This window comes from Pinus tabuliformis, chromosome Q (genome assembly GCF_031772625.1).
Source record: "Pinus tabuliformis cultivar Carrire ecotype Pingquan chromosome Q, CPIR1, whole genome shotgun sequence".
NCBI lineage: Eukaryota > Viridiplantae > Streptophyta > Pinopsida > Pinales > Pinaceae > Pinus > Pinus tabuliformis.
The window spans coordinates 1002118141-1002190229 of NC_142296.1; positions in this window are offsets into that span (position 1 = coordinate 1002118141).

Genomic DNA, 72089 nt, shown 5'->3' on the forward strand with positions numbered 1-72089 from the left:
CTATCATTGATGAAGGGGCATCTGTGAGTATCCTTTTCTCTGTTGCTTGGAAAGCACTGGGTTCCCCAGCGCTTTTGCCTGAGATGAGAAATCTCTCGGGCTTTGATAAAGGAACCAGTCAACCATTAGGAATCCTCCCCAATGTGCCTGTTACATTGAAAGGGAAGATCGTTAATTTGAACGTGATGGTCGTTCAACGACCCTTGGATTATAACCTACTCCTTGGACGTGACTATATATATTGCATGGGAGCTATAGTCTCCTCACTCTTTAGAGTAATGTGTTTTCCACACGAAGGAAGGGTGGTCAAGCTCGTAGACCAACTTTCATTTCCGGGATCACGCATTGCAAATAGTCAAATACCAATCCTCAATGGTCTATTTACCCAAGAAATGTCTCCACCCCTAGTCCTCCTTCCCAATGAATGCGAGTGATTCGGAAAGATAGAACTGGAACCCAGGGGGCATGCATCCTGGTCTGCTTCGGGCAGAGGAAACCTTGGGTATAAAGTAGAATTTCCGCGAAAGAATATGACTAGTCCGTACCCCGTCCGTGGATGGAAGAGGGGTTGTTCTAGAATAAGATTCTTTTGATAAGGTTACTTGTCTGACAAAGTGTCACTCATCTTTGTCTAAACAGGTAGGCTACCAAGGAAAGATATTCTATTGCGGCAGCAAATGGTAACCGTCTTTGGGTAAAAGGCAAGCCTCACCCATTAAAACTATGTTTTAGAGGATAAGTAGGGGCAGCCCCCCAAAGAAGGGGACTCTTTGCTGCAACAAGTAGTAACTATCTTTGAGTAACCTAATGATAGACATCACCGAAGAAAGAGTTTCGTTTGCGGCAGCAAATAAAACCATTCTTTGGGTAACCAGAAAGAGGCAAGCCTCACCCTTTAAAACAAATGTTTTATCGGATAAGTAGGGGCAGCGTTGAAATTTTACTTTATACCTGGGGGCATGCAAACCTTTTGGAGTGCAAGCAAAGAGTGGTTATTTATCTGCTTTTTGGATTCGTCGTTTCCGAACTTACATAAAGAAAGGATGAGGGGCAAAGGTCAAAATTTGCCAAAGAGCATAGCTTTGGTAAGGCGCAAGCTCTATAAAAAATGGGATCTTTCAGGAGACATTCTTATCTTATGACTGGTATATCGAGCAGTTTTAGCATAAAGTTCATGCTCGTTAAAAAATAAATGCCAGATCCGAGCAGTTTTATCGCGGTCTTCATGCTCGTTAAAAAATAAATATAAGCAGTGAGCAATGTTTCCCCCAGAGTTTAAGCTCATTTTTAAATAGAAAATGAACCTATCCCGGTAAATAACCATTGTGATCGTAAATTTATTAGCCATAAAAGCCTTGGTCGTGTTTGCACCCGCCACCTCCATTTCATTTGGCCTATCGTTCACCTCCATATGATTTTTTACCCATTTTGAGGAACAACTGCGAAGAGTGATTTCACTTAGCCATCCTTGTGACACTGCCGTGATTGGAAAATTCCAACTTGTACCTGGAATCTGCAGCTATCCCTGTTTATCACTCGTTCCTCAAAAGACGAGTCTTCTTTGAGCTCTTTTCATCTGACTCATAAAATATGAAAAGTTTGCCGAGTTTTGGCCTTCCAGCTCGTTAAAAGGACCGGAAGAGCTATCCCTCCTCTAGATTTTAATCTTTTTGGACCTGAGGGATTATTGCACAAAAAGGTCGAGCACTTGTTTTATTCGGCTCGTTAAAGTTATCGAAAATTCATCCCTTCTGTATTGTTTTATACTTTTTCGGACTTAAGGGATTAGATGACGAAAAAGGAATTTTGGAGTTAACTTTCAGTACCTTTTCAGACTCTCTAAAAATGAAAAGGACCGAGTTGTCTTTGTCGCTAGACTCGTTAAAATGATTAAATAGCGACAAACTTGTCTTTAGACGAGAACGAGTTTCCCTATCGCTAGGCTCGTTAAAACATAGCGATGGGCTTGCCCGAAGGGCAGGTTATAGAACAAGCATATGTTATCCTCCTCAAGCTTGACAAAAATAAAGAGGTACTGGTCAGAAATGACTGGGGAAAAATTGGGAGAATATCGAAAAGCTTTGATGGTAGCAAGTCGCTCTTGAACATGACACTTTGTCCTCCGTACCACATCGGGTTGGGTTGTTTCATTCACCGGTCTCATCACCATGGTCCTCGCCAAACCATCCGTATTTGGGGTAATGCTACCGATCCATCACATTAGTGTCGTTACATGTTCAAGAGATGCGTTCAGAAAGAGTCAACCGTGTCCCATCCACTGCCATACATTATCCTTCATCCACCCATGATCGCCACCCTGAATCATATCTCACAGTTTGTTTTCACCTCCACTAAATTCATTAGCTCCGTTCCGTGTCACTGATGTGGGATTCATTAAGGCCCTCCTTTGACGGATCGCTTCTTGTCGACTTCAGCTCATTATCCAAGAAGTTGATCTAGGAACACCCCCCCAGTACTTTGAAGCTTGCATGCCTCAATGGCAAGTTTCTCACTTCCGGCGACAGGTATACATCAATGACCTTCGACCAGAAGATTTTGCGTGGTGTTCGACGCCAAGTCCTTTATTCACACCACGTGAATTGTACTGCAGTACCTTGAGGGTCATTGTCATTATTGGTGATTCCTCTCGCGCTTGTTAACGGTTTACATCATTGATCGCTAATCAAGCGATGTCTTTCCATGTTCGACTTCAGCACAATTCTCACATGGATCGACTTGTACTTAGAGTGAAGATCGAACGAGATTGAAGACCCCGGATCTAGTTTCATCCATCTGGGTTGCGATATATATTCAGGATATAAAGACATTTGATATGTACATTGTTGCAGCAGATGATCATCCTACTCAAAGGATGATAATTTCAGCAGAGAATTATCAGTCTATCATCAGACGGTCGTCTGTTATATGTACCAAAATGAATTTATAAAGTTGAGCATGGGAATGCCCGCCTCAGCTAGATCATGAAAGAAGAATGAAAAAATAATGTATTCTATTGTATTTTATTGCAGGGCACCTCTCAGCCGATTGAATGAACTTCGGATCCTCCTAATAAAGCATTTCACCCGATAAACGACCTCATACTTTAGGGGGCAACTGTTATAGACATTTTTGTGCCTAACAGCATGGAGCATGAAATGTCAATAATCTGAGGGATCCAAAGTCCCTAAACATGTTGTTCTTACCCTTAGAGGAACAAGGTCTGCAAACCACAGCACTGAAAATCAGTTCTCCACTCAAAAACACTCAAAAACAGGCTATTTTTGGATCATGTCAGCTGCTCCACTGAGAATTTGCGCTGAATGTCAACTGCTCCTCCTTGTACCTGCGCTGAAGGTAAAAATCAATGAAGGCTACCTGCGCTGGGCGAGATTGGCCAAGTGGCACAGTCATTCTGCAAGTTGTCAACTACCGCGGAAGCTTCCAAACTGACACTTGGTTCAAGGAATTCGCCCTATGATGAGTAAGAGGGTCTTGATCTCCAAGTGGAAGCAAGATTCTCCAAGTGGACTCAAGAACTGAAGATTAACTAAAGTGGGAGAGGACACAAGTCAGCTTCAGGCCAGTCTCAAGATGACTCATCCTTTCTCCAAAACCCTATATATAGAGCTCTCTCATGAGGTCTATGGAGGCTGGAATTTTGTGCAAGTAAGGAAGTTCTGTTGGTTTGTGATTAGAGCTATTGGGTGTTTGCTTGAAGGAGGTGAAGAGGAGATTTCATTCAGCTGGGAGGTGTTGCTGGATTGGGCCCATTGTGGTTGTAACTCTCTCAGAACTTTACTTTTATTATCAATAAAGTATTCAAGATTCTTCTATGTGCATGTATCTTTATGATGAATAGATGTTTGTACATTTGATTTATGCTAATCCTATAATCGATTATGGATGTATGCTTCTTGTAGTTTCCTTTTCTTGTGCTTTACAGGATCTGTGTGTAGCTGGGTCGGTGAAAGGGCAAGGAGCTAGGGGCAAGCAGCAAGGAGTGAAGACTGGATCGACTATAAAGATAACGGTTAGTAGATCATCCTTTTCTTCCCTCTCTCATCTCATAAAGAAGAAACTTTGAATAGCTTTGCATTCAGTTGTTGCTGGAGTACTATCACCTTCAGAGTAGGGATAGAGGCATTCTGCATTAGATACTTTTCCCCCCAACAAAATGGCGACTCCACTGGGGAAGATCTCTTGTTAGTTTTTTGTGTTTCTTGCTATTCATTTCATAAACGAGGAGAGTACCAAATCGAACTGTGTTTGAATCTATCAAACACAAAGTAGAGGGCAGCTACTCTGGCTCAGTTTCTGAGCAAGTTTATGAGTTGAAGAGCTGATCCATAGAGACTCTAATAAGCTCTTAGTGATAGCTTTTCATCCTCCCTTACATCCCTTAGTGTGTCCTTGACTGATGGCTTCTGATTTGAGCAAAAACTGTGAATTTTTGAGCAATCTGTGACCCGGAAACCAAGACGGACGAAAGTCTCGTTCTTCATTGCAGGCTGTACACTAGCAGTCTGCATTTCAGCGCAGTTCCCGAAGGGGCTACCTGCGCTGAAGGTCAAACAGGCAGTGTTACACCTGCGCTGGACCAGTCTTGGCTTGAGTTCCTGTGGTTTCTTGCTGTGTCTTGATCTGTTTTCACTGTTGTTTTTGCTGTTTGCTGCCAGTTAGTAGGCCTATCTGAACCATCTTCCTTTGTCATTATTCCGCCTCAGTTGTATAAAGAAACTGTATTTGTTCTTTTGTATTTCTTATGTCATTTATAGTTTCCCATAAAAAAAGTGAACCAGTCTTGCATTGACCTCTTAGATCTAGACCTGTGATTAAGTGTCGTTTCTGATCTTAAGAGTTAGCTTATTTGCTGTTCATAGCTGATTGAGTTTGTCGCTTTCGTTATATGGTTTGAATTTACATATTTCTAAGTGTCGAAACAAGTGAATCGTAAGGTGTCTTTCGATTTTTTTTGGACAAACTTGTTTGTTGTCGCTTGAAATTGAATTCAAAGTTATACAACAGCTTTCTTTTTGCATTTCATCAAACATTAAGAAAGAGAAAAGAAATACTTGCATTGTGCATGTACAGTATGACAGTTTGCATGTTGATTTAGGAAAGTGCATTAGTGTGTGTTCTACGATCTGTGTGAAAAGGTGTTATCTTCCTTCTCCCTCAGTAGTTAAGGTTTTCAAAGTTGAAAGATTGAAAAGCTTGCTTATCATCTTAGATTGCATTCAGGAGTGTTTATATACATCTCGTGGTGATCCATAAAGGCAAACTGCTAAACAAGATGAACCTTAAAATAAATTGAATTTACATAACAACGCATTGAAACATAACGCAAACATCTAGAGGTCTAAGCTAGAGACGTGTTCCGGCGTCGTTAAACGTGATATCTTAGCATTGAGTGGTTGGGTGTTTCCTCCACGGTGAAGCGATAAGTATCAATACGGACTTGTGCTCCTGCGTACCGTCGCGTATATTGGGAGACCCCTATAGGATCTAAGCCTTTATCCATAGGAAACCGTGTCGGCTGCCCTACTGATCGCAATGCAGTGAACACAGCATTCACGAAGATCGACCACCCGTACCGTAAAACGTATTCTGTGGTTTTGCGAAAAGTTTGGCACACCCTCTGCCTAGAACTCCAGAGCAATTTCTTTTGGCCTTTTTCAAACTCTATAACTAAAAAAGTCCATCCGAGCATTTGTCACTTCGGGCTCGTTAAAACATCGAAGGAGACTAGAGTCATCTTTAGCTTTTTCTTGACTCTTAAAAAGTGAAAAAGCAAGTTGTGTCTAAGCGTCGTTATAAAATTTATTTTAAACGGAACATAATCACCTCCTATTCCCGCGTTGATCTTAAAGTTGAGAACATGGAACGCCCCAACCAAGGAACTCCACATGATGGAAGTCCTAGTCCATTCTCCTCTTGGGGAGAAGTTGGTGCGCCCCACATGGCCACATTGTCGCTTCCAGGATTGACAATTGGCCTGCCTGGTTGGCTATTCTCAACTAGTGTAGTTCAGAACACCATGGTTCCTGAGCAGTCGAGTCAACAGTTAGATGAGTCTAGAGCATCCCACCAGCCTTCTACTTCCTCTAACCCTTCCTCTGATCCTTCATCTTCAAAAGGTAAAGCTGGCAAAAGCCAAGCTCCCACAGAGAAGAAGGAAAAGAAGAAGAAAGAGAAGAAGAAGAAGGAGCCTAAGGCGGCTGGGGGCAAGCAAAAGACATCTGACAAAAACCCACACACAGCACAGACCGGGCCTAAATCGCCATGTGTCATATGTAGAGGAGACCACTTCCATAGAGCTTGTCCCTGTATTCCCCGGATACTAAGGGACTGGTCACCTCGTTTGCACAATTCGGGAGCATCAACCTCTGATAGCCATGTTGATTGCTTACCGTCAACCAGCGAAAGTGAAGGTTCAAGACAAAGAGGGGGAGCAAGATCCCCCTGCAGACTGTGTGAAGGCGGTCACGCCATCCACCGTTGTCCCTTCTTAGACGAAGCGAAGAGAGTTTTGGAAGATCGTCCGGTTTCTCCAGTAATACTTCCTCCTGGATACAAAAAACTCGTGCCAAGTCCTTCGTTGGTTGAAAATACAGCTGGCCCGCTCAAGTGGTCAGCTGAAACGTCAGTCATTGAAAATGAACCTACTGAATCCAGACCAGACGAAAGTCTAAAGGTCGATACGGCAGTTGACCCGGTTCTTCCTTCAGAGGTTTCATCCTCAAATGACACCGTCATTGAAGATTCATCTTCAAATGACACCCTCACGGAAGAGAATAAGGATGACACCATCCAGATTCTTTTCGTCAATACAGATTCTGACGAGCATCAGGGAAATGTGCCCATTCCTTTATTGCAGGAAGGAACATCGTCAGGATCGTATCCGGCCGTGTATTCGGTCCCACCACCAAGCAACCTCGTTGTGTCCTTTGATTGGAACCAACTGGGCAGACCCCGGTTACCAGCCAGTATACCATTCAGAATCATAGTCCAAATTTATAGAATGGTGATGGCTGTGACTATCATTGATGAAGGGGCATCTGTGAGTATCCTTTCCTCTGTTGCTTGGAAAGCACTGGGTTCCCCGGCGCTTTTTCCTGAGATGAGAAATCTCTCGGGCTTTGATAAAGGAACCAGTCGACCATTAGGAATCCTCCCCAATGTGCCTGTTACATTGAAAGGGAAGACCGTTAATTTGAACGTGATGGTCATTCAAGGACCCTTGGATTATAACCTACTCCTTGGACGTGACTATATATATTGCATGGGAGCTATAGTCTCCTCACTCTTTAGAGTAATGTGTTTTCCACACGAAGGAAGGGTGGTCAAGCTCGTAGACCAACTTTCATTTCCGGGATCATGCATCGCAAATAGTCAAATACCAATCCTCAATGGTCTATTTACCCAAGAAATGTCTACAACCCCAGTCCTCCTTCCCGATGAATGCGAGTGATTCAGAAAGATAGAACTGGAACCCAAGGGGCATGCATCCTGGTCTGCTTCAGGCAAAGGAAACCTTGGGTATAAAGTAGAATTTCCGCGAAAGAATATGACTAGTCCGTACCCCGTCCGTGGATGGAAGAGGGGTTGTTCTAGAATAAGATTCTTTTGATAAGGTTACTTGTCTGACAAAGTGTCACTCATCTTTGTCTAAACAGGTAGGTTACCAAGGAAAGAGATTCTATTGCGGAAGCAAATGGTAACCGTCTTTGGGTAAAAGGCAAGCCTCACCCATTAAAACTATGTTTTAGAGGATAAGTAGGGGCAGCCCCCCAAAGAAGGGGACTCTTTGCTGCAACAAGTAGTAACCATCTTTGAGTAACCTAATGATAGACATCGCCGAAGAAAGAGTTTCGTTTGCGGCAGCAAATGAAAACATTCTTTGGGTAACCAGAAAGAGGCAAGCCTCACCCTTTAAAACAAATGTTTTATCGGATAAGTAGGGGCAGCCTTGAAATTTTACTTTATACCTGCGGGCATGCAAACCTTTTGGAGTGCAAGAAAAGAGCGGTTATTTATCTGCTTTTTGGATTGGTCGTTTCCGAACTTACATAAAGAAAGGATGAGGGGCAAAGGTCAAAATTTGCCAAAGGGCATAGCTTTGGTAAGGCGCAAGCTCTATAAAAAATGGGATCTTTCAGGAGACATTCTTATCTTATGACTGGTATATTCAGCAGTTTTAGCATAAAGTTCATGCTCGTTAAAAAATAAACGCCAGATCCGAGCAGTTTTATCGAGGTCTTCATGCTCGTTAAAAAATAAATATAAGCAGTGAGCAATGTTTCCCCCAGAGTTTAAGCTCATTTTTAAATAAAAAATGAACCTATCTCGGTAAATAACCATTGTGATCGTAAATTTATTAGCCATAAAAGCCTTGGTTGTGTTTGCACCCGCCACCTCCATTTCATTTGGCCTATCGTTCACCTCCATATGATTGTTTACCCATTTTGAGGAACAGCTGCGAAGAGTGATTTCACTTAGCCATCCTTGTGACACTGCCGTGATTGGAAAATTCCAACATGTACCTGGAATCTGCAGCTATCCCTGTTTATCACTCGTTCCTCAAAAGACGAGTCTTCTTTGAGCTCTTTTCATCTGACTCGTAAAATATGAAAAGTTTGCCGAGTTTTGGCCTTCCAGCTCGTTAAAAGGATCGGAAGAGCTATCCCTCCTCTAGATTTTAATCTTTTTGGACCTGAGGGATTATTGCACAAAAAGGTCGAGCGCTTGTTTTATTCGGCTCGTTAAAGTTATCGAAAATTCATCCCTTCTGTATTGTTTTATACTTTTTCGGACTTAAGGGATTAGATGACGAAAAAGGAATTTTGGAGTTAACTTTCAGTACCTTTTCAGACTCTCTAAAAATGAAAAGGATCGAGTTGTCTTTGTCGCTAGACTCGTTAAAATGATTAAATAGCGACAAACTTGTCTTTAGACGAGAACGAGTTTCCCTATCGCTAGGCTCGTTAAAACATAGCGATGGGCTTGCCCGAAGGGCAGGTTATAGAACAAGCATATGTTATCCTCCTCAAGCTTGACAAAAATAAAGAGGTACTGGTCAGAAATGACTAGGGAAAAATTGGGAGAATCTTGAAAAGCTTTGATGGTAGCAAGTCGCTCTTGAACATGACACTTTGTCCTCCGTACCACATCGGGTTGGGTTGTTTCATTCACCAGTCTCATCACCATGGTCCTCTCCAAACCATCCGTATTTGGGGTAATGCTACCGATCCATCACATTAGTGTCGTTACATGTTCAAGAGATGTGTTCAGAAAGAGTCAACCGTGTCCCATCCACTGCCATACATTATCCTTCATCCACCCATGATCGCCACCCTGAATCATATCTCACAGTTTGTTTTCACCTCCACTAAAGTCATTAGCTCCATTTCGTGTCACTGATGTGGGATTCATTAAGGCCCTCCTTTGACGGATCGCTTCTTGTCAACTTCAGCTCATTATCCAAGAAGTTGATCTAGGAACACCCCCCTAGTACTTTGAAGCTTGCATGCCTCAATGGCAAGTTTCTCACTTCCGGCGCCAGGTATACATCAATGACCTTCGACCAGAAGATTTTGCGTGGTGTTCGATGCCAAGTCCTTTATTCACACCACGTGAATTGTACTATAGTACCTTGAGGGTCATTGTCATTATTGGTGATTCCTCTCGCGCTTGTTAACGGTTTACATCATTGACCGCTAATCAAGCGATGTCTTTCCATGTTCGACTTCAACACAATTCTCACATGGATCGACTTGTACTTAGAGTGAAGATCGAACGAGATTGAAGACCTCGGATCTAGTTTCATCCATCTGGGCTGCGATATATATTCAGGATATAAAGACATTTGATATGTACATTGTTGCAGCAGATGATCATCCTACTCAAAGGATGATAATTTCAGCAGAGAATTATCAGTCTATCATCAGACGGTCGTCTGTTATATGTACCAAAACGAATTTATAAAGCTGAGCATGGGAATGCCCGCCTCAGCTAGATCATGAAAGCAGAATGAAAAAATAATGTATTGTATTGTATTTTATTGCAGGGCACCTCTCAGCCGATTGAATGAACTTCGGATCCTCCTAATAAAGCATTTCACCCGATAAACAACCTCATACTTTAGGGGGCAACTGTTATAGACATTTTTGTCCCTAACAGCATGGAGCATGAAATGTCAATAATCTGAGGGATCCAAAGTCCCTAAACATGTTGTTCTTACCCTTAGAGGAACAAGGTCTGCAAACCACAGCACTGAAAATCAGTTCTCCACTCAAAAACACTCAAAAACAGGCTATTTTTGGATCATGTCAGCTGCTCCACTGAGCATTTGCGCTGAATGTCAACTGCTCCTCCTTGTACCTACGCTGAAGGTCAAAATCAATGAAGGCTACCTGCGCTGGGCGAGATTGGCCAAGTGGCACAGTCATTCTGCAAGGTGTCAACTGCCCAGGAAGCTTCCAAACTGACACTTGGTTCAAGGAATTCGCCCTATGATGAGTAAGAGGGTCTTGATCTCCAAGTGGAAGCAAGATTCTCCAAGTGGACTCAAGAATTGAAGATTAACTAAAGTGGGAGAGGACACAAGTCAGCTTCAGGCCAGTCTCAAGATGACTCATCCTTTCTCCAAAACCCTATATATAGAGCCCTCTCATGAGGTCTATGGAGGCTGGAATTTTGTGCAAGTAAGGAAGTGCTGTTGGTTTGTGATTAGAGCTATTGGGTGTTTGCTTGAAGGAGGTGAAGAGGAGATTTCATTCAGCTGGGAGGTGTTGCTGGATTGGGCCCATTGTGGTTGTAACTCTCTCAGAACTTTACTTTTATTATCAATAAAGTATTCAAGATTCTTCTATGTGCATGTATCTTTATGATGAATAGATGTTTGTACATTTGATTTATGCTAATCCTATAATCGATTATGGATGTATGCTTCTTGTAGTTTCCTTTTCTTGTGCTTTTACAGGATCTGTGTGTAGCTGGGTCGGTGAAAGGGCAAGGAGCTAGGGGCAAGCAGCAAGGAGTGAAGACTGGATCGACTATAAAGATAACGGTTAGTAGATCATCCTTTTCTTCCCTCTCTCATCTCATAAAGAAGAAACTTTGAATAGCTTTGCATTCAGTTGTTGCTGGAGTACTATCACCTTCACAGTAGGGATAGAGGCATTCTGCATTAGATACTTTTCCCCCCAACACTAGGGACTATGAAACCCAACATAACATGTTCATTCTTCATGGAAAACCATGGGTGGATATTGTTAGTGCTCACTACTACAGGCCAAAAATAATAGCTGGTGTTTTTGTGGGAATATGAGTTGACACCATCCATGGATATTCTGAGTCATAGACTCTGTACTTCATCCTTGAATTTTCAAGGCCATGTATTCTCTATATGATTCATGGCTATTGAATATGTTGGGATTCACATAACTCCTGACTCACTTTTGTCTGAGGCATGCCATCCTTGCAAGATAGCTAATTGTTTACAATGAAAGATCCTTTACATCCTTGGGATTATAGGCATGCTCCTTAATATATTACGAGGAGGACCATGTGATTTACTTGTTTTTTTTTATGATACATGTCATGCCCACATTTTAGACATATCTCTTTGTCTACGTATTCTCCTCTATATAGAATATAATCATTCAAACATGCATGATACGACAACACCCAATAATTTCAATGTTTGATTTGCCTCTTCGTAGCTACCTCATAAGACATTATCAATCTAAAGAACCTTATACTTGAGTAGCCTACAATTGGTGGGAAATATAAATGTACAATGTCAATAGTTAATGTTCATAAAATCAACCATTTTTAATGTTTATTGTGTTACTATATTTCTCAAAATATAAGGGACTTGATAAATCATGGAGGTCAATTACCTCAATATTACTGAGAAACGTGTATTCGACATGCGAAACATTGTTTTCAATTTGTGCAGTAACATCATTATCACCATCTAAGTAGACTTTGACTAGCTTCCAGGTCCAAAGAGAGGGGTGGTGGAAGCAGATTTCACGATTTCAAATAAGGTATCACTGATATGATCATCATCCCCTGGCTCATTGTTTTGGAATGCATCTAGAAATATTTCCTCCATGGCAGTCATATCCCGTAAGTAATCATCAATACCAACCTCTATTTGATTCCTTCCATTTCCAACTTGTGATGAAGAACCACTACTATTGTAGTCATTCCTAATTGGTGACTCCAGACATATTGGGAATTAAATAAGTGGTTGATTCAACCATTCTTTGTATGTTAGTCTCTTGTCACAGAAGAAGAGTTAATGATGGGGTGTATGCACATGGAAAAATATACAGACCCTGAAAACCTTATTGTCTCTATTCAGATAGGTGATGTCCTTGTCTCCAATGTACTTATAGACCTAGGGGAAGCCATTAATGTTATGACCAAGCAAACCATGGATCAACTTGGATTGGTCCATATTCGTCCTACTCCCACAGTGCTTGAACTAGGAGATAGCTCTGAAACCAAATTAGAAGGGGTGTTGGATGATGTGGTCATTTCCCAAGACTCTTTGGAATATCCCGTAGATTTCATTGTGCTTCAGCCAAAGAATCCTGTGGGAGGGCATCCCTTGATCTTGGGACAACCATGTTTTGCTACGGCCGATGCTTATATCGGATGTAGTTCTGGTGATATGTATATTTCCCATGGAGATTCCACATAAAAGGTCACCTTATATCCACCCACTAGATCCATTCAAGAGCTTCGAGACAATTTATGGTTAGACTATAGTAGTGATGAGGAGACTTAGCCTATTTCCTTGATACATCAGAATGTTGAGTCCTCGCAAGAGGGTGAGATTCAAGACTTCTTGAACAATCTAGACACCATGCCTAATTTTGAGTCAATGAGTAAGATTTTTAGTCTAGATTTTAAGGAAATATATGACTCTCTACTTCCATCACCACCATCTCTAGCGACACCTTTGTGTACTCTTGAGCCTGATATTACTCTTGTTGAGATTAGCCCAGGAAAATCCTTGTATCTTAGTTCAGACTTGGATCCTTCTCAGCAAGAGAAACTTGTCAATTTGTTGCGAAACCATCTCGATGCCTTTGCATGGGGTTATGAAGATATGAAAGGAATCCCTCTTGAAACTTGTACACACCATATCTATATTCAGGATGGAGCCGGACCTCTTTGACAACCCTAAAGGCAAATGAACCTAACTCTAAGAGATGTTGTAAAGGAATAATTGCAAAAACCTCTTAGATGTTGATTTTATCTATCCCATTTCTGACAGCTAGTGGGTCTATCCATTACTATTATTCTCGAAGAAAGATGGGAGATGGCACATTTGTATTGACTATAGAGTGTTGAATAATTCACTCTCAAAGTTTACTTCCCCCTTCCTTTCATTGATCAGGTACTTGATACCCTTGCTGACCTAAGAAGTGATTTTCTTTTCTAGACGACTTTAGCGGATATAACCAGATATAGGTAGCACCTAAGGATCAAGACAAAACCACGTTTACATGTCCATGGGGTACATCGCTTACCAAGTGCTACCCTTTGGGCTATGTAATGCCCCGGCTACCTTTCAGAGGGAAGTCTTGGCTATTTTTCCTGACATTGAGTGTGTAGAAATCTATATGGATGACTTCTTTGTGTTTGGTGATCCGTTTCAGGAAACCCTTAAGAATCTAGAAAAAGTGCTTCTTCACTGCCAAGAAGCTCATCTTGCTTTTAGTGACAAGAAATGCAGATTAATATGAAAGGTGGGAGTGGTTCTTGGCCATATTATTTCCGACAAAGGTATCTAGGTTGACCCTGCAAAAATAGAAGTCATTTTGAGTCTCCCTATACCCAAAAAACAAAGGGAAGTGAGAGGTTTTCTAGGACATGAGGGCTACTATAGGAGATTCATTGAGAATTTCTCAAGGATAGCTACCCCCCTTTTCTGACTTTTGGCTAAAGATAGTGAGTTTTCTTGTTCCAAAGCTTGCCAACAGTCCTTTAAGACACTGAAGGAAAAATTAGTCCAGGCACCAGTTTCGAGAGGACCAAACTGGTTCCTACCATTTCATATTTCATCTATTGCCCCAGATACTGCTATTGGCACATCTTTATGACAAGAAGAAGACAAACAATCTTATGCTCTTTATTTCATTAGTAAAAACTTGTCACCCACCGAACTCAATTATACAGTTACTCGGAAAGAGTTTTTAGCTGTAATTTTTTCTATTAATAAATTAATACATTATATTACATGATATGAAGTCTTTGTACATACTGACCATTCCACAATAAGATATCTAATGAATAAACCATTAACTAGTGGTAGAGTGACTACATGGTTACTATTGTTACAAGAATTTAATATTACTATTGTTGATAGACATGGAAAATCAAATGTAGTAGCAGATTATCTTTCAAGGTTAAATAATCTTGGTGAAGTAATTCCCGTTGATGATGATTTTCCTGACAGACATATTTTTGTTGTGTGAACAAAATCCCCATGGTTTGCTAACATAGATAATTATTTAGTCACTAGAAATTTATTGCCTCACTTATCCGCTCGTGACAAGTGGAATATCATTCAAAAAAGTGCTGCATATTCCTGGATCCAAGGAGACCTATTTTACACCGGAGCAGATCTCATCATTCGTAGTTGTATAAGAGAGGAAAAAGTGTTTGATATTTTAAAATTTGCCCATGATAAACCTTGTGGGGGTCACTTCGCTAATAAGCAGACCGTATACAAAGTGTTAAGAGCTGGCTATTTTTGGCCTTCCTTGTTTAAGGATGACAAAGAATATGTCAAGCGATGTGATAGCTGTCAGCGTATTGGCCAGCCTAATCAAACCCATGAAATTCCTTTGTATCCTCTGGTTATGATTGAGCCTTTTGAAAAATGAGCCATTGATTTGACAGGACCAATAAATCCAGCATCATCAAACAAAAATCATATTTTGGTTTTTACATATTTTGTTATGAAATGGGTAGAATATAAAGTTGTTTCTTTTGCTATTGAAAGAGTTGTTGTTGATTTTCTTTTTACTGAAATCTTTACTAGATTTGGTGTGCCTAGAGAAATTGTTTTTGACAATGGACCACAATTTATTTCAAATCTGGTACATGGTGTGATGGAGCAGTATAAGATACGACATAGGAAATCTACACCATATCACCCACAAGAAAATAGTCAGGTGAAGTCCATGAATAAGGTGATTAAGTCCATCCTCACAAAGACAATAAATATGCATAGAAAGGATTAGGTTGACAAATTACTGGAATCGTTGTGGGCCTATCAAACCACTTGGAGAAACAGCACAGGACACACACCATATGAGTTGGTATACATAAAACAATTCTTGTTGCTGATATAATTCCAAATCAAGACTTTCAGAACTGCAATCCAATTGGGGCTAGATCTCTCTGAAGCAAAACAATAGTGTCTTCTACAGTTAAATGAGTTAGATGAATTTCGAAGGGATTTTATTCAGCAAAACATCTTCGTTCAAAAACAGCGCAATAAGTGGCATGACAAGTCCATTCAGAAGAAGCAGTTCCAACTAGGTGATTGGGTACTCCTTTATGATTCTAGATTCGATTTTAAAGGGAAATTCCATACACACTAGACAGGACCTTTTGAGGTGGTCAAAGTGTTCGAAAATAGAGCGGTAGAAATCAAAGTTATTGATGGATGGAATTCTGTGTTCCTGGTAAATGGGCATAGATTGAACGTATATTTTCAACCCCTTACTAAGGAAGATTTAATGCATCAAGTCCAATAGCCATTTAAAAAGGATTTGGAAGGTGGTAACACTAACTTGTTGAAGATTTGGTTCCTTCTTGTCCATATTGAACAATAATAAAAGAAAAAATAAAAAGAAAAAAAAATCACAAAAATAAAAAGTATAAAGAGAAAAAATTTCTTGTAATTATGAAAATCAGTTGACTGACCTGGTTGCAGAAGGATTAACCTAAAAAGAAGAATGCTGGTAGGAAGATCAAAATTTTAAATAAAAAGGGAATGTTACTTAATTTTTAGATATGATGGTTGCCACTAAGAAGAAGCAGGTTCACGAAACCGAGCACTTACCCAAGTTTGGGTAACTAGCATGGACATTTTTATTCAAGTAAACACTTACTTCCCGCTAGAGTTATTTTTTCCTACACCAATGTAGGCAGATTTCAAGGTGAAAACTTTGCCTTTCTTCTATTTCCCATTTTGAAATTTCCACTAGTTTCTTTTCTAAAATCCACAGTGAATTACCTTCCTCTTTCTTCTAAGAAACTACCCTTGCCCGATCTCGTAAAATCCCTCTTTTCCCTTGAATTTTTCTCCCACGTCCTGTTTTGTTTATCCCTCTTGATGATATTGTTTCAGGAATCCTTGTTGTAATGTTCCTTCCCATTCTAAATAAATTTACCCCCTTTCCCACTTCTTTATTCCCTCATAAATTGATAGTAGAAGGCATGCTCGTGAAACACCAAAGGATGGTGAATAAATTTTTCTTGTATAATGAGGCAATTTTTTTTAAGTCTAGCTATAGAATTATGTTCTATTAGATTTTCTGCTTTGGTAAAAGTCCTTGGTGCAAGATGCGCAGTGCAAGCAAGTTTAGTGCAGGAATGCAACTGACTATGAAAGCAAGTAAAATTCACACAGTCCAAGAGTGATTTATCAAGGATATTTATGGATCTTTACTTTCCTGCACATGAGTGCTGATATATCATAGCATTGCATGTTTCAATTAATACTATGTTTCATCATTTACTGACTTAGGAAAAATATTTAAAGTGGAAGGTGTATAGGGTTTTGAAATCTATTTTTTTTAATAAGTGCTAAAGTATGTCTTGATTAAATTACGAGGCAGACTGTGGGATAGTACTATTGTCTGATAGCCTGTATTCACCCACCTTAAAATAATTTCGTATTGCTTGTCCATTATTACCTTGGCTTGTGACCCAATCATTGTAACCGTTGTGCCACCACTGCATAAACCTCCACTCCACCCAATCATTATGACTTACCTGCACCGGTTGATACAAATCTTCACCTAGTATGAAGAGTTGTTTTCAATATGATTAGGTGAGTGGGACTGAAAAGACGGAGGGTGACGAACCTATGGCATAAAGCTGTCGGAAAAGTGTTGGTGTCACTCGCTGGAATTCCTTTGAGAGTGTGATATGAAAGAGTGAAGTGTAGTTCAAAATGGCACCCGTAAGAAGTTAGTCGTTGTCTTTGCAGCAGAGTGAGAAAACCGCAAGTACTGGAACAATCTTACAGAACTATTGCAAGAATTCAGGTTTATGCCATTTTTACAGAAGTTTGATGGGTTTGACATGAATGTGGTACTGGAGTTCACATGGACAATCAAGGAAGGTTGAGCCAGGGTCGGATCGTCGAAGTTCGAAGTTACAGAGGAATCTATCTTTCAAGCTAGAGGCTTGCCACTTACAGGAGAGCATTGGTTTAAAAAGGAGCTACTCGGGAAGAAAAGATGGCACCGGTTCATGGTTGACAGAAGGCTTAAGGTTGACTGGAGGAAGGGACTTTTGTAGAGCGCCATGATCAGGAAATGGTGAGACCTCCTATTCATACTACAGAAATTAGTGATTGGAGAGGGATATTATACATTGGCATTCATGCATCACCTTCAGTTGTTGCTACACTTTGAGTCGGAAAAATTGATTAATTTCCCTTACTACTTGCTCATGAGTCTTGAGAAAATGGCGAAGTGCATGCAGAGTGGAAACACAAGCCAAGTTGCAAACATGGTATACCATCATGGGCTTATCACGATTCTGGTTAAGAAGGGGCTGGAAGGAAACGAAGTAACTTGGGAAGCATTCTTGAAGGAGTTTCGAGCAATGAGTGTAGAGAAGTCTACTAGCACAAGTACAAGTAAGAAAAGTAAAGCAGAGACATTGTCTCCTGTCGAGTAGAAATATGAAGGTACACCAGTGCAAGCAAGGAAGAATACTGTTGAAAATACTTCACCCTTGACTTTGAAGAGAAAGGCCAGAACCTCAATGAGAAGGAAGTCTGTCTCCCAAGGGACGAACTAATCGAGCTCTCCAATTATAATCGATGAATCACCCCAAGTTTCTGCTAAATTCCATAATCTCTCTGTGCTTGGAGATGTAGCAGCACATACTATGGAAAATGAAGAGAATGTGGAAGATGACATATTGTTGTCAACTTTTGTCAACAAATTAAGGAAGAAGAAGATGACACTGAACACTAGTGAAGTCCAAACAGAGGGTCATGAGGATGAAGAAGAGAAACACATAGAGACCCTCGATAGTTTCAGTGAATTGTACATTGAAACCCTCGGTGCTTTCAAGGAATGGGGTATTGAAACCCTCGCTATTTTAGAGAAACAGGGTATTGAGACCCCTCCTAATCTGGATGGACATGGTACTGAGTTCCGTGAGGAACTAGAAGAACAGGGTGTTAAAGTCCCTTAGGAGTTGAGTGCACAAGGTACTGAAACCCTTGGCACGAAGATTGTGGAGGGCATCAAAACCCTCGGTGACAAGGAAAACCCAAGTGTAGAAACACTCGACGACGTCATAATGTAGACATTTGAAGGCCTTGACCTTAACAATGATGGGACATGTTTCGAGTCCATTGCAGAGAAGACATTTACACCTGAATACCTTAGCATCACACCCTCTACTCTCTACCTCAATAGCCAAATAGTAGAATTGGAGCAGCAAGTTCATGACCTGGAGGCTTTGAATCAGGTCATGAAGGAACAAAGTTGGTAAAAACAGAGTGAGGTGGAGCTATTTGCAGAGGTAAAAAGGCAGAAGAAGCAAGTAAAATTGTGGAAGTATCGAGCTTCCAAATGTTGAAAATGCCTCAAGAAGGTGACGAATCAACTGAGAAGAGCCCGAGGGAAAAAGCCGAAGACAATGAAAGTAGGAATAAGCATTGAAGTTCAGGGTTGAGAGCTGGCCACCCATTTTTGAGGATTTTTTGCAGAAGGTAAAAATGTTCTGTGAGTACACACAATAGCTTAGGGATGGGAGGATGTTGGTGTCCCAAATTATCCTATTTTTACACCATTTCTATAAACATTAACCTATGTTTTATCTCAAGTTAAACCTCTCTTTCCTGCACTAGTCCAAGATAACTACCTATTCCTACATATGCTTCGTATTTTACATTAAGATTTATTAAAGTATTTTATTAATCATTTTTACATAGATTTCATGCCTATTAAGTACCTCTTGTAAGTCATGATAATTTCCTAGAAGTAATTGAGGAACTTAGTGTTAATTATGAGTTAGTATGATCAATGCAGGCACATTCTTGCACCACCACGATGATTTGTCCGAGATTTCTGTGACTTGAATCTTTCCATGTGGCTGTTTTGATCCATAACTCCAAGTTCCATTACTGATCAACTGAGGATGGATATCGGTGGTGCACAATCGGGGATGTTTTCCAAGGATAGTCCACGGATAGCGAAGTACATGTTCCACTATAATTGTTAGCCAATTTTGTAACATTTGGTTGTTAGTCTATTCGGCCGAAAGGCCTGAATAAGAAAATGACTACAATTGGTGGAATACAGCTAAGGCCGAAAGGATGTATAAATATAGATTGTAGGTAGAACCAGTTAGCAATCCTTAGACTGTAATTTCGTTTTTCTATGTAACTTGGTATCACCCTCAGCTCTGGGAATAGACTCGCATAATTATGTACATTTGTTGATCAAGTAATACAAGGAATCTGCCATGTTATTCATGCATTTTTTTTAATTTACCTTCGATGCATACTTGAGTGCTAAATCTATTCGTTTCTTAAAAGGGAAACGAGCTGGTTGGCTAGGGCTCCACTAACCCAACTCGTTTACCCTTGTTCTTTCATTATTCAGAAAGACTGTGTGGATATGTCCCTTTGCAGTTGCATGGTGTGAACAAATTTATGTTTATTTCTGAAGTTGTGATTTAAATCTATTTTGGAGTTAAGTGTGAAACAGATTCGTGGTTTGGGAGTTCATTGAGTTATTTCTTTTCTGTAATTCCTTTCTCGCATTTCTTTACTCACGTTTATTATCTTGATTTGCTTTTGCTTGGATCATGTAGGAAGCTCTTTTCCTGTATCATTGCATGTGATTTCCTGCACTCTGGTTCAGTTATTTATTTTACAGCAAACATTACATTTCTTTCCAAGATTATCATTTCATTTATTATCGCAAGCAAATGGGTTGTTAATTACAGTAATTGTCATCAACATCAAAACTATATTTCTAAAGGATCTGAGAACAATTGCATGAATTTATCATAGACACGTTATACTTGCATTTCATGCTTTATGACCAAGGAATAGAAATACTTTAAGTGGATTGCCAAAATTAGATGATACATGCAAGATCACTTAGACTACTGCTTTGATTACTTCAAGTTGTTTTCATTTCATGAAGTTTACTTCCTTTGCAAGATTTAATTAATTAAGGCATTTCCTTTCCATAGATAATTTATCTCAGAGTTTCATTTGCAATTGCAATTATTTTTCAGCACGTCTTTCAATCTTTTCGAAAGTAAATTAGAAAGTTGGTGAAGAAAACTCTGCCTGAGTGTAAGAGCCGGTCTCTTGTCACAGAAATAGAGTGCTCTAAAACCTAAGGCTTAGAGCACCTCCACAAAGACATAAATATTTAGTACGGGAGGTAAAATTTACTTTTACACAGAGGTACTGTACCTGCATTAGTGCAAGCACATTGCAATAGTACAAGAACATGTTGTTTGTGTCGACGGAAGATCAAAAGGAAAACAAATCTCTGCAAGGGCCCACTTGTCAGACTATTAGCCACCTATATGAAGATAAACATAGCATTTCATTCCAGCATTTAAGATTGCTTCAGTTGTGTGAAAGTTCCTTTACTTGATTTACTTGCAAATTGTTCTTTTATATTCCAACAATAGAGTTTCTTTGGTGTCAATTACGTTTCAATATTGTTTTCTATCTAACTCTGCAAACATTTCCTTTAAGGAATAGGATTAAGAATAGGAAAATTTCGTACCACTTCTGGCATTGCCTGTGCTTCATCTCTAAGTTTACAAAACCACCAGGTTGACAATTAAGTGTTGAGGAGTTTGCTTAAGTGCAATTCTTGCACCCAACAATATTGGAGCAATGTGGAGCAACAAAATATTTTGGAACGGAAGAAAGATCATAATTTGAAAGGTGTGGTGACTCACTCAAAACCATGCATAGCAAGAATTTTAAATTTTACTATTGATTTTAATTTTAAAAATATTTACAACTTTGGTTAGATTTATTCAAAATTCAGAAAAAAAAAAATTAAAAACCCTACAGAATAGAAATTTCACTATTTTTTTACTAATAAAACATTTTACGATCTCTGTTCCTATTTAGATTTAATTAAAATTTATGGAAAAAAATAATTAAAAAAAAAAATCAGTACTTACCTTAAACCCTTGCTTCTTCTTGCTTATGTGACAGCAAAATTTCAAGTTAGGGGTTAACCCACTCTACCACTTCACAATTAGGGTTTTTCATTTTAGGCATTTTAGGTTGAATGGTTTTGTGTACTTACTATATATAGGGTGTTTGACATGTACAGTAAGGAGGCCAGTTATTCAATTAGATCTAAACCCTGTATGTCTTGTCCACTTTTCTTAAAAAAAAACGTTTGTTTCGTAGTGCACCCTATGTAATATAACATATTGCTGGTCATGGTGCTTTTATCATTACATATCTTTTGTGTTATTCAACAACCCCCCATTTGTTAATAGTAGTAGTCAATATTACATTAATAAATGGGGACCCTTTAAAAAATCCTTCCAAAAATAAGTTTAGCATTTAGGCATTTTCTTTATTAATTTTTGGAATAAGACAAGATATCAATCGAATACCTTCTCAAAAAACTAGAAAATGTATACCTTTCCCACATGTTGCACGATCACACGTGATTGAAAGCCTTGCTAATCCATCAAATCTATTGAAAAGTGATCAAAAGAGGACTCCATGCTATAACACTTTGAAACTAGTATGTTTCTTATATAAACTAAGTCCTAAGGCATTTTAATAAAACTAAGTCTCGCATCGCATATCGCTATTCTTAGAAGGCACGCCTTAACAAGTTACCTTAAAATGTGCAAGACACGAAATTGTGATCACAACATTTCCCTTATCACATCATATTTCAGACATATAAAAGAACACCGCAAACTTACCATCTGTCGAAATTGCAAAATGTGATTGAAGACCGAGACCCACTCCCGAGATATGTCACAAAAAAAGTCTTTAGTTCCACTCTTAATAAAAAGGGCTTTACACAAGAAAACCTAACAAATGAGTAATGTTTTGAAAACAACAGTAAGTGCCTGCATCTCGCATCTCACATAAACAAAAGTAATGATAAAGATAGCATACAAACATAATGTGATAATACGATCTGTGATCTTGCTTCACAAATCGCAAAATCAGCATTTTCACAATTTAAAAGCTCACCACCCTAGAAGCTTTCTTCCCGTCTTACGATGCAGACATTAATGAACATTAAAGCTAAGATATAACAAACCATTAGTCGGCATTTAGTAAATGCTAATGACATTTATGTGTGAAAATCCATCCAACATAATAAGATATCTTCTCACTTGCGTTCAAACAAAACTCCTTTCTTATCACCTTTTCAAGTTATCTGTATTATTCTAGCTTACATTCACTCTTATCTCTATATATCTGATAGTTTTTGTTTTTCTGCATTTTAAGGGAAAATCCAAAGGAGTCTTTGGGAGAAATGGTAAAGAAGGGCAAGGCAGTTTTGTCTGAGAAATTAGAAATGACTCCTTTATTCACATATACTACATGGAACAGAGAAGGAGGGACCTCTACATGGGAAACAATGTATCATTTATTGGAAGAGGAGGAACCAAGACCTCTAGAAACAAAGGTCACAGCTGACGGTCGTGTTTCCTTCGATGCCTCCATTTTTGAGATGACATGGTCATTTTTGCATCGCATAGCTGCACTCTTAAAGATAATCCCTTACACAGATATGGTAAAGTGGATTATTGATTAGGTCAATATCTCAGACATATAATTTAAGAATAGGATCCATGATGTTATGGGATCCTTTTTTCCAGGTAACCTACGGCTTACGTACCACCTACCAAAGCCACAAGCCATCTACAACAAATAGTTCCTTGACAAGTTTGCCAAAGAGAACAAGGACCTAGTAGATGTCATCCATACCTAGTCAAATAATGAGGGCAAGATCAAAAAGGAAGAAGCGGGTATGTACTCTCCTGCATCTATTTCTCCTCCCAATAGTTTTGTTGTACCCATGCCATGTAGGATGTTTGGCAAGCCCGATAGCACTAAATTTTCTAAAGAATGGCTACCATTAATAGATGCAGTCATAAATGCAACCATAATGAATTGGGCCCAAATTTTGTTTGATAATTTAGCAAAGGAAATAATTGATTATAGGAGGAAAAGGAGTATCTCAACAAGGGTTTACCGTCCATTTTTTATGAGTGCCTATGTGATGGATAAAACTTGTTTTCGTTAAAAATTTCCTATCATGGGATGGAAGTGGACTGTGAAAGATCCACTTCCCATTCATATATATCATAAGGACATGTGAGAGTCTCAGTTTTAGCCGCATTTTTACAAAATTTGTCATGGACTCGTGTTGCCTATCCATAAATAGATTTACAACCAAGATGCCCCTAGGTTCTCTAACGAAGTTGAGGTAGATATCCTCCTAGTGGCCAGATGGTTTGGGTAGGAAACGTTCACATATATCAAGGTTTTTGTGAGCATCACCTCACCTCATGTCCTCCCATATTATGTTCCAGACAAATTGATGGCTAGATAGATAGCCTATCAAACAACTAGTGAGGGTCGGCTGAGAAAAGGATTAAAGGAAGCAAAAAAGGTTATTTGGCCTACATTTCTGTTAGAGTGTGGAGCTTTTTCACTACACGATCTAGGCCATGCATTCAAAGAAGTAGAGATGACGTAATCTATAAAACTACTTAAATTTCCTAGAAGGCAGTATGACCCAAATGACACTGCCAAAGACTTCACTACTATGGTAAAAGTGAAGATGTTCAGTCATGGGGAAGATGTATTTGATGACATCTTCCTACAGAAAGAGACATTCATAGAGGTGAAGAACATGTCATCACTAATCTTTGTCCCAGAAGAGCTTGAAGCCCTTCATGAATACAGAGAAAGGATATTGTCAAAGGTCCCATTGGACCAATTACTAATTGAACCAATAAGGGAGCCAACTCCCTGCATAAGCCTAGAAGTAAGCTCCAGAGAAAATTCCAAAGATGGTTCCCAAGCATAGTCCAAAGAGAAGTCTACCAGGGAGTCAGAGAAATTAGAGCAGCAGTCGTAGAATGGGGGAAGAAAAAGTAAGGATTCAGAAAAGGATACAATACACTCTACAAAAAAGATAGCTGAGCAAACCTCAGGTAAAAAATAGGCTGAAATTCATTCCACCTCAACCAAGTTAACAAAACCCCCGGTGATTGATTTAGAGAAAGAATGCAACATTTTAATAAAAATATCCATACAAAGGGACAAGCACCTGAACAATGAACTGCAAAATACAAAACAACTCAAGAAATTACAGTAGAGAAAACAGTAAGTACTATAGAGGTAGAGCACATTCTTGCCACTCCTACCTCTGAAATTATTTTGAGAATTGAGGAGATTCCTCCAGATGTGTTCTATAGCCCAACCCACAAATATGTCATCAAAAGATAGAGAAAGAAGAGGAAATTGGATGCTACAGCTGCTACTACTCTCGATAATGAACCGACCGATATTTTCTAGAAAGACTCACCCATAGACCCATCTGACAACCTTACTAAATTGTCTCAGTTTACAGGAGCCTATGCTACAATGACTATTGATAAAGAAACATAGGTACAAATGTTGCTCAGAGAAAAGGAAAATAAAATTATGATGTTGGAACAACAGTTAGAGCAACAAAAATCTAACCAATAGGCAGAATTGCAAATATCCAACCTCCAACAAGAATTCGAGCAGATGCAAATAAAACACCAATCCAGTTTACCAGAAAAGGAAGTGTAGATACAAGCATTAACAGATAAGTATAAAGACAGTCCAAATATTGATCAATTTATAATTGGAGCACTCAGCCTTAACTCCCAACCGATGCACCAAAAGGAAATTCTATGCCAGAAGGTCTCTCACAACTGAGTCCTTATTGCGAGACTAGTGACAAGTTAACGAGTCAAGTCGTTGACATGAGACCCGAATATGATGAAGTCTTGAAAAGAATTTTCGACTTCATCACTTGCCAGAATTCAGAGGATGGGAGGAAGGCCAATTTTCCTATACGAGAGGAGTCACATAAAGAAATTTTATTTACAGACTGGGATTCTCGGCTTAGACAAGCAGAAAAGGCAACGACGGTCGTAGCAGCAGAAACAAACTATGTTATTGAAAAAATCAACAAAAATATACACAACACAAACCTAGTGGCAAAGGTTGTACTAGGTTATCAACCAAATGTCAGACAACTCGAACAACAGTGGAGGTAGTCAACAGGAGAAAAAGAGGAAGCAATTAGGAAAATAACCAGGTTAAATTGGGAAGCGTATTGGAAATATTTAGTTAAACCTTACATCCAATGGAAGAGCCTAAGATGCCTAACCTCTTCCATGTAGAAAATGGTGTTAGCACTAACCGATGTTGTGTTCACTGGGCAATTAAAATCTACGATCAGCTGACCGACACAGCTCAAACTCATAACGGACATATGTGATATCAAAGATAAAATTCAAAGAAGTTAGTCACCATATTTTTACTTTTTATTTTTGTTTTGTTTTGCACAATTTGAGGAAGTTCGTTTAAACCTCCTCTACTATTTTTGTAATAATCTATTATTAGGATTTATAGTTTAGTATTTAAACCCCTCTCATGCATTTAAACATGGGTCCAGAAGTTTGATTAGAAACAATCTTCAAAACATGCACTTCTGTCCCTTTGAGGAAGTTCTAGTGAAATGAATGAAACATGATTTATTTTTATCTTGTCTATCATCTTCTACTGAAATTGGACTTTTGTACTCTTAGATGGTGTTGGATTGATTGGAAGTAGGTCAATATTGCTGAAACACATGAGTAAAACCTATTACAAATGGTACTTTTATGTTTTGATTTTGTTTGTTTATGTATTAAGCAATAATTTTTCTTCAAATTGTTTATGTATGAAATTTTAAAGCTTGGTTTGAACTATTGCACTTTTGTATTGTGATGGCCTAAATTTTATGCTGAATATATGAATAATTCCTTATGTGATATATCATTCACAATCATTTCAGCTAACTATTTATCTAAAACAATTATTGTTTCATTTCCTACTGTAGTTGAATGATCTTTATTACCAATTTCTTTAGGACATTATTGTAGATCGCATGTTTCAATTTTATTACCGGGTATAGTAATAACTAGATAGTGTTTAAATTAAGATATATGCATGTGATTGTTAGTTTAGATTAAATTAATTTTAGCTTAAACACTCCTCCGAACTATCATATATCACCCCATTAGCACTATCACAATTTACATTTGGAAACTGGTCATATTATCCCCAGTCGAAGCCACTACACCAAATGGAAAAGCTGCCAACCAAGGTTCGGACCAGGTGGTTTTCCCCCAATGTTGTAAGTAATGATTTTCGAGGCTTCAACATTTTTGTTGCTAGAAGGAGGGCCTGACTATTAATGGCAAGTAAATCCAAATTAACAGGCCATTCTAACAGTAAAAGTCCCTCACCATCACCTCGAATTTCTCAATCACATTCCAAATCTCCTAATCCTAAGTGAGAAGTTGTAAAAACAACAACAGAGCCCACTGCTGAAATCCCAAAAAATCTAGATCATTCTTATGTAATTGAAGACCCTGAAGTCCAATCTTTGATTCATAAATTACAGGGTATTTCAATATCTCAAGAAGAATCTGAGTTATCCCAAGATAGTGTTACCTCTCAGTTTACTCCATCTCAATGGTTAACTAGAGCACAGAGTTAAAAGCTTGGAATCCCACCATTCGATTTCCCTCTGCTAAGCCATAAGAAAGCTAAGAAGACACCATTTGAATCTCGCAGCGAGGTTATTTAATCACCACAATTATCATCTTCATTCATTCCATCCATATCATCACAAGACCAATATCCATCTCACAACTCCATATCGTGATTCACACAAGTACCAGAACTCCATCTTCCTCTACCCAATCACCTTCAACCATTGCGACATCTTCCTCTATTCGGATACCGACAATGGCTCAAAATACACCAAGACCATGGAAAAATTGAGGAGCTGTTAGGATGGCTTCACCTTTACATCAGTTTCCAACCCATCCAGAGAAATGGTTACCAAATTTCAATCCTGATATTTCCTACTGGCTAAGGAACACATAAACAATTTTATGTTGTCCATTAACTTGAACGAAGTAGTAGAAGAAGATGCAATCGTAAGATTATTTCTATATACTTCACAAGGAGTAGCAAGACCATGGTACTTCTCATTACCATTAGGTTCTATTAATAGTTGGGATGATTTTCAAGAGTATTTCTTAACTAAATTTGGAGATGATAGATCCACGACTACCCTAATCAATGATCTCTCCAATTTGAAAGCCGAACCTAAAGAACCAATAAAAGACTTCAACTCTTTCTTCTGTAAATTATTGAATAAGATACTAGCGGCATCTAAGCCCAACGATGAGGTCCAAAATGAGTGGTATATTTATGATCTCCCATCAAACACAACTATTTTCGTCTATAGAGTTTCCAATCCAACTTTGGCAGAAAATATGAAAGAGGCAATAGTTGTAGAAAAATGCATTCTAGCTTCAAATAAGAAAAACTCATTAGAAGAACGAAAATCCAAGAAAGTGACTCTTAGGGATGAACCAAAGAAGAAACCACCAAAAGATCCTTTTGATCTTGAAGGTTTACAGAAATTTCTCAAAACCATGTCTAACGAAATGGTTGATATTAAAAAACAGGTAGCAGAGACTTCCTCCAAGAAATCTTTTAGACCATTTAAAAGGAATTCCCTTGTTGATCCTAAACCTCCAAATGCTATATCAAATGCTAAATTAGATGGAGAGGAAGGTGAAGTTTCAAATAATGAAGAACAAACAGATGATGAAGAAGTGGAAGAATTACAAGGAATGTGGGATTCTATACTTCCCACCGAAGAAATGCAAGAAGCATTACCTGTTGCCACCCGACGTAAAAATCATGTTGAATTACAAAAAACAAGTCCAAAGCAGAACGCTTTAACGCCACCTCCTGAGGACAAAACAACAGTTAATAAATCTTCACCAAAATCCACTCAAACTACTCCTTCTCAACTTAACCCTTCACCTTCAACTAAAACCCTGATAGTATCTGATAGAATGGAATATAATATTGTTGACGATATGAAAAAGACTAGGGCAAAGATTACCTTTCATGAGCTTAGCAAGTTGAAACATCAGCATAAGCTACTCCTTAAGGAGCACAAAGCAGTACCTACTTCACCTCTTCTTACTGCTATGATCTCACAAGCAGCCTAAGAAATGGGAAGACCCCCTAGCACCTCTTTAAACAAGATTGATCCAACTGACATTGCTCTGATTGGAGGAAGATCTAAATCCCATACTCCTCCATTTCTCCTTACTTTTGAATTTTTTAATAGAAACTTGCACAACTGTTTGGTTGATTTAGGAGCTTCATCTAACATTTTACCTAGAACATTTTGTGCAAAGTTGAATGTTCAACCCCAAAAATCTGATGTACGCATCATGTAGTTAGATCGGTTTCAAGTCAAAGTTGTTGGGGAACTTAATCAAGTAACCATAAGACTCTTGTCAAACCCCAAAGTCTGTCAAGTCATTGACATTCTGGTAGCTGATAATCTCAAGTTCCATGGCTTAATCCTTAGTAGAGACTGGTCAGAAAAGATTCATGGCTATTTTACGACTGATTGGTCTCACATGTGGCTTCCCTATAATGGAAAGCCAAATCAAATAAGGGTTGATCGTGAAAAACATCAAAAGTACATAGTCACCGAGCTAGAAGGAGAAAATGAACCAGTTGCTTATAGCAACAATATCATTGGAAACTACTTACGAGAATCATCTCTAGGAAATTTTAATGCTTATGCCTCGCCTTTCTTAGAAAACTATGTTGTATCTCAAGTTGAAAACTTTTCACAAACATATACTTCTAAGTGTGTAAATTTTGTAGATAAACCTGTAGTTAGCTCTTTATTTTGGAAATTTTTTTTTGATGGATATAAGTCCAATGATGGAGTAGGAGCAGGATGCATATTAGTTATCCCAGAAGGGGAAAAGACTATGTTAGCATGCAGACTTGAATTTGATTGCACAAACAACACTGCTGAATATGAAGCATTAGTTCAAGGTTTGTATAAAGACATTGGCCTTAATATCGAACACCTACAAGTGTTTGGAGATTTAGAAATTGTGATAATGCGGGTAAGAAATACCATACACTCTTTGTCTAGACATTTGAAACACTATCAGTCATTAGTCCAAGCCCTGACTTCCCACTTTACAGAGTTTAATATTTCTCCTATTCCAAGAGTCCAAAACGTAATCACCGATCTCTTAGCTAATGTGGCTTCCAAGATTATTCCACCAGAAGATTATAGTCTTGATCGTTTTACTATTGAATTGATTTTTAGGCCTTCTATTCCCGACAATATCACCAACTGAAGAGTCTTTAATAAAGATCCTGATATCATAATTTTTTTGACATGAGAAGGCTCTTATGATGACCAGATAGTTGACGAAGACCAACATGACAACCAACCTAAGCAAGAAACAACCAATAATGCTATACCAAAGTATGTGGTTAAGTTGGAAGATTTATATGACCTCAAGGACAGATTCAAATGACCCATCAATTCGAAACTTTAGAGTTCAACTCTAAGGTTTGAATTGATTAACCTTGGAACTGACCTAAAACCTCAAAATATTAATCTAGGCCTCAGAAATATGTCAGATGAGAAATAAACCTTTATACATTTGTTAAAGAATTATAAGATTGTCTTCGCATGGAACTATGAATATATTAAAACATATGACACTTCTATTGTTCAACATGCTATCCCCATGTTGTCTGATGAGAAACTTGTTCAGCAGAAATTAAGAAAATTCCATCGTAATTTAGAAAATCAGATTAAATATGAATTGAACAAATTGATGAAAGCTGAGATTATTTTCCTTGTCAGACATTCCAAGTGGGTCTCTAATATTTTCCCAATCAGAAAGAAGAGTGGCGATATTTGGATATGTATAGACTTCCGCAATCTAAACAAAGCATGTCAAAAGGACAACTTTCCATTACCTCCTATGGAACAGATATTGCAATCAATTGCAGGTTTAGAACTAATGTATTTCTTGGATGGATTCTCAGGTTATAATAAAATCTTAGTACATCTATATGACCAGCTAAAAACTATATTCAAGACAAAATGGGTCACTTATGCTTATCACAAGAAGCCATTTGGACTAATTAATGTTGGTGGTATTTTCCAAAGAGCCACAGACATAGCTTTCAAAGGTTCAGTGAAAAAATCAGTAGTAATCTACTTAGATGATATAACTGTGTATTCAAAAAAGCATAGTAATCATCTCAGAGATTTAAAACAAATCTTTGAACATTGTCAAAGGTATGGAATTTCTCTTAATCTTAAGAAATCTTTCTTCATGTTAAATGAAGGAAAGCTCCTTGGATTCATCATATCCAAAGCAGGGATTCACATTGACCCTGATAGAATAAGAGAAATCTTTGAAATTCCTTTACCTCATAACAAAGAATAAATCAATCTTTCCTAGGTCGGATAAATTTTGTTAAAAGATTTTTCCCTAACTTCTCATGAAATGTTTTACCTCTTCAATCTATGATAAAGAAAAATTCTCTTTTTAAATGGGTACACATAGAACACGAAGCTTTCGATTTGATTAAACAACCAATCATTAATTCTACCTCTTTAGCAACTCTGAATTTTTCAAATGATTTCATTCTATATACTTTCGCTTCCAAGAAATCATATGCAACCATATTGACACAAGTAAATGAAGAAAAATTTGAAGCCCCAATCTCTTTCTTCAACTCTAATTTGTAGGGGGTTGAATTGAATTATTCAAATGTTGAAAAACAATCTTTTGCTGTTTTCAAATCAATAAAACACTTCATACCTTTTCTCTTCAAAACCCACACAAAAGTGATAGTTCTATTCTCAGCAGTGAGAAATCTGTTGATGCAAAGTGATGTAGGGGAGAAGAGAGAAAATTGGGTGATAGCTTTGCAAGAATATGACATTGAAATCAGACCAGCAAAAATTGTAAAATTTCAAGGTTTTTAAGGATGTTAGTAGGAGCATCTGGTTTATCAACACTACAAGACTCAGGTGATGATGTACAAGTCTATGAGGTAAGCCTTAATGACATTGAGTCAAGTTATGTTGATACCATATTTTACTTAAGAAATGGATATGCCCCAACGCAATTAAATTATAAGAAGAGAAGGGCCTTGAGGCTAAAATCTAGACAATATCAAATCGCCGATGATGAGTTGTTTGGAAAAATTATGATTCTGTTTTACTTAGATGTCTTGAAAAATATGAAGCAGAAAAGGTGTTGCAGGAACTCTATGATGATCCAGCTGGTGTACATTTTGGAGGAGATAACACTGCACATAAAATCTAGCATGCTAGCTATTACTGGCCAACATTATTCAAGGATACACATAGTTATGTAAGGAGATGTAAAATTTGTCAGACGGCTGCTAGGAGACAGAGAAAACCCACATTACCATTACATCCAGTCAATATTGAACAACCATTTTAGCAATGGGGATTGGACATAATAAGTGAGATCGTTCCTCATTCTTCCAAGCAGCATAGATATATCCTTACAACATCTAATTACTTCACAAAATGGGTGGAAGAAATTCCAATCAAGGTAGCCAATTCTAAAAGTATCGTTGAATTCATCGATCGATTTATCATTACCAGATTCGATCTGCCATCTGCCATGATGTTTGATAATGCACCTTATTTTTCAGGCAATGTTATGAAAGAATTTGCTCTTAAAAGAGGTTTCAAGCTCAAGTACTATTCTAACTGTTATCCACATGGAAATGGGTTAGCCGAATCTACAAACAAAAATCTCATAAGGATTATTGAACAAACTATTGACTAAAATCAGAAGAACTGGCACAAGTCTTTAATATTTGCTCTATGGGTAGATCGAATAACTCAGAAGGCCTCCATTGGCACTTCTCCTTTTAATTTTGTTTATGGGAAAGTAGATGTCCTACCTACAAATGTAGTTATTCCCTCCTTAGCCCTAGTTCAGTTCATTGAAGAAATTCCTTCCTCTTCAATGCAAGTTAGACAATTAGAAATCCTTAAGCTCAAAGAGGAAAGGGAAAAGGCCAAAATCAGACACGCACATCATCAATAGTTAGTCAAAGCTTCCTTTGATTCAAATTTTGTAATTTCAAAATATTTTCAAGTTGGAGAGCTAGTATTAAAATGGGATAAATCCCACGAGGAAAAAGGTAAGCACACCAAGTTCCAACAAATGTGGCTTGGACCATTTCAGATTGTGGAACAAATATGCCCATCAACCTTTTTATTGCAGGATTTATCAGGCAAGAGAGAATCTCTACCTATTAATGGGAAGATCTTAAAGAAATATTTTCCATAGAAGATTTTTTCTTCTATTCACTGTATATTATTTCCTTTATTTTATTTTTCTAGAAAGAATAATACAAGTTCAAGAACATTTACTTTTGGCTTTACAAATAATGGTCTCTTTTTATTTTTGAATTTTCGCTTGTATAAGTAAATATTATTATGAAAATGACTTTCACACATAAAATATAGGGTTAATTCATGTTGCTCTCAAATTTCTGGTTCTCTACCAAAATTATTTAATCTTTGATAAAACTTAACTTTAGAAAGGAACTTTGCCTCTACATCAGTCAAGAAATGTATCAATAACAAAGCAAAGTCTCTCTACAGAAAAGAATCTTTAAACTCTACAATTGTCACCCAGAAACTCTTAAGGAGCCAATGATTCCCCCCATCTATTCAGGTTACATTTTTTAGATTGTAATGCTAAAATATACTTAAAACTTAAGGGATAAGAGGTCTCATCAAGAGCCGACTTACCATGAGCATAAGGTTGTAACTAGCTGACAATACAAATACTGCATATCAAAATAGGGTAATGACCTGAGATTGTGTAAATCAAAAGACAAGGGGTCTCATCAAGAGCCAGCCTATTCAATTAAGTTATAATCAAGTGAATGCCATTGTCAATTTTGGTCACTAAACCAAGATATTGTCTTCTGAGGGATAAAAAATGAAATTTTGAAGAAAAAGAATTATTTCAGAAAATAAATGGAAATAAGTATACAATCTGAGCTTATCTTTAAAGATTGTATTTTGACCAAGGTGGGATATTGAATCATTTTTGGTTAAAAGGTAACCCTGTCAAGGCTATGAACGCCTGCTGGCAGCAGAGGCTCTACCTATGACAACTGAGTATACCAAAAACCGATTTATGAAAAGCCTCCCGGTTTTTATCTTTAAAACCAAGAAATGACTGATGTAGACAAAGTAAATTTCTTATGAGCAGAGGATAATAAAAAGAATGATAGTTAACTGGATGTTGTTTTGTTATTCAAAGAAGTATTACTTACCTTATATGTTATGTAATTTTTATTTTCTAAACCATCTTTATTTTGGAAGTTTTAGAAATTTCAAAATTCTCAAAGATAACTGGTTCTCCCAAGTGAATTGCCAATTTTTGCTATTCAACAACCCCCATTTGTTAATAGTAGTAGTGTTACACTAAAATTTGTCACCATGACTATTTGCAGTCAGTATGGCTCCATCAATTGTCATACTGTCCTCCTTGGCAAGTCTTATACCTCTGCTCCTCATGTCAAACTCCAAGAAAGAGAGAAAGTCTTTAAAAAGTCAATATAACTCTGGTTACGCAGCTTCTCTTACCCTTACCTGCGTGTACGCACCTCAAGTTCATAATACCTACGTACTTGTACGCTCTGTCTATTAAGGGGTGGGTGCGTACTCCTGTAAAGGTCAAAAGGTGCAAGTTTTACTTCAAAAAAGTTACTTGTCGTCGAATCTAGAGAATTCTAGAAGATGGTTTGACGTGGATTGAGCGCCTCCAAATGGTTCATGCATCCCAATGAAAGAGGAACTTATCCCATCAAGAGGGGAGCTATCCCATTGAAAGATGGGCTTATCCCATTGATGGTGGACCTGATTAACTTCCTCCAAAGGATTATAAATACAGGCATTGGGCCAGAGGGAGGGGAGGTTGAAAGTTGAACATTCGTAGGGGTAGATGCTGCTGAAATTAGGACTCCCTTATAGAGCTTGAGAGGAGAGATTCCAATCCTTTCTTAGCTTCATTTGGAAGTGGGTGAGCTGATCAAAGTAGAGGAGAACTCTTGCTGGACCCTGGGAGGGACCTGCGCAACACCAAGGCACTGGTTGTAAGGTTTCTTTTGTTTCCAAATAATACAATTAAGTTCATTTTTCTCAACAAGTTGTTATATATAATTTGTTTCATAAACTCCTTGGTCTTTATGATGAATATGTTTTATTATATGAGTTATTCAGGTGCTATGTAATCATTTGCTTGTCAGTGAATGCAGGCTTCAAGGAGAAGGAGCTCATCTGGATCAGAGAGGCTTGGCTGCTACAAACGGCGTTGGACTAAAGGTATGCCTTAAACACCTGGTTGCTTTTATTTTAAATGCATATTTAGGGAAAGATAGTGCTTGATTGTCTTGTTTGTCACTAGAAAGCCTTAGCTTCTAGGGAGGTTGATTTTGTCCGCAAAATTGACTCTTTCCGCATGACAAAATGGCGACTCCGCTGGGGAATCCATCGATTTGATTCATTTCTCTTTTGATTGATACTTTGATTTGAGAACAGGTGATTTCTTTTTGGTTTTTGACTGATTGACTGTGAATTTGGGTGGAATAGCTTAGGGTTGAGTTAGTTTTTATTTTTCTTGATTTTGAGAGCAGTACGCACCCTCTGCGTTAAGCACAGTGCGTACCTGTACGCACTTCTGCTTTGTACACAGAACATGGCTACACCTGTGCAAACAGGCTGCCTGTGTACCCTGTCAAAAGTTTAGAAATTTTCCATTTTTTCCTTTTTACCCATTAGATTTTGTTTATAGTTTATTTTTTGCTGCCCAGATCCATTTGTTACCTGTCAAAAGTTTTCATCTAAGCTTGTTTCATTAGCATCAAGGGTTTTAGTGAAGATTCATAGAAATTCTAGCCCTAGGTTTGATTTTTGTATTGGCCTTGTAGTGACTTTGGCTTTAGAAGTTGTAAAAACCTTGGATATCCCTGGTCTTTTCAGTCTTCTTAGGAGTCGGACCTTTCGTAAAATCCACCTTTGTGAGAAACCTACCTTTGTGTTGTCTCTTTGCGGAATTTCGAGAAGGCTTGTTGGTTAAGCTGTGAATTTCATTCTTAAGAAAAAGAACAAAAGCTTTTTATTTTTGTTTTTGACTGATTTATGATTCTGCATGAATTAGTCCTTGGTTGAATTGTAACTGAGTAAAACATCCTGGAATTATATTTTGTAGGCTTTTACCTCATTAGATTTGCTTTTAGGTAAATTTGTCTTAGATTTGCTTTTAGGTAAATTTCTCTTAGATTTTCATAGATCTTAAAATTGATTTTTGTTAAGTATTTTTACATGCTTTATTAAAATAGGAAAAATACAAAATCTCTTTTGAAAAAAAGTTTGTTTTAGTAGCGTTTGAAGGCTTTGAAAAGAGAAAGGAAGTTTTCGTGAAATAATTAGTGGTCTTGTGTTGTGTGCTTTGGAAAAGATAAAGAGAGTTTTTCTTTGATTTTCATTGTTAAGAAAGTTGTCTTTATAAATTTTGCATTCTCCAACTCTCTTAGCTGGGGAATTCATTGAAAAGGAAAGATAGTTTAAATCATCTTAGATGCATCTTTTTAGTGGATTTGAGTCGAGTCTACACATCATCAATTTCATCTTCGCTACCTATTGTCCTAAAGAAAAGCCATAAAAATTAACGCTTAAAGTAAAATTAACTTAGTAACTTTTTATTTACTAGGGCTCTGATACACCAACATAGATCAGGCTAGTGTCTTGGAGTAGGAGAGTAATTAACTCTCCAAGACAGTAAAAACAAACAAGTAGCTGATCTTGTGGTAGGATAAATCCAACTGTTACATTTATGCTCTGGGAAAGCTCCTCTTAAAGGAGAAGCACGAGATCATGTCCGAACCAGTGAGGGGATCAATCCTCCTTCATTGGGAACGACGCTAGATATGCACGTACTACAAATGGTAAACCTCGGATTAACCATTGTCGAGGAGCATGGGGTCACTTGTCGGTAAACCTTGGATTATTGTCAAGGAGCCGGCAAGGGGATTGAGCTTGTTACTCCGCCCTTGCATGTGTATCGGATCGTAGACTGTTCCCCCAGGTATATTTGTTGTTGTTGGTAACCTTAGTGACCATTATCTTTAGGATTCTACCCAAGGTGACGGTGGAGGGAAGATCCCACTGTACCTGGAGCAGACTTCTGCTAGACTCACTTGGATTTTCTGGGGGGTTCACTTCACTCGATACGATTAAAGTGGAGGAACTTGGTCCAGTCTATTCATTAAGCAGGTTGCCAGGGTAACTGTTCCACCCGCCACTACTGTACTGAATTCTGCGATGTTGGATTTCATCACCAACTAGTGTTTTCGGTCCGGAAGGTTACTGTTTGTGTGTGGTTTGACGCCCTAGATTCTTTAGGCATGTGATTCGAATTTGTTTGGGTTTTTAGAGACTTTAGGCGGTTTTCTTTGAGATTTTATTTCGTTTGCATGTGCAGTAGTTAAAAGTTTTAACTGTGGCTGAATTACCGAGAGAGTCCCGTAGACTTCGGGGCCAGTCTCCTGAGGTTGTAACCGTGGCCGATTTGTTGAGGAAGTCCCGTAGACTTCGGGGCCAACCTCCTGAAGATGTCTCGAGTCATTACGAAGGTTTGAAAGTCCTCATAAATCCTAGTGGCAGTAAAGTAGGTTCACCTGAAGAAGGAGAGTCTTCGTTGGTAGTTCATCCTGACTACCAAACTCTAGAAACAGGCTATAATCCTGAAGCTATTTCGGTTTCCAAACTTGCTGGTAGTTTTTCAGCTACTAGTGATATAGGCGAAGAACCTGAGATATCTGAACCTGTTACTCCAACATCGGGGTTGGTCTCTCCAACTTCTAGTGCTCCTGATTCACCTAGGGTAGAAAGAGCCATCACCGGAAATCTTCCTTCTGGTTTGATAGCTATTGAAGAACTTGCTCCAGAAGAAGAAATAGGCATCCCTATCCCTGAAAATCAACCTGTTATTGATCTAAGGGAGCGTGAATCCATTTTTTACAGTCCACCTAGAAGTACTACTTGGTATCTTTCTTTAACTAATTATTTGGACAACTCAGGGTTAAGTTTTTCTCCACCTCGTGCTCCTTGAATTAGTCCTTAAACTCATGAACCATTTAAGTGCTCTATCCTTCAATGTTGCCGGAAACAATCTCAATTTTTGAGTTTTCAATAAGTAACCATAAGATCTACAAACAATTTCAAATTAAAAGAGAAATATTTCCAAATCCTCTGACCTTAGACCATGAAATTTTGGAAGAAAAGGTGGAGGGATGTTCTTCATGTGCACACTACCATAAGTATCTTGAATGGGAAATCCGAGAGGAACTTACTCATTGTCATAATCTCCATCCATTTCTTCTACATTCTTTGCCATATTCTTCTTCTACCTGCAAAAGTGAATGGTGATATGGCTCTTACTGCACCATGTGATCAAATGGAGGGGTGGGTTGGTGTTGGAGAATGATTGAATGAAAACTATAATGCGATGCAGTTTTCTACTTTTGAAATTAAATATGCATAATGCAAACATTTTGTTTTTGCAAAAAGTGAAAAGACATGAATCAACTAGGGAAGAAAACAATGCATACTCGGACACCTCCCCGACAACGGCACCAAAAAGTGATGAGCTTCAATATTGTAACAAGAATGTTGCAACTCCGAGGGCTACCGACTTTAATTATCAAGCCAGGGTTCGTATAAACTTAAAAGGTGTCGGCACTATATGTGCAGCATACAGTGTGTCCTTCCTTTGATGTCATGATTTAATGGAGTGCATGTACTAAAGCCAAATCCTAAACTAATTACAGAAAATGAAATGTTCGAAATGGAACCTTAACCTATTGCAAGAAAGAAACTACAAGGAAAGAGAGAGAAATTCAATGCTAAATCACACCATTTCCTAATTAACTTCCAAGAAACTATGCTTTGCAATAATGCTAAATTACCATGAACCAAATGCTAATATCTAATAATGTAAGTAAGAATCCTAAAACATCACTAATGTGCAAGTAAAGGGACTGAAATAAATCTGTTTTTGTCTTTTTGTCTTTCATGCAAAATCAAGTATGCAAACTAATTTCCTTCGGTGATGTGGCAGGTGAATTGAAGATGTTGGAGGTTGGATGGAAGGATTAGGATATGGTTGGATGGTGTGGGAGACCCTTTGAAAGCTTTTGGTGACTTCCTAGAGGTTTTCTCTCAATTTGACCTTGAAAGAGGCCATTTCATGAAAACCTACAGGATGTACTAGAAACCTACATGATCCCGTGAAAACCTACAAGATACAGCCGAGAGTAAAATGGAAGGTGTTGGAGGTGATGGAAGGCTTAGAGAAGGTGGTATATGGGTGTAATGGAGTGATAAAATGCCTAGGATCACTTAGAACTCAAAACCCAAGTTGGGAGATGGATGGTTTTGCTCAAAATGCTTGGAGAAGTTTCCTACAGGATGTACAAATTCACTATAATTCATCGAATGACCAAGAAAATTAAATTCAAATTGGATGGGACAAATTTTTTTATTAACTAGGATTTCTTATGTCCCCATTCCAAGTGTAATCACTCAAAAATACCTCTGTTAACCCATTCTAAAAAAATATATTATTAGCCAAAAATCTAGAAACGCGAGCACTAGTGAGCTAGCAAATCCAAAAAATGTCTAACCAAATCAAGTGAAAATGAATGGGATAATTTTTGTTATGAACTAGAATGTTTTTGTGATCTAATGCGAGTGGAATCAAGTCGATTAAAGCTCGTTAGCATGCTCTAAAAAATAGCAGAAATTTACTGTTCTTTGCTAAAAAAGAGGTCCCACAATCTAAATTTGGGAATAAGAAGACTAATCCAAGAAACTAAATGATTATTATGAACTTCGAATGATTTTTGAAAGATGAAATAATGCTTGTGATCCTGCAAAAAAACTAACATCAACCATTTAAGTCAATCCTAGAATAAGAAATCATTAATACTAAATGTAGAAATAGAAAGAAATAAAAACTAGAGATGCATGCAAATAAGCAATGAAAAGAAGGAAATAAAATGATAGAAAAGGGCTCTGAGGTTCCTGGGATGGCCAATCCCAAGGAAAATAAGAGACCTATGGAGGAGAACAAGATTTAGGAGTTGAACATGACATCAATCTTCATTATTTTCATCAATAGATTTACATCACTGCAAGAAAATACAATAGAGCTGCAATAATACAAGCTCTCTCCACAATAACAATAATGAAAACTCTATCCCTAGAGGAAAATTAGACTTGGTACTTATAAAAGATTATTAGGAATCATTCCCCATGAATGGCTGAAGCTTTCCCCACAAAAATCCCTTGATTAGTTGATCTAGTCCCCAATACTAGGAATTTGCACTAAATGGCAGGGAACACATTCCTAAATTTTCTCAATCATTCCCTAAAGGAAAATTCCACTTGGTACTTATAAAAAATGATTAATAATAATTCCCTGTGGATGGAGGAAGCTTTCCCCACTGAAATCCCATGATTAGTGGATATGCTCCCTTGATTGGTGGATCTGCTCCCTTGATTAGTGGAACACATTACTAGATTTTCTCAATCATTGGAGTTCTATAATTTGTGCCATAATTCCATTATATCTTGTTGAATTATTATTTATTATTGATCCTCCAGTAGTAGGGAACAAGTCCCTAAATTATCTCCAACTCCAACTCTTCATAATCTGCCCAATATTCTCATAATATTCCACAAAAAATAATAATATTAGGCACAAATAATCATTTATTCATAAACCTTCCTAATGAATATATTAAAGTTAAAAATAAATTATCTAATTAAAAAAGAGAGGTTTAATAGTTGAAGGATGGTCATAGGCCCTAATTTATGTCTAATTTACAGGCCCATCAGTGCCCCTATGGAGTCAGTAATTTGCGGTGAAATAAAATTCTATGTGCGGACACAAACAATTCCTCTAGCCCGATAGCGGGTCTAGCCACAAACAAGACATTCTATGGAATATTTCCTTAGGTTAGAACCAATTAAGAGGGCCTACCTCTTAGTATGCTTATCCTGTTTGGTGATGGCCTTGCTTTCTCACTCCAACTATTGACCGCTTCCTTCTTCGAATATCCGAAACAAGTAAACAACAACAAACAACAACCATGATAATAAACAAATTGTAATTCAACCTACTTAAAAAGTCAAGAATAATTAAGCCATAAACATGTGAGATGACACATTATGTAGGAAATCAATCGATAGTTGCATATATATTAAATCAAGAAGAGGTTACAACCAATGTCTTGACGTTTCTGTTCTCCTCTGACAAAACCAAGTTCCCACACACTTCCGTTGACATTCCATGGTGGCCTCAATAATGATAGTTTTAAGGATTTTCTTTTTAGTCTTCACCCGAAACAAGTAAACAACAACCAACAACAACCATGATAATAAAAAAAATTGTAATTCAACCTACTTAAAAAGTCAAGAATAATTAGGCCATAAAGATGTGAGATGACACGTTATGTAGGAAATCAATCGATAGTTGCATATATATTAAATCAAGAAGAGATTACAACCAATGCCTTGACGTTTCTGTTCTCCTCCGACAAAACCAAGTTCCCACACACTTCCATTGACATTCCATGGTGGCCTCAATAATGATAGTTTTAAGGATTTTCTTTTTAGTCTTCACACTAAACCAAATTCACACTTCTCCCTCACACACAACTAAAGAGCTAAAACTATGAATAACTTGTTGATTACTCCAAACTTAATTAGCACTAGCACACAAACATTAACACTAGATTATGCTTGGGAAAAAGGGAGGTTTATATAGCATGAATGGATGGGAGGTGGTTCCTCTTCTCATGGGCGAAGGCCTTATCTCCTGAGGTAGTTCCATCCTAATAGGGGAAAGGAGCCCAAGCTGACATCCTCGACTCCATCCAGCCCAACCATTTACTAGACTTCTATTACGAAGCTTCTAAAGCTGGAAGCTTCGGCTCCTTATTTAAAAAACTTTCCAAAAGAGGATCGATGCAACTGGAACAAGGTTCAGTCACTCCGATCGGCACTAGGGATAGTGTTAATCCATGGATATCGGCGAGAGGAGGACACTAGTCATCAGCGCTAGTCTTGTAAACTAGGAAAAGCAATAGATTTTTGGGAAATGATGCAAAAGGGAATTGTTCTGCTTATGAAGAGGGACACAGTGGGAGTTTCTTTATGAAGGGGAAGCATTTAGGGTTCACTGTAGAGGTCCTCCAGGATCATGGAATAGGGAGTACAAGGACAATGAAAAATTGTTTTGTAACAAGATGGTAATGAACGTCCAATCCAAATTTGTTGACCAGATTTGTTGCTATGATATTTTCTTGTGATCTTGGTCTGTATTTATGAAGGAATGAAATGGAATACAAATTTAAACAAAAACACAGATATACAATGAAACATAACTTCAATTAATAAATAGAAACTCTTGAAAATTGTTTGCATGCATAAAGGAAATAAACTAGCTTGGACAATAGTAGCTTATCTCTAAGAAGAGATGTGATGGCTACATTCCTTTTGAACTATGTTACAGTGAATCTTGAAAGAATTTTTATCATGAATAAACATTGAGAAACAATAAACATCTAAAAACCTAACCCTATAGATGAAGCACCAATTTTTATGGGCCTCGATTAGGTTAGGTGGAATGTCAACTTCCTGGGTCATAACTTTGGCATACGATCTTCATTTGGTGAACATGATAGCACATTAGAAAGGTATATCTGACGATTTGTTTTTACTACAACCATGAATCAAGGATGCATGTTTTCCTGTTTCCCCAAAAAACACCATTTAGGGCTTCAAAAATGACTTTGAAAGTTTAGTACCCAAAAACTCCCAAAAGCATAAAATTGTTGAAATAGGAAACTATGTTGAAAAATAGGAAATTGATAGAAAGAAGTGTTGGGGGTAAAAGTGTAATAGGTGGGTGGCCAACAATATCCACCTAGATCAGTTCGCCCTCCTTAGGAAGCAATAACCCCCATTGTGTTGAGTTCCTCCATAAGGTGAGGAAACTTTTGCTGAACTTGCTCCCTAGGGCGCCAATTGCCTTGGTGTAGGAGATGGCCATCTTTGACAACAAGATACATATGGATACACTATTCGTGAGTGTTCTTAAACTTTTTGTTTCTGATCTCATCAATTGTGGCATATTAAATGTACTCTGGATTGATTTATGTCTATGTTACGTTCTCAACAATGTCTAATATCTCCAACAATGGTGGAAAGTATGGTCGAAGGCAGTCTAAATTGCATAAGGGGTGCAGGGGAACAAATGGGGGGATACTTAGCTCAAAAATTGTCACCCATAACCTTGATGATGGTGTAAGTCTCGTAACAATGTGGTTGAATCTTCTGATGGGGTCCGACAATGTGTTCCTTCTACAAATGCAACCACACTTTGTTTCCTACTTAAAACTTATGTGGGACTTGATTCTGATCATGAGATTGTTTGTACTTGGAATTCGATTTATGTTTAGTCAATTTAGTGTTTCTAAATTGATGTCATTAATTGTCAACCCGGGGCTCGTAAGCTAATGAAGTGAAGGTGTACTATATGTACTTAAGCAACCTCTTAGAGCTTTTTTTCGTTTGGGGTGTTGTTTGTGGTTAATTTATCTTCCTAAGATGGAGTGATGATTTTATAAACAGATGAGTGATAGTGTGTGTGTAAGGTGAATTCTAGATGAGTGAGGGTGTGTGATTAGTGGTCTCTAACTATTTGCTGAAAAGGAAAAACTTGAAAGAAATAAATAAATTGAAATGAGCTAAAAGCAAAGAACCACTTTCTAATGGCACTAGACACCATTCATGCTGCTGCAAATAAAAGGTAAGAAAATCACTTAAAAACCAATGATAATGTTTATCTCTTCCTAACTCTCTGTTTCTAACACATAGTACTGTGTAAAACACGATTAGGAAGTAGCTAAAGATGAGTTTAAAAAGTGATCAAAAATGAGAAAAATCTACTTTAAAGACTAGTTATAATGTTCAGCTCTTTCTAACTCTCTGCTTCTAACATATGGTACTATGTAAAGCACGATTAGAAAGTATTTAAAGATTAGTCTAAAAAGTACTCAAAGTCAGCTGTAATTTATTAGTATTCTGATCTCTAAAAGATAAACAATTTGTGATAAAGAGACCATTCATATGTTAGCAGACAACTTTGAGAAATTAAACTAAAAATCAGCTATGAAAATAAAGTAAAGGCAGCAACTTTGAATCTGTCAACTGAAACTACCACTAGATATAAAGCAAATACACAAACACACACAAAATCCCGGGTTTAAAAACCTGCAAAAGAACAATGCTGATCAGCTTAAAATAAAGGCTGGAAATGAAATAACATGAAAGTGAATCAAGCTGTACATGTTTCAAAGAAAAGGAAATGCTAAATGGAAAATAAGGAAATAGCAAGAATATGAACATGAAATACTATACAAGGGCAGTCATGAACAGGGGCCCTCCATTCATACAACCCAAAGAAGACTCAAGGAATTGAAAACGTCAGAACAGCGCTGTCTTCTATTACTCCATATGTAGAAAATTACAGTCAAGAGTGCTAGAACAACACTATTAAAACAGAGTCTTGAAATGCACTAAAATTATAACAAGTTCATAAAACACAGCAACTAAAAAGTAACATTAAGCATATGCAAACGCTAGTTTTTATAGGCATCTAAACGATTGCCTAATGCATAAAGCTAGAAACTGAAAATTAACTAATCTGTCATGCGTAATAAAGGTTCAGCAACACGTCATAAGCCTCGTGGATGAGCTGGAGGTTCTGGTCGTTATGGGAATTGAATCCAGAGTTGGATTATGTTTCCCACAACCTGCGTAACATGGACAAATCACCAGTTGCATTGACGTGACCCAACAGCTTACGCAACACCGTTTAGCTACCTTTGTTGACCGTGCCTTGACCCTCGTTGACCGGAGGTGTAGATGATGTGGCTGGCCGAACCAATAGTACAAGAACCTTGAGCACCTTTATCCCTAAATGCCCATGTGGCTCGTTTTGCAAAATGACACGTGGAACCTTGAGATTAACAAAAAGGTTGCGGAATCATCAGATGGCTGCGGAATCGCTGGATGGCTGCGGAATTGCCAGACAGCTGCGGAATCTCTGTAAATATGTCAAAATCTAAACAAAAGAGTCACACATTAGCAAAGTTCACTTAATCATGCTTAAAGACATTAAATGTAATGATCTGGTTTGGTTTGCAAGGAAAATGAGGCAAAAGAGAGAGATGAGTGAGGGAAAACTGTAGGTAATGATGGATAATCAAGTGCAAAGTAGAGGCTCTACAATTTATCTAGGATATCATGAACCTATTGGTGGATGTGATGAATACATTCAATAAACTAGTGACTTTATCAACTTCAGATCGAACATGTGCATAGTCTAACCGTGTAGTTTCAAGAGGCATTGCAACATCAATTGGGCACAATGGTTGAAATCCTAGGCCACTTTGAAAGTGGTCATGTGCAGTCAATTTATGGAGAGATATGTTAGAGTTTTGTTGCACATAGGGAATAATTTCATCCCATGTTCATGAATGCCTGGAGTTCTACATGTGTAGGATGTGAATTATCATCTTGTTGATGACCTTTGTCTTACCATTAGTCCGAGGATGTAATGTATTCGAATTGGTGAGCTTGGTGTCCAACAATGACCAGAGGCTTGACCATAATGTGCTCATGAACATTTTATCCCTATCTGATATAATGGTTTTCGCAATCCCAAAATGCACCCACACTCATTCAAAGAAGAGTTTGGCAGTGTCTTCTTTTGTGATACTCTTATTGCAAACATCCAATATAGCCATCTTACAAAATATATTAATAACCAAAAACACACAGTCATTACCATGCTTGGTAGAAGGAAGGATATACATACAGTCGATGGACATGGATTCCCAAGGTTAGACAAGAGTAGGCAGAGAAGTCTACATGGCTTGTTTCTTAATGGTTGGCTTGGTGATGACACATGCAATCTAGGATTTGATATATTTTCAAACATCCTATTATATTTTTTTCCATTAAAAATACTTCTCTAGTACTACCAATTTTTTCTCCAAACTAAAGTTTATTGCGACCCAACTTTAGTGTGCCTCCCAAATCATCTTGGCGTGCTCGCTTGAAGGAAAAAAATGATTCCCCAAGTAGCATAAAAAAGCATCTTGGAGGTGGAACTCTTATACTTTCTTCCCATCCATTAGAATATGGTATAAGTTGTTAAATTTTGGATCATTTTTGTATAGATATAGCCACCCGTTACTCTCATGCCCACAAGTGTTGAGAATATTGGTAAGTGCCACAAACGGGAGCCAACTAAGGCCATATACAATGTTATTGGTGCTTCCCTTCTTGCATTTAATGTTAAAATGGAATTTTTGTAGATATGTGGAACATTTATGATGGAAATTGTTTTACAACTTCCCTTGTGTTTGCATAAATTCAAGAGGTCGGTGATCCATGTGGATGATCACCTCCTTCCCTAGAATGTAATGTTTCCACTTTCGAAGAGATTGTGCAATGGAATACATCTCTTTATCATATGTGTGGTATTTCTAAAAATTATCTGAGAGTGTTACACTATGATAGGCCATCAGATGTCCTTATTAAGTGATAACTACAACAATGACATAGTTGGAAGAATTTATCCCAATTTCAAATGACTGTTGTAGGTCTGGAAATGTGAGTAATATCACAAATAAAAGGTAGTGTTTTATCCCAATGAATGCCTTCATTTGTGACTTGTACCAAAAAATATTTCCTTTTGCTCCACCTTTGGTAACTTGACTCAAAATCCAAGTGATATGAGAGAACCCCAACATGAACCTTTACTAGAAATTTGCAGAGGCCCAAAACATTATGAAGCTCTGTTAGATTCACCATGTCTAACCAATCCTGAAACACTTATATCATAGATGGATCCACATGCACACCTTTCTCATCAATTATGTAGCACATGTATTGGACTGGGTTCATGCAAAAAGGGCATTTCTCCAAGTTGGCACATAGTTTGTGCTACGCAGGTTTTGAAGGAATTGATGAATATGTTGCAAGTGATCTCCCCAACTCTTGCTAAAGATGATGATGTCTTCCATGTATACACCCACAAACGAGTTGGTGAAAGACTATAATATGTAATTCATCATCATCATAAAAGTTGCAGGGGGATTTGTCAACCCAAAGGGCATGAAAAACAACTCAAAGAGACCCTCCTTGGATTTGAAGGTAGTTTTCCATTCATATGTGGGTTTTATTGGATCTTGGTGATAAACATACTTCAAATCGACCTTACTAAAGTAATTTCCCCTTGACAAGGTCAAGAAGGTAATAAATTAATGGGATCGGCTATTGTTTCCTGATAGAGATTTTATGTAGTGCTTGATAATTAATGGAGTCTCCAGGTCCTATGTTTCTTTTGTATGAGTACCTTTGGGCTCTAAGAAGGTGAGGAACTTGGTCATATGTGCCCTTTTTGTATCAACTCCTAGATATGCTTCTCAATTTCATCATTTTCCAGAAGAGAGTGGTGGGATATTAAGACATTTGGTAGAGGGACTCCATGAGTTAGGTCAATTGAAATCTTGAGTTGCCAGTGTAAGGGTACCCTTGTGGGTGAGGAGAATATTCCCATGTACTCTAACGTGACCTTATCAACTTTCTTATGCTGCGTAGAGTAACCCGTTTTGGGGGATGTGGACATGGCCATGATCTTCCCCGTGCTTTGAGAGTGAATCAGAAAGAAAACAAATTTCATAGACTAGAAGATGATATTACTGCATTTCTTAGCAGAGATCAAAGAAATGGCAGTAGGTAGGGATACTTGTGATATCATGTTTATTTTATGCCCAAAGTAATAATGACAGTGCGAGGTTTGGACTCATACACAGCATGAAACTACCATAACTATTGTTAGCTTATTTAATAAAATATCAAAAAAATCAAGGGGAGCAACATCACATAGTACCTCATCCATGAAGGGCTTGATGTTGTAGGGAAGGTGACATTGTTGGTTAGCATGGAGATCTATCCCTTGGTGGAGCTACCCAATGGTGTATGGTTGCAAATGCGGTGTGTTTGACAGGCCAAAATACTTAATTAACTCTATTGAGATGAGTTTATTTTGTCTCTTACTATCAATAATGAACTGCAGCAGAGAACCCTTCACAAACATTTGTGAGTGGAGGAGATGCTCCCCCATCTCTGTATTTTCAAGATCAATCTTCCACACCTTAGTGATGGAAATAGTGACATTGTCTATTTCCCCTTATCATTCCCCTTGTTTGGTTCTATCTTAAAGTTGGAACATGCATATGATTCTCAAGCTTTTAGCTTGGCCAATAATGACTACTTGGTGTGGCATTCATTTTTATTGTGGGTGGGGCTCTTTTGGAACTCACACCACTTTCGTAAGTCCTTCTTCATCTTCACAATGTTATTATTTTCTTGTGGCTTTGATGGGTTTTCTTGGGTCACCCCACCTTGGCTTTATCCCTTGTTTTTCAGTTTACAGGTGCATTTTCCCTACTTCAGATCCACAAATCCAAAGTCTCACTTCTTCTATTTAAATTTATGCTCGACCTTGATAGCATATTGTTACGCTGCACCAAGTGTAGATATGTCTAGAAATTCCATTTATTCCTAGATGTATTTGTGAAGATAGCAACGATACTTGAGTACCAAATGCCACTCAAAATCCTTGATACCCAACTTTGTGCATAGGGTATGAAAAATATTCGTGAATTATGGCATGTCTTGGTCCCTTTCCTACCATAGTGTGGTCCATTTTATATACTTATCTTCGAATCTCTCTATAGGTTAATAATGTTCCTTCAGGACATATGAAAAAAAATTCCAAGTGGGTACAATTGAAAGTAGTGAGGGTTCCTACTCATCCCTCTGTTGAGAGTATGTTTCCCACTAGTCCTTGACATGGGGTTTAGCTTTGAGGAGTAGAAAAGTAATATTTTTCCTAATGGAAAAATTATGGACCAAAAAATATCATTCTATCATATTTACCCATCTATTTGGCCTTCAAATATAGGAATGTAAAAGTTAACTTGTACCTTAAAGGGGGAGGTGCCTCTGAAGTGATTGTTGGATGAATATGCTTCGCCCGCTCATACTTGCCGAAGGATCTAGGAAATTTATCCATCATCTCATTCCTTTGTCACTAAAGGGACTATTCAAGCAACAATTTGAAAGGATCTCCTGCTACCTCGTCTTCCTTTTCTTCCACCATGGGAGGCTTTTGGGGTGAGTGAGGCAGGTCTTGAAGGGTTCAAATAGTTCAAGTCCTATATCCTTATATCCTGACATCATAAAGTATGGTCTGCATGTTTTTCCTAATTAGTTTCCATGCATTTTTAGTTTCTATCCCTAAAAAATACGCAGAACTGCGCTTTGTCTGTCACTATAGACCGCGTAGATAACTCAAAGAAAAGTAAAAATAAAAAGTGAATTTCGGAAGCATTGTTGGTTGAATATATCCCAACTGAAAGCTTCTAGGTCATATCTATTCGATTCATAACCCTCAGATCATGGAGTTGATTCCCTTTCATCAAGGAACCCTAGTTCCCCAATTAGAGGATCTCATCCTTCTCTTTTGGATCTAAAACTTCTTCCTCTTGGCCTATAAATTGACTAGAGGATAGAGGGATTAGGAGGTTCATAAAAGATACACTTATGTTGTTGGATTTAGATTGGAAGGATTATCAACTAAGGAGAGGTTTAGAGGAATTTGGGAGGAACCTCATGACATCAATGTAGAGGTTGTAAAGATCTTCTTTATCCTTGAATTAATACAAATTAATCTTTTTTCTCATTGTATTGCCTTATTGAAATGATGGATGATTTATGCTTCTTTTGATGTTCATTAAGATAATCTCAATTTCTAATTTCATTGATCAATAGGTTAAGCTTGTTTGAATTATTATGATTACATATGTCTTTGATCTCTCTTATGTCTATGATTGCATGTCTTTTTTAGTATTGGGAAGTTTCATCGAGACAGAGCAAGGATCTTCATCAAGCATTTCTCAAATAGGTAAGAGTCTTATTCTCCTACTCTTGTATTTACAATTCAAACAAAATAAGCTTAGCGAAAGAGTTATTCCATTGCCCAGTAATAAATCCCTTCACTTCATTGGCATCATATTGTGCATTACATAGTTATAGTGATAAACAGGTCACCACCTTGACTCCTAAGCTTCCCTACTGTGAAATTCCCTGAGCTTGTCCCTAATCACTGTGCATTGCATAGCTATAATGGCTAGTCCTGTCCCTCTAGATGATTGAAGCCCATCACTACGTGATACCTTTCATCTAGGTGGATGTTGGTGGCCACCCACCTATCCCATTTGGACACCCACAACTGTCTCTTTCAACTTTTTCAGTTTCCTAAATTGTAGCACAATTTACTATTTTTAGCAATTTTTTGGGTCCTAAACTTCCGGAGCCACTTTGAGGCACTAAACAAAGTTTTTTGGGTAGTGCTCGGATAGATCTTTCTAATGAGCTATTGTACGTTTCAAACGAAGATCGTATGCCAAAGTTACGACCCCGGGAAGTTGATGTACCAATTTACCCAAACGGGGCCCACAGTTTGGCGTTTCATCTTCTAGGGTTAGGTTTTGGAATGTTAAGGGTTTTGCATTATTTCTCAACAATAAATAGGCCATCGAGCCTCATTGTCACACAGTTCAGAGGCATGTAGACACCACATCTCTTCTCAGAGATAAGCTACCATCGCCCTAGCTCGTTTATTTCCATTTCTATTTGTAATCATATTTCAGTGTTTTACAGTAATGAAATGAAGTATTATTTCCGTTGCATATCTGTGTTTATGGTTGTCTCTGTATTTTATTGCGTTCCTGTTTAAATCCGGATTAGTGGTATCAGAGCGGTCTGCGTTTTCTCTATTTTTCTTTGCATGTCCCCAACGAGGTCGGGATATAAGGAGTTAGGGCTTGAACTGGTCGAACCTTTGAAGACCAGCCTCGCAAATCTCAATGACCTCCCATGGAGGATGAGAAGAAAGACGAGGGGGCAGGAGATCCTATCAAAATCTTGCTCGAAGAAGCCCTCGAGCGGCAAAGGAATGCGATGATGGACAGCTTTGCACAAATCCTTCAACGGCTACCCAGAGGCGATGCATCTGCTTCCAGCAGCTACTCTGGAAATGCAACACCCTTTAAGGTACAAGTTAATTTTCAAATCCCCATCTTTGAGGGTCAAATAGACGCAGATGTCATAGATAAATGGTTAAATCTACTAGATGGGTATTTTTCTGTTCATTAATTTTCAAGTCGGGAAAATATTGTTTTCACTCTTCCCGAAGCAGCCCCCCACGTCAAGGACTGGTGGGAAACCTACTGCGAGCAGAAGGATGAAAGTACAGGCTCATCGTTTTCAGCCTCATCCACTTGGAATGACTTCCGGGATGCTATCAAGGAGCAGTACTACCCTGTCAAAAGCTATGAGGACAAATACATCAAATGAACCACACTGCGACAAGGACGAGACCAAGATGTCCTGGAGTTCACAAACATTTTTCATACCCTTCACACGTATTTGGGTATCAAAGATTTTGAGCTGCATCTGGTACTCAAATACTGCGGCTACCTACACAGATACATCTAGGAAGAGATGGAGTTCTTGAACATCTCCTCACTCGCCACAGCATACCGATACACTGTCAAAATCGATAAAAAGTTCAAACAAAAGAAGTGAGACTTTGGATATGCAAATCTGAAGCCCAAAGGAAAAAGACAAGGCGGGGAGACCCAAGAACCCCTCGAAGCCGCAAGAAAATAACACCACCACGAAGCTGAAGAAGGACACAGGAAAGTGGTGTGAGTTCCACAAGAGTCCCACTCATAACACAAGTGAGTGTCAGACCAAGCATTCGCTGGTGGCCGAGTTGAAGGCTTCCAAATCAGATGCATGATCCAACCCTCAGCCAGAACCCAACAAGGGGAATGTCAAAGGGAAGCAAATCATCGATTCGGATCCTAGTGCCACTGTTGCCACCGCCAAGATCCAAAAGATTGAGCTCGAGGATCCAGAGGAGGGGGAACATCTGTTCCACTCACAGATCTGGGAGAAGGGTTCGCCGCTACAATTCATTGTTGATAGTGGTAGCAAAAAGAACCTCATTTCAGCAGAGGTCGTGACGCTGTTGGGCCTACCAACTACACCACACTCGCAACCGTACAGTATCAGGTGGCTTCATGAAGGACGAGATCTCAAAGTCCGCCAACAGTGTCACCTTCCCCACAGCATCAAGCCCTTCACAGACGAGGTATTGTGTGATGTTACACCTCTAGATGTTTGTGATGTACTATTAGGCCAACCATACTTGTGGAGGTGACATGCTATGTATGAGTCAGGGCCTCGTGCTGTCGTTATTTCTTTGAATAATTCATTATACAGGATACCAGAGGTAGCCCAACCTACTGCCACCTCTTTGATCACTACTAAGAAAGGCAGCAAGCTCATCTCCCAGACGAGGAAATTCATCCGTCTGGTTCACTCCCAAAGTAAGGGGAAGATCATTGCTACATCCATGACCCCCGCAAAGGGTTCCTCCATGCAGCAGCAGCAGCAAAGGGATACGGTCATGATAGAACATAGGAAAAACTTCTCCTCACCCACAGGGGCACCACACAAGTTTCAGGTGGGCGACAAGGTTTGGTTACATCTGCAGAGAGAACGCCTTACCAAAACCCATCAAAAACTCAGACCACTCTGACATGGTCCCTACACTAGTACCAAGGCTATGGTCAACAATGATTTGAAGCAAAAAATTCCTCCATTCCTTTGCTTGCACCGAGTGTTCAATATGGACCGTCATCGACCATGCTTCCCACCATTTCTGGACACATCAAAGACTGCAAAACAGCTCACCAGAGACCCAGCTCAGTAAAAGCTTCCTCATCTCAGGGAGGAACTCAATGCAATGGGGACCATTGCTTCCTAAGGGGAGAGGACTGATCTAGGTGAATGTTGCTGGCCACCCACCTATCCCATTTGGAGCCCCACAACTGTCTCTTTCATCTTTTTCAGTTTCCTAAATTGTAGCACAATTTACTATTTTTAGCAGTTTTTAGGGTCCTGAACTTCCGGAGCCGTTTTTAGGCCCTAAACAACGATTTTTGGGAAATTTGGGGGCAACATGGGTTCATGGACCGATGTTTCCCTTCGCCAAGTGGTAGTGCTCGGATAGATCTTTCTAACAAGCTATTGTACGTGTCAAATGGAGATCGTATGCCAAAGTTACGACCCCGGGAAGTTGATTTACCAATTTACCCAAACGAGGTCCACAGTTTGGCGCTTCATCTTCTAGGGTTAGGTTTTGGAAGGCTAAGGGTTTTCCATTGTTTCTCAACAATAAATAGGCCTTTGAGCCTCATTGTAACATAGTTCAGAGGCATGTAGACACCACATCTCTTCTCAGAGATAATCTACCATCGCCCTAGCTGGTTTATTTCCATTTATGTTTGTAACCATATTTCAGTTTTTTACAGTAATGAAATGAAGTATTATTTCTGCTGCATATTTGTGTTTATGGTTATCTATGTACTTTATTGCGTTCCAGTTTAAATCTGTATCAGTGTATCAGAGCAGTCTGCTTTTTCTCTTTTTTTCTTTGCATGTCCCCAACGAGGTCGGGATATAAGGTGTTAGGGCTTGAACTGGTTGAACCTTTGCAAGACCAGCCTTGCAAATCCCGACGACCTCCCATGGTGGATGAGAAGAAAGACGAGGGGGCAGGAGATCCTATCAAAATCTTGCTCGAAGAAGTCCTTGAGCGAAAAAGGAACGCGATGATGGAGAGCTTTGCGCAGATCCTTCAGCGGCTACCCAGAGGCGACACATCTGCTTCCAACAGCTACTCTAGAAATGCGACACCCTTTAAGGTACAAGTTAATTTTGAAATCCCCATCTTTAAGGGTCAAATAGACACAAATGTCGTAGATAAATGGTTAAATCTGCTAGATGGGTATTTTTCTATTCATGAATTTTCAAGTCAAGAAAAGATTGTTTTCGCTCTTCTCAAAGCAACCCCCCACGTCAAGGACTGGTGGGAAACCTACTGCGAGCAGAAGGATGAAAGTACAGGCTCACGATTTTTAGCCGCACCCACTTCGAATGACCTCTGGGATGCCATCAAGGAGCAGTACTACCCTGTCAAAAGCTATGAGGACAAATACATCAAATGGACCACACTACGGCAGGGACGAGACTAAGATGTGCCGGAGTTCACAAACATTTTTCATACCCTTCGCACGCAATTTGGTATCAATGATTTTGAGCTGCATTTGGTACTCAAATACCGTGGCTACCTACACAGATACATCTAGGAAGAGATGGAGTTCTTGAACATCTCCTCACTCGACACAGCATACCGATACGCTATCAAAATCGAGCAAAAGTTCAAACAGAAGAAGCGAGACATTGGATCTGCAAATCTGAAGCCCAAAGGACAAAGCCAAGGTGGGGTGACCCAAGACAACCCCTCAAAGCCGCAAGAAAAGAACACCACCACGAAGCCGAAGAAGGACACAGGAAAGTGGTGTGAGTTCCACAAGAGTCCAACTCATAGCACAAGTGAGTGTCAGACCAAGCAGTCGCTGGTGGCCGAGTTGAAGGCTTCCGAATCAGATGCATGTTCCTACCCTGAGCCAGAACCTGACAAGGGGAATGGCAAAGGGAAGCAGATCATCGATGCAGATCCAAGTGCAATTGTTGCCACCACCAAGATCCAAAAAATTGAGCTCGAGGATCCAGAGGAGGGGGAACATCTTTTCCACTCACAGATGTGGGTGAAGGGTTCACCGCTGCAATTCATTGTCGATAGTGGCAGCCAAAATTACCTCATTTTAGTAGAGGTCATGAAGCGGTGGGGCCTGTCGACTACACCACACCCGCAACTGTACAGTATCAAGTGGCTTCATGAAGGACAAGATCTCAAAGTCCGCCAACAGTGTCACCTTCCCTACAGCATCAAGCCCTTCACAGACGAGGTATTGTGCGATGTTACACCTCTGGATGTTTGTGATGTAATATTAGGCCGGCCATACTTGTGGAGGCGCAATGCTGTGTATGAGTCAAGGCCTCATGCTGTCATTATTTCTTTGAATAATTCATTATACAGGATACCAAAGGTAGCCCCACCTACTGCCACCTCTTTGATCACTACTAAGAAAGGCAGCAAGCTCATCTCCCAGACCAGGAAATTCAACCGTCTGGTTCACTCCCAAAGTAAGGGGAAGATCATTGCTACATCCATGACCCCCGCAAAGGGTTCCTCCATGCATCAGTAGCATCAAAGGGATACGGTCATGACAGAACATAGGAACAACTTCTCCTCACCCACAAGGGCACCACACAAGTTTCACGTGGGTGACAAGGTTTGGTTACATCTGCAGAGAGAACGCCTTACCAAAACCCATCAAAAACTCAGACCACTCTGACATGGTCCTTACACTAGTACCAAGGCTACGGTCAACAATGATTTGAAGCAAAAAATTCCTCCATTCCTTCGCTTGCACCGAGTGTTCAATGTGGACCGTCATCGATCATGCTTCCCACCATTTCTGGACACATCAAAGACTGCAAAATAGCTCACCAGAGACCGAGCTTAGCAAAAGCTTCCTCATCTCAGGGAGGAACTCAACACAATGGGGACCATTGCTTCCTAAGGGGGGAGGACTGATCTAGGCGGATGTTGGTGGCCACCCACCTATCCCATTTGGAGCCCCACAACTGTCTCTTTCAGCTTTTTCAGTTTCCTAAATTGTAGCACAATTTACTATTTTTAGCAGTTTTTAGAGTCCTAATCTTCCGGAGCCATTTTTAGGCCAAGTGGTAGTGCTCATATAGATCTTTCTAACGAGCTATTGTACGTGTCAAACGGAGATCGTATGCCAAAGTTACGACCCCGGGAAGTTGATCTACCAATTTACCCAAACGAGGCCCACAGTTTGGCGCTTCATCTTCTAGGGTTAGGTTTTGGAATGCTAAGGGTTTTCCATTGTTTCTCAACAATAAATAGGCCTTTGAGCCTCATTGTAACACAGTTCAGAGGCATGTAGACACCACATCTCTTGTCCGAGATAAGCTACCATCGCCCTAGCTGGTTTATTTCCATTTCTGTTTGTAATCATATTTCAATGTTTTACAGTAATGAAATGAAGTATTATTTCCGCTGCATATATGTGTTTATGGTTATCTCTGTATTTTATTGCGTTCCGGTTTAAATATGTATCAGTGTATCAGAGCGGTCTGCTTTTCCTCTTTTTTTCTTTGCATGTCCCCAACGAGGTCGGGATATAAGGTGTTAGGGTTTGTAGTGGTCGAACCTTTGCAAGACCAGCTTTGCAAATCCCGAAGACATCCCATGGTGGATGAGAAGAAAGACGATGGGGCAGGAGATCCTATCAAAATCTTACTCGAAGAAGCGCTTGAGCAGCAAAGGAACGTGATGATGGATAGCTTTTCACAGATCCTTCAGCAGCTACCTAGAGGCGACACATTTGCTTCCAACAACTACTCTAGAAATGCGACACCCTTTAAGGTACAAGTTAATTTTGAAATCCCCATCTTAAAAGGTCAAATAGACGCAGATGCCATAGATGAATGGTTAAATCTGCTAGATGGGTATTTTTCTGTTCATGAATTTTCAAGTCGAGAAAAGATTGTTTTCGCTCTTCTCAAAGCAACTCCCCACGTCAAGGACTGGTGGGAAACCTACTGCGAGTAGAAGGATGAAAGTACAGGCTCACTATTTTTAGCCGCACCCACTTGGAATGACTTCTGGGATGCCATCAAGGAGCAGTACTACCTTGTCAAAAGCTATGAGGACAAATACATCAAATGGACCACACTATGGCAGGGACGAGACCAAGATGTGCCGGAGTTCACAAACATTTTTCATACCCTTCGCACGAAATTGGGTATCAAAGATTCTGAGCTGCATTTGGTACTAAAATACTGTGGCTACGTACACAGATACATCCAGGAAGAGATGGAGTTCTTGAACATCTCCTCACTCGACACAACATACCGATACGGTATCAAAATCGAGCAAAAGTTCAAACAGAAGAAGCGAGACTTTGGATCTGCAAATTTGAAGCCCAAAGGACAAAGCCAAGGTGGGGTGACCCAAGACAACCCCTCAAAGCCGCAAGAGAAGATCACCACCACAAAATCGAAGAAGGACATAGGAAATTGGTGTGAGTTCCACAAGAGTCCCACTCATAACACAAGTGAGTGTCAGACCAAGCAATCGCTGGTGGCCGAGTTGAAGGCTTCCGAATCAGATGCATGTTCCTACCCTGAGCCAGAACCCGACAAGGGGAATGGCAAAGGGAAGCAGATCATCGATGCAGATCCCAGTGCAACTATTGCCACTCCCAAGATCCAAAAAATTGAGCTCGAGGATCCAGAGGAAGGGGAACATCTTTTCCACTCACAGATGTGGGTGAAGGGTTCGCCGCTGCAATTCATTGTCGATAGTGGCAGCCAAAATTACCTCATTTTAGCAGAGGTCGTGAAGCGGTGGGGCCTATCGACTACACCACACCCGCAACTGTACAATATCAGGTGGCTTCATGAAGGACAAGATCTCAAAGTCTGCCAATAGTGTCACCTTCCCTACAGCATCAAGCCCTTCATAGACGAGGTATTGTGCGATGTTACACCTATGGATGTTTGTGATGTACCATTAGGCCAGCCATACTTGTGGAGCCGACATGCTGTGTATGATTCAAGGCCTCGTGCTGTCATTATTTCTTTGAATAATTCATTATACAGGATACCAAAGGTAGCCCCACCTACTGCCACCTCTTTGATCACTACTAAGAAAGGCAGCAAGCTCATCTCCTAGACCAGGAAATTCATCCGTCTGGTTCACTGCCAAAGTAAGGGGAAGATCATTGCTACATCCATAACCCCCGCAAAGGGTTCCTCCACGCAGTAGTAGCACCAATGGGATATGGTCATGACAGAACACAGGAACAACTTCTCCTCTCTCACAGGGGAACCACACAAGTTTCAGGTGGGTGACAAGGTTTGGTTACATCTACAGAGAGAACGCCTTACCAAAACCCATCAGAAACTCAGACCACTTCGACATGGTCATTACACCAGTACCAAGGCTACGGTCAACAATGCTTTGAAGCACAACATTTCTCCATTCCTTCACTTGCACCAAGTGTTCAATGTGGACCGTCATCGACCATGCCTCCCACCATTTCTGGACACATCAGAGATTGCAGAACAGCTCACCAGAGACCCAGCTCAGCAAAAGCTTCCTCATCTCAGGGAGGAACTCAACGCAATGGGGACCATTGCTTCTTAAGGGGGGAGGAATGATCCAGGTGGATGTTGGTGGCCACCCACCTATCCCATTTGGACCCCCACAACTATCTCTTTCAGCTTTTTCAGTTTCCTAAATTGTAGCACAATTTACTATTTTTAGCAGTTTTTAGGGTCCTGAACTTCTGGAGTCGTTTTGAGGCCCTAAACGACGTTTTTTTGGGAAATATGGGGGCAACATGGGTCCATGGACAACATGGAACCATATTTCCCTTCGCAAAGTGGTAGTGCTCGGATAGATCCTTCTAACGAGCTATTGTACACGTCAAACAGAGATCGTATGCCAAAGTTACGACGCCAGGAAGTTGATGTACCAATTTACCCAAACGGGGCCCACAGTTTGGCGTTTCACCTTCTAGGGTTAGGTTTTGGAATGTTAAGGGTTTTCCATTGTTTCTCAACAATAAATAGGCCTTCGAGCCTCATTGTAACACAGTTCAGAGGCATGTAGACACCACATCTCTTCTCAGAAATAAGCTACCATCGCCCTAGCTCGTTTATTTCCATTTCTATTTGTAATCATATTTTAGTGTTTTAAAGTAATGAAATGAAGTATTATTTCCACTGCATATCTGTGTTTATGGTTATCTTTGTGTTTTATTGTGTTCTTGTTTAAATCCAGATTAGTGGTACCAGAGCGGTCTGCTTTTTCTCTATTTTTCTTTTCATGTCCCCAACAAGGTCGGGATATAAGGAGTTAAGGCTTGAACTGGTCGAACCTTTGCAATACTAGCCTCGCAAATCTCGACGACCTCCCATGGAGGATGAGAAGAAAGATGAGGGGGCAGGAGATCCTATCAAAATCTTGCTCAAAGAATCCCTCGAGCGGCAAAGGAACGTGATGATGGATAGATTTGCGCAGATCCTTTAGCGGCTACCCAGAGGCGACGCATCTGCTTCCAACAACTACTCTTGAAATGCCACACCCTTTAAGGTACAAGTTAATTTTGAAATCCCCATCTTTGAGGGTCAAATAGATGCAGATGTCATAGATAAATGGTTAAATCTGCTAGATGGGTATTTTTCTGTTCATGAATTTTCAAGTCAGGAAACGATTGTTTTCGCTCTTCTCAAGCAACCCCCCATGTCAAGGACTGGTGGGAAACCTACTGCGAGCAGAAGGTTGAAAGTACAGGCTCACTGTTTTCAACCGCACCCACTTGGAATGACTTCTAGGATGCCATCAAGGAGTAGTACTACCCTGTCAAAAGCTATGAGGACAAATACATCCAATGGACCACACTGCGGCAAGGACGAGACCAAGATGTGCCGCAGTTCACAAACATTTTTCATACCCTTCGCACACAATTGGGTATCAAAGATTCTGAGCTGCATCTGGTACTCAAATACCGTGGCTACCTACACAAATACATCTAGGAAGAGATGGAGTTCTTGAACATCAACTCACTCGGCACAACATACCGATACGCTATCAAAATCAAGCAAAAGTTCAAATAGAAGAAGCGAGACTTTGGATCTGTAAATCTGAAGCGCAAAGGACAAAGCCAAGGCAGGGTGAACCAAGACAACCCCTCGAAGCCGCAAGAAAATAACACCACCACGAAGCTAAAGAAGTACACAAGAAAGTGGTGTGAGTTCCACAAGAGTCCCACTCATAACACAAGTGAGTGTCAGACCAAGAAGTCGCTGGTGGCCGAGTTGAAGGCTTCCGAATCAGATGCATGTTCTGACCCTGAGCCAAAACCCAACAAGGGGAATGGTAAAGGGAAGCAGATCATCGATGCGGACCCCAGTGCCACTGTTGCCACTGCCAAGATCCAGAAAATTGAGCCCGAGGATCCAGAGGAGGGGGAACATCTTCTCCACTCATAGATGTGGGTGAAGGGTTCACCGCTGCAATTCATTATTGATAGTGGTAGACAAAAGAACCTCATTTCAAAAGAGGTCGTGAAGCAGTTGGGCCTACTGTAGAGCCTCTACTCTACACCTACTTGTCTACCATTTTCCTCAGTTTTTCCTCATCTTTTCTTCACTTTTGCCTCATTTTCACTATAAAACCACCCAGATCATTACATTAGGTGTCATTAAGCATGATCAAGCAAGTTTTGCTAATGGATGACTATTTGTTTAGATTTTGACTTACTTGCAGGAATCCCGCAGCTATCTGATGATCCTGCAGCTATCTGATGATCCTGCAGCCTTTTTGTTAAACGCAATGTTCCACGTGTCAGTTTGCCAGATGAGCCACATGGGCACTTAGGTATCAACGTGCTCGAGGTTCCTGTCCCATTTTTCCAGCCATCCACGTCGTCTTTACCCTTGGTCAAAGCTGGTCAAGATACGGTCAACTAAAGGCTGTTTAACGGTGATTGTGAGCTGCTAGGTCACGTCAGCTTAAACGGTGACTTGTCCATGTTTTGCAGATGGTAGGGGACATGATCCAACATGGGATTCACTGCCCATGACGACAGAAGCACCAGCTCATCCACGCAGTCGTATGATGTGTCCAGGAACCATAATTACGCATTACAGTTAGTTGTTTTTCAGTTAGTAGCTGTACGTGTTAGGCTATCCTAGAAATGTCTATAAATAGCTGCGTCTGCGTACGCTCAATAGACTTTTTATCAGTTGTAATTTCTGAACTTGTGTTAATTTTAAGAGCGTTGTGAACTCTGTTTTTTTTTAGTGCTATTCTAGCACTCTGTTTTGTACACTTTTGCAAATGGAGGAATAGACATAGTACTGTTTTGAAGCTTCCAGATCTCTGAGTTTTCTTGTGGCTGAATGAATAGAGGGCCCTGTTCATCTTAGCCTCTGTAAAGTATTTTATGTTCAGTATTTACTTATTTTCTCATTCAGCATTCCTTTAAGCATGTATAGTTTCATTTATTTGATTTCTTTTCTTTCACGCTGATCAGTATTACTTCTTTGCAGGTTTCTTTTAGCCCGGGATTTGTTTTTATGTGTGTGTGTTTGCTTTACAAACTAATGGTATTTGAAGTTGACAAATTCAAGTTGCTGCCTTTGTTTTTATAGCTGATTTTTAATCTTATTTCTCAAGGAGCTGCTAACACATGAATGATCTTCTATCATAAATTGTTATCTTTTAAAGATCAGAATACCACTAACTTGCAGCTAGCTTTGAGTGCTTTTTAGACTATTCTTTCACTACTTTCTAATCATACTTTGCATAGTACATATGGCTGAAGTAGAGAGTTAGAAAGAGCAAAACGTTATCACTAGTCTTTAAAGTAGATTTTTGGTTTTAAGAGCTTTCTAGACTATTCTTTCACTACTTTCTAATCATACTTTGCATAGTACATATGGCTGAAGTAGAGAGTTAGAAAGAGCAAAACGTTATCACTAGTCTTTAAAGCAGATTTTTCCCATTTTTAATCACTTTTCTAATTCAACTTAAGATACTTTCTTTCCGTGCTTTACACAGTACATGTGTTTGAAGCAGCGAGTTAGAGAGAGATAATCTTTATCTTTGGTTTTAAAAGTGACTTTCTTTTCTTTTATTTGCAGCTGCATGAATGGTGTCTAGTGCCATTGGAAGTGGTCATTTGCTTTCAAAGTTATTTCAAGATCTTTCAAGTCATTTATTTCTTTCAAGCATTTCCTTTCAAGCAAGTAGTTAGAAATCACTAATCACACACTCTCACTCATTTAGGATTCACACTACACACACACCATCACTCACTTGTTTATAAATCATCATTCCATCTTAGGAACATAATTAACCGCAACAACACCCCCAACGATAAAAAAAAACTCTAAGAGGTTACTTAAGTACATATAGTACACCTTCACTTCATTAGCTTACGAGCCCCGGGTTGACAATTAATACTAGCAATTTAGACAACACTAAATTGACTAAACATTTTGGCGCCGTTGCCGGGGAAGTGAAATTAAGTAGCCATATTCTTAGAAGAAAAAAAAAAAAACATAAAATTTCAAGAAAAGAAGTTAATAGCCTATCTAAGTATGCTCTCCTCTTGCACTTTGAAGTGATCTGGAGGATCAGAAAGGAGAAAGTTATTGATTTAATAGTTTCTTGAGTATGCTCTCTTCTTGCACCTAGAGTGAACTGGAAGATCAGAAAAAGAACTATTTAACTTGACTTGAAGATAAAATAAAAAATGACATGCATAGAGCTAGAGATTCTAGGGGAAGGTTTTTAGCTAGAGCTCGAAGTTCAATTTTTACAAGTCCATCTGCTTCAAGAGATAGACAAGAGACACCTCCCTTATCTCCAACCGAAACTCCTAGTCCCAGAATTCCTGAAATTCAAGAGCCAAGAGTTGACTCTCCTACACCTTCTATTGAGTTTGAACTAGGAAGAGACTCTTCTCTTTCTCCTACAAGAAAACCAATTGTAATTGAGGAAATAGACTCACCTGAAGAGGAAGGAGAAATCTCTTCTCATTCACCCTTTGTAGAAGAACCAGAAGATTTTGAAATCCCTAGGAGAATCATCATGGCAGAGGAAAAAGGAGGTGGTAGAGGTAGAGGTAGAGGAGGAGGAGGAAATAACAATAACAATGGAGGAGGTAGAGGTCCCATTGGAGGAAATAGAGATGGGGATAACTCATTTGGGTTTCCCATTGTTAATGAGGACTCCCGAGCCACCATGAAAAACATATCACCATCCGTCCTCCCAAATTTTCATGGGTTAAGAACTGAGGACCCTAAAACATTCTTGTTTGAATTTGAAGTTTTGTGTGAACCTATGACTATCTGGATGATACTCAGAAACTCAAACTGTTCCCATCAACATTAAAAGATCAAGCTTTGAAATGGTTCATGGGGTTACTTACTCAATCCATTAGGACCTGGGATGAAATGAAACAAACCTTTTTGGATAGGTATTTGGACTATTGTATGCCTACTAATCACAAGGACGAGGTTTTTAAAATGATGCAAAAAGAAGATGAGAGCTTAGAAGATTTACTTGAGAGATTTCAATATAATTTAAAAAGAGCAAAAATGAGTACCTTGGATGAAGAGACCTTAAAAGCCCTCTTATTAAAAGCCATTAGGGATGAATGGATAGATATCTTAAACATGATGGGGAAGGGGGATATTTCTCAACTTTCTCTCAATGATATAGCAGAACTTTGTATCCATCTCTCAAGGGGCAAATCAAAAACTCAAAAAGGGCCTAGAGATCCTTCTCTCCTTAGGGCAAATAAATCTGCAACAAGATCAGTGAGTAGGGCTGAAATCGGTAATATGCTAGATGAATTTAAAACTGACATCTTAGGGAGTCTTAGTGAACAAATTGATACCCTTAAGATTCAAAATAAACAAAAAGCAGAAGCCGAGGCTATGACTATCTTTTGCCCGAAGTGTAGAAAGAAGCATGCTTTAAGGGAATGTCCCTTGGAAGCACAAGTTGTGGAAACCTGTGTAATTTGCTCAGAAACCCATGAGACCAAGGAATGTCCTTCAATCCCTAGCCTCAAAGCAGTCTTTCAAGAAGATCCAAGTACGCTTGAATCTCTTTGTTTTGTTGCAAGAAGACCTTGGCAGGGGCAGCAAAATCAAGGGTTTAACAACTCTATGAATTTCCAACCCCCACCAAATTGGAATCCTTGGCAACAACCTTGGTCACAACCACAAAATCCTTTCCAAGCATGGTTGCAAAGCATGCAAATGCAAAATCCTTATGGGAGATTTGCCCAATTCTATCAATATCCTCAATCCTTTCAAAATCAGCAAGCTCCCCAACTTCCAAATCAAGGTCAACAATTGTCATTACCATTCCCTCAACAACAACAACCTCCTCCACAAAATCAAAATTCTCAACTCTTGCTACAATCTCAACAGAGGCCAAATCAACTTCCTTCTCAACCTCAACCAAACCCCAATAATAGGAATCCTCAAAGTGCTTATGTGATGGAAGGTCAACCACTCATGGAAGGTCAACCATTCCCTACCTATATGGTTGTTCCTCTCAATGAGGTACAACTCAGATCAGGTAGAATCCTAGACCAACCTTCTACAAGTGCTCAACAACCAAGCATTTCCGAGGAAGAATCTCTCAAAGTCAATAAGGGTTCTGAAGCATCCCTTCAAAACCCAAGCATTCAAGAAAAAGAAAAAGAATCAACTCCCTTAGTAGAGCAACCCACATCTTCAGCTACTCCTCCTTTTCCTGAAAGATTGCAAATTGACAAAGGAGTGGAGAAGCAGATTTGGTTGCCTGACTATAGCTTTCTAGATGAATTGAAAAATGTTTGTATCAAGATTCCCTTGTTAACAGCCATTAAGGAGATTCCCATTCTAGCAAAGACGATAAAGGAGTTGAGTTTGAAAAAAACAATAAAAAGAACCAGAGATACCAAAAGGATACATCTAGTTGGAAAAATTGCAGACATTATGATGGGTAAAATTACCATGCAAAAATATGTGGATCCCGGTAGCCCTATTGTTAAAACTCATATTAATGGGGTTGAAATCCCAAATACCTTGATTGACTTAGGAGCCGCTATCAACATTATGAGTAGACAGACCATGGATCAATTAAAACTTCCTAACCTTCTTTTTACACCTACTTTGTTGCAACTTGCAGATAGATCAATCATTAAACCTGATGGTGTATTGGAAGATATTCCAGTCTCACTAGACTCTTGGGAATATCCAGTTGATTTTATGATTTTAACTCCCAAGAACAATCTAGGAGGACATCCTCTTATTTTAGGAAGACCTTGGCTGGCCACAGCTGATGCTTTCATAAGTTGTAGGTCTAGAGACATGTATATATCAGATGGTAATTCTACCAAGAAATTCAACTTGTATCCTCCCGCAAAGGCAATAACAGAAATAGGAGAAGATGAGTGGATTGATGATGAGGATACTCTTCAACCTGTTCTAACCATCTCTGAGATTAGTGAGGACAATCAAATTCTAAATACATTAGAAAATTTTGAGATACCTTTAGAATATGACTCTTCACAGTTTCAGTTAGATGCAGACATTGAATATCTCTCCTCTAGACAGATGTCTCTCTTCTCAATGGAAGAGTTTGGTAGTTCTACAGTTGAAATCTTTCCAGGAAAAACATTAAACATTAACAAGAACTTGGAAAGACTACAACAAGAAGAATTAACTAAACTGTTGCAAAAACATTCCACTGCCTTTGCATGGGAATATACTGACATGAAAGGAATTGACCCTAAGACTTGTATTCATCACATTTATATTGAAGAAAACAGCAGACCTATTAGGCAGCCACAAAGACGGATGAATCCAAATCTTAGGGAAATTGTGAAAGAAGAACTTCAGAAATTGCTCAAGGTAAACTTCATTTACCCCATTTCAGATAGCCAATGGGTTTCTCCCTTGGTTATAGTGCCCAAAAAGAATGGTAAATGGAGAGTTTGCATTGACTATCGAGAATTGAACAAGGCAACCTTAAAGGATCATTTTCCTCTACCTTTTATTGATCAGGTACTAGACACTTTAGCAGGTAAAAAGTATTTCTCATTCTTGGATGGTTTTAGTGGTTACAATCAGATTCAGGTAGCACCTGAAGATCAAGACAAAACCACCTTTACTTGTCCTTGGGGAACTTTTGCCTACCGAGTACTCCCTTTTGGATTGTGCAATGCACCCGCTACATTTCAAAGGGCTGTACTAGGAATCTTCTCAGATCTGATTCATGATTGTGTAGAGGTATACATGGACGATTTCACAGTTTATGGTAATACATTTGAAGAAGCTTTGGCAAATTTGGAAAAAGTACTGGTAAGATGTAAGGAAACAAATCTTTCTTTAAGTCATGAAAAGTGTTTTATGATGTTTACTGAAGGGATTGTTTTAGGACATCATATTTCAGGAGATGGAATCAAAGTTGATAGATCTAAAGTAGAAGTCATCTCTAAGTTACCTGTTCCAAATTGCCAAAGAGATGTTAGAAGTTTTCTTGGGTTTACTGGTTATTACAGAAGATTTATTGAAAACTTCACTAAGATAGCATCCCCTCTTTTCAAACTACTTACTAAAGATTGTGAATTTAAGTGGGATCCTGAATGTCAATCTGCCTTTGAAGCTTTAAAGACTAGAATATCTGAAGCACCCATTCTAAGGGGTCCAAATTGGAAACTCCCTTTCCACATTTCTACTGATGCTTCAGATACAGCTTTAGGAGCTGTTTTGGGACAAAAGGATTTGATCCCTTATGCCATTTATTACACAAGTAAGAATTTGACTCCTACTGAGTTAAATTACACTGTTACTGAAAAGGAATTTCTAGCCGTTGTTCATGCTATAAACAAGTTTAGACACTATATAACCGGCTATGAAACCTTTGTCCACACTGATCACTCTGCCATTAGATACCTCATGAACAAACCAGTCACTAATGGTAGAGTTACAAGATGGCTTTTGCTTTTACAAGAATTCAACATAACCGTGTTAGATCGACCAGGTAAACAGAACACAGTAGCTGATTTCTTGTCTAGAATCCAAAACACTAATGAGGACTCTCCTGTAGAGGATAAATTTCCAGATGAGTATTTGTTTGCAGTAACTACCAAAACCCCTTGGTATGCTGATATTGCTAATTATTTAGTTACTGGAAAGTTTCCTTTACATTTATTTCCTAATGAGAAAATGAAAATGATTCAGAATAGTTCACATTATTCTTGGATTTCTAATGAATTGTTCAGAACAGGGCCAGATTTGATGATCAGAAGATGTGTACGGGAGGATGAAATGCCTGACATCCTTAAGGCATGTCATGACGAACCTTGTGGCGGACACTTTGCTGATAAGAGGACTGCTTATAAAATCCTTTCATTAGGATATTATTGGCCTTCTCTCTTTAAGGATGCGAAGCAATATGTTAAAAGGTGTGACAGTTGTCAGAGAGTTGGGAGACCAACTCTTTCAAATGAAATGCCACTACAGCCACAGGTATGCATCGAACCCTTCGAGAAATGGGCTCTAGATTTTGTTGGACCAATTAATCCACCATCCAAGAAAAACAGATATATATTGGTTTGTACTGATTATGTTACTAAGTGGGTAGAAGCTATAGCATTGACTTCTGCTACTGAAAATTCAGTTGTTCAATTTCTTTTTAAGGATATTTTCACTCGTTTTGGTGTCCCAAGAGAAATTGTAACAAATCAGGGGAGCCAATTTACATCAAGGATGGTGGAGAAGCTGATGGAGGAGTATAAGATCAAGCATAGAACATCTACTCCATACCATCCGCAAGCGAATGGTCAAGTAGAATCTACAAATAAAGTTCTTGAAAGCATCATCACAAAGACTGTTCATCTTCATAGAAGAGATTGGGCAGAAAGGCTTCCTGAAGCCTTATGGGCCTATAGAACTACGTGGAGGAACACCACAGGACATTCTCCCTATGAACTTGTTTATGGGAAGGAAGTCCTGTTCCCCATTGAGTTCCAAATCAAGACCTTCAAGACAGCAGTCCAATTGGGGATGAGCTTATCAGAAGCCCAGAAGCACAGAATGGACCAGTTAAATGAACTAGATGAAATGAGACAAGATGCAATTCTAAGGACCGATCTAGTTCAGCACCAAAGAATCAAATGGCATGATCGACATATCAAAGAAAAGAAGTTTCAAAAGGGTGATTGGGCACTCTTGTTTGATTCAAAATTTAAGGACTTCAAAGGAAAATTTCAAACTCATTGGCTTGGGCCATATGAGATTGATGAAATCTTCAATAATGGAGCAGTTAGAGTGAAGACTATTGACGAACTTCAAACTCCCTTTATTGTGAATGGCCACCGGTTGAAAGTTTACCACAAGCCACTTTCAAAAGAGGAGTTTGTTAAGTTGTTCCAAGGCGATTCTGAAATGAGGCTGGTGGAGAAGAATTCTTCTCCTCCATTAGCCTAATCTCTGTTTCTTTCAATTTCAGTTCAATAAATTAAAAAAAAAAAAAAAAAAAAAAAAAAGAAAAAAAAAAAAAGAAAAAATAATAAATGTATGAGCCTGAAAACCAATCTCTGATTGGCAGTCTCATGCAGAAAACATGAGGTGAAAATCAGGGTCACCTGACACCTCATGTTTTCCAAAAAAAAAAATCGCTCTCTCTCTCTCTCTTTCATCTCACTTCGCCATTCCATCTCACCATCTCATTCCATCTCACCATCCTCACTTCACCTCACTGTTTTCCACCCATTCATCCATTCATTCATTCCATCTCATTTCATTAATAAAAGTTTTTTTTTTTTCAGACAACTAAGGTTATTCTATGCAGCTGGAGGACACTATTGCAGTTCCCGTAGCTATTTGGCAATTCTATAGCCGTTTAGCCTTTCTGCAGCCCCTCTGCACCTGCACAAAGAAATACAGTCTGTTTGAGAAATTTTTCACAGTTCAGAAATCACCAATAACAAGGAGGAAAGAGTCATGAATAAAGTTGACAAAGGGTTAGTGGCAAATTATTAGAAGGCAAATCAAATGTGGATCTGAGGTATGTTTTAAAATCTTAAACCTATAGTTATTTCATTACGCAGAATTTTCTGGGTTATGTCTTTTTGGCCACTAAATGTAATGATTACCCATTTTCTCTACCACACGACCACATATCCACGAATCCTCCACGTCTATCAGTTCATGATACCCACGATTTTTGAAATCACATATGGTTGTTTTTGTCATTAAGGTTTTTGTACCCTAATGACGTAACCTACCGTATTACGACTCTCTCAGTCCTCATCCCGCAGCCATGTGTTAACCTACAACCAAAATCTGAGAATCTAGCCGTTTCACTCATTATTTCGAAACCCTCTATGCTCATAACACTCCATTTCACGCTGTTCCATTCTCTCATCTCCCTCATTCCGTTTCACTCACTACGATTGCCTCCATAAACCATACTCTGTTTTTCCTCTCTGCTCATCCTGAGAAATAGTGAACACGTATAGCCAGTAAACGTATGTTACGGTTGTATTACGACCGCTAGCCATCGTTTCACTGTGTTAACGTTGTTTATCCACCATTTAACTCTGTTCAAGCCGTGAATTCTCTGTGTCTAAGGCTGTTGCTAAACCCATATATCCTCTGTTCCACAAAGTTTGAACAAGAACCGAGGAGTTACTGTGTAAAGCCACCATCAAAGTCGTGTTTTAAACAGAGCTGAGGAGTCAATGGGAAAACTTTTAAGGGCTGAACCAGAAGGTTCGAAATTCTTGGAGGCATACCCTCAAGTTGAGGAGGCATTGCAAAAAGCCAATTGGCTACAGTGCATCAAGAAGTTTAAAGGCTACCACAAAGAAGTAACAAAAGCCTTTGCAAGGTCATTCAAAGATAAAGACAGTCAAGTAGAGGTGGGTGATTTAACATTTGCAGTCAGTGAGGGAAGCATAGCAAAGGCTACATCTCTTCCACAAACCGGGGAACGTTGGTTGAAAAACCGGGCAGTCCAGGATCAACAATGGAAGCGGATTTTTAAAAAACCAGGTATGGATACAAGTGTTTTCACAAAAGGAATTCCTATCTCTCATGTTAAGGAAGAATGGAAAATTCTACTGTTGTTAGTACAAAAATTTTTCACGTGTGAAGGGAGATTTGGGGTATTATACGTTTATCATGGTAAAATTATGCTGCAATTTCAAGGAGAACATGATATAAATCTTCCCTACTTTCTATTCCAAAGCCTTAGGAAAATGTGTTCCATGGCCCAACGGAATCCACGAAACATTGAAGCATACCTTTGTCATCATAGTCTTGTTAAGTTGTTAGTGGAGGAACAATTAAAAGCAAAACAAGACACATGGGAGAAATTTCTTGTAAGAAATCATTTTGAAGAACCTGGAGAAACTTCTATACCTAGGAAAAGCAGAAGGAAAAGAAAGGAAAGTACCTCTGAGACTGATATCTTAGAGGAAACTGTTCAAGGAAAAACTGTAGAGGAAATAGAAGTACATCATCCTGAACCTGAGATTGAGCTTGAACCTACTGAGGACAGTGCTCAAGAGATTATCTCAGGAACCCTCGCTGAACTTGCCAAAGAAGCTGCCAAAAAGAGAAGAGAAGATAAAAAGAAACAAAAGCAAGACAAGGGAAAATCCATAATTCAAGAAACTTATCAGACTCCAGAGCATTCTAGTGATGAAGAAAGAGATAGCCAGCCCTTAGCACAAAGTTTAGCTAAACTCCATGAGAAAATTGCCCTCTCCAAGAAAGTAAAAGTACAAAAACCAAGGAAAAAGGCACAAAAAGAAACACAGAGTGTTGCCACTGTAAGAAGGAGTAGCAGATTGCAGAATAAAGGGAAAGCCACAAGGACACTTTTCATTGATCTAAGCACACCTGAGAAGGGTGCTATAAAAACAGACCTTGAGGATAGTCCACAACGTGAGGCAGCTACTCCTCCAAGGGAGGACAGTCCATTTCAGCCGGAGTTTGAAACTGAAATTGAGCATGAATACAGTCCAAGGAAGTCACCAATTGTTGACCCAGTTCAACAAGAGGTGTACAACTATTTTGAAACATTGGAGCAAAACACTGCTGGCCCAAGTAATGTCATACCTCATGAGCAGCAAATAGACTTACTCAAACAAGAGATCTATGAACTTGAGGTGCTAAACCGCCACATTAAGCAGAGAAATGAAGAAATGAAGCAGCAAGCTGATATTGCCAAAGCAATCCAAGATAACACCTTGCTTCACATGGGCATGTGGCAGAAGAAAAACAGCAGACTCAAGAAGAAATGTAGAAGGCTAAACAGAGCCTTAATCAATTTGAAATTCAGATGCATGTTCAAGAGACCAAAAGTTAATGTTTCCACACAAAGGAAGAAGAGGAGATTGGATGTCTTAGCAGAGGCATCCCAACAGGTGGATTGAGTTGTGTTTTCATTGCATGAGGACATGCAATATCCTCGGAGTGGGGGTATGTAGAGCCTCTACTCTACACCTACTTGTCTACCATTTTCCTCAGTTTTTCCTCATCTTTTCTTCACTTTTGCCTCATTTTCACTATAAAACCACCCAGATCATTACATTAGGTGTCATTAAGCATGATCAAGCAAGTTTTGCTAATGGATGACTATTTGTTTAGATTTTGACTTACTTGCAGGAATCCCGCAGCTATCTGATGATCCTGCAGCTATCTGATGATCCTGCAGCCTTTTTGTTAAACGCAATGTTCCACGTGTCAGTTTGCCAGATGAGCCACATGGGCACTTAGGTATCAACGTGCTCGAGGTTCCTGTCCCATTTTTCCAGCCATCCACGTCGTCTTTACCCTTGGTCAAAGCTGGTCAAGATACGGTCAACTAAAGGCTATTTAACGGTGATTGTGAGCTGCTAGGTCACGTCAGCTTAAACGGTGACTTGTCCACGTTTTGCAGATGGTAGGGGACATGATCCAACATGGGATTCACTGCCCATGACGACAGAAGCACCAACTCATCCACGCAGCCGTATGATGTGTCCAGGAACCATAATTACGCATTACAGTTAGTTGTTTTTCAGTTAGTAGCTGTACGTGTTAGGCTATCCTAGAAATGTCTATAAATAGCTGCGTCTGCGTACGCTCAATAGACTTTTTATCAGTTGTAATTTCTGAACTTGTGTTAATTTTAAGAGCGTTGTGAACTCTGTTTTTTTTTAGTGCTATTCTAGCACTCTGTTTTGTACACTTTTGCAAATGGAGGAATAGACATAGTACTGTTTTGAAGCTTCCAGATCTCTGAGTTTTCTTGTGGCTGAATGAATAGAGGGCCCCTGTTCATCTTAGCCTCTGTAAAGTATTTTATGTTCAGTATTTACTTATTTTCTCATTCAGCATTCCTTTAAGCATGTATAGTTTCATTTATCTGATTTCTTTTCTTTCACGCTGATCAGTATTACTTCTTTGCAGGTTTCTTTTAGCCCGGGATTTGTTTTTATGTGTGTGTGTTTGCTTTACAAACTAATGGTATTTGAAGTTGACAAATTCAAGTTGCTGCCTTTGTTTTTATAGCTGATTTTTAATCTTATTTCTCAAGGAGCTGCTAACACATGAATGATCTTCTATCATAAATTGTTATCTTTTAAAGATCAGAATACCACTAACTTGCAGCTAGCTTTGAGTGCTTTTTAGACTATTCTTTCACTACTTTCTAATCATACTTTGCATAGTACATATGGCTGAAGTAGAGAGTTAGAAAGAGCAAAACGTTATCACTAGTCTTTAAAGTAGATTTTTGGTTTT